The following is a 58,799-nucleotide window of genomic DNA, read 5'->3' as shown; positions in this document are numbered from 1 at the left end:
GTCATATAGTTTCCGAACCAATTGCTGAATACGGCGTAAAAGCATCCCTTGTAATATGAGAGTGAGGTGGAGTTAGTTTTGAGCTAAAACATCAGCCTGGTTGAATACTAGTATGTAGTATTGTATTCATGTCACTAAATCCCGAGAAGCAATGTACCATTCAATGGAAATGAGGAAACATGGGTGACTTGGTACTTTAGTATATTATCAGGGTATAGGTTCATAGAATATAGCCTTTGATCCAGACGAGAGCCGCTCATTTGTCTTGCAAAAATGAAATTGAAATCGTACAGAGCTGTTTGGTGAATGAATCGGTTGGCTATCTGTCAAGGTTTTTTTTTAAAGCACGAAAGCTATTTGTATCTCATTTTTGTCAATATTGGTCACATTCTACGAAAGTGTTACAGATAAAATGTGAAAAGCTGAGCAATGTGCTTTCAACATAGTGTTGCTACTGACCTATTCTTTAAAATGAGACATATTCCTGCAGCATAGTCACTCTTCAGGTGGCACGTTAGGGCTCTGGTCGTGAATAGATGGGCCTCCTGCGAGGACATTTTTGTTTTCGTTAACTTTCTCGTTCTTTTTGTCGTGCGATGTGTTTGTGTGTTTCTTACATAAGGCCCATTGCTTTTAAAGGTGACTGTAACATCTTGTTGTCAGTGGGGTGTGTTTAGCATAGTCAGCTGTTAGACAAGTTTTTCTTGAGCAGCCCTGTTTGACTTCATTGTTTTTGTTTCCTTCTTTCTCACCCAATAGATTGAGATAGATTAGACTGTAAAAACAACCTTAACTATAATATCATCTCTACATAGTTTCTGCTCATCAAGAACATTCTGTCGTTAGCTGTCACTGAACAGCCCCTGTACAGATACTCAATGTGAAAATGAGCCTTTTCCTATCACACTTAAAAAAGATAATAACAGATTGTACATACCTTATTCTCTGCTGCTAATTCCCAACGGCTTCAGAAAGGCTTTGCTAATCAGTAAATCCTAGCAGCTGTTAGAGTGGCCGCACTCTGTACGGTCTGTGTAAACTCTGCATACCTAATGTCGGCACCTGTATTGACATCATCACATAGCCCCGCCCATCATTTGCATAGGTTTCTGTGACCAAGGGACGTCCTCATGGGAGACATGAGGACATTCAGATGGAAAACAATACCTGACTTAAAGATCACGTTGTATATTTGGTATAAAAAGAAAAAAAATCTTCAGCACACGTCCATGTCAAGTTATTGAATGTAGAGTATGTTTTTCATGCTGTTAAAATATGATGCAGAGCAAACTGTGTGCAACTTTATTTTGCCTTTTATCTTGAAATGAGTCAGTCTTCAACAGAAAAGCCAAAATGAGAACTCAACCGTTGAGTTAATAATATATAAACTCTGTGTGCAGAAGGAGAGGCAGCAGTGCCGGCCCGTCTCAATGAACTTTGCACCCACTTTTGATAAATCTTTATTGTCGTCATTGTCTTGGTCAAATGATCATTCCTCAGGTAAAGTTAGTCACCAAAGAGCTACTGTAATTACAAAAAAATGATTCTATAAAATGAACGTTTTCTCGTTGTTTGTCATTACAGCTGAAATTAAAATAGCTAAGACATTTATCTTTTTATAGGATTTCACAGAATAATTTCTTCTCTCGAAACGGGTTCTCAGAGGAAAGTACTGGTGTCACCAGGGGGTCCTCTTTGGCATGAGCTTCGCAGTAGGCCATCAGATCAGCTGCTGCTTTGGATATCTGTAAAAAATAAAGAAAAGGGTGTGTGTGTGTGTGTGTGTGTGTGTGTGTGTGTGTGTGTGTGTGTGTGTGTCGAAAATTGGAGGGGAAGAGGATAAAAAAAACATTTAAATTCTATTATTCCATATTTTTAATTTTTTTTTACCATTGATTATACACTAAAAGAAAACATTTGTCCTGCATCAATCAAAACAGTAAAAACTGATGTCAGTTATGGAAATGGAGCAAATTTTATTTAATTGTTAAAAAAAAATAAAGGTTGTCTGTTAGAGGTGAACTGCTCTTCGGAAAGTTCAAGATTAGAAATCAATGTTCATTTAAATATACATGACATTAAATCTCTTTTGAGACAGGAAAGTGAGAAGAGCATTTTCACTGATTCATTATAAAACATGCCACAATCTAAGGCCGTTTCTTAACTTGTCCATCATCATTACTTACATAATGTGCTGACTCACCATCATCCTCTCTATGTTGACCTCCAGTTTCAGTTGTTCTACCGTCTTACGAGCATCTGCAATCTTGGCCATGTTGTTGGACATCCTGCCCCTTTCCAACTGAAGTCAGTCAGCCTGCAGCAAACCATCAATGTTGACTCATCAGACAAGAAATATTCATATGCATCACCGATAAAAAAGAAAAGAAAAGAAAAGTGGAATAAACAAAATACAAACATGAGACACTTCTAAAGTGCAAACACAGTTGATGAAGGTGTGCCATGGTTAGAGTCAGTTTCAATTTGCTTGTTAATTCTGCTCCCTGGGTCTCAGCTGCAAGTGGCACAGGGAGGGTCTCAGAGGAGGAGGGCTTGGGAGGGAGGGGAGGCAGAGCAGCCTCCCCAGGGGAGGGCATCCGCTAGCTGGGCGTGTAAATACACGTAAGAGTAAAAACATTAACGTTAAAGTTGCTCTTTCAGAATAGTTTTATCCTAAACTGCAGGTGTAGAGAGTTGCTGTCAAGGCTATTAGTCTGCTGCTATTATGATGCTCAGGTTCTGCCATACTTACACAAGAAATCAGCATTGAATTGCTTTAAGATAGCAGTAAATGAAAAAAAAGCATCATTACTCAGCAACAAAAGACTTTTTATTGTGTCAGTGTCTGTGGGCGTGAAATTAATTAGTCAATTCTATCAATACAAATAGTTTCTCCACACTAATACAATTCACACTTCTGGAATATGCTGACAATATCAGCACACACATGTAGAGATATGTGGTCTGATACAAGCTGTTTCCAAGAATCTGTAAAAAAAAAAATATAATTTTTTTTCAAGATGTATCCAAACTCATAACAATCACAACGCCACTCACCACAAGACCAACAGCGACCGTCGGGCTCCTGAAAAGAAAAGTCCGCTTGTTTCCAACTGGGTCCACCGCACCAACTTACAGTAACAAATGAAGTGAGATTAATGGCAAAGATGAGGCTTCAATAGGTTCCCTCCTTCAAATAGCTAGCTGTGGTTCTGCCCCCAGGATGAGCTCAGTGCAGCAGTTAAAGGCAACATGTGGTGTGACCTTCATCTCTAGAGTCTCTATCACTCGCTCACCTGAGGTGATAGAGGAGCGTGTGCTGCGAGATGGAACATTAAATATTGTTTTTAAAAAGGGATATACGATTTAAATAGCTAATAGTGTATTGAATATAAAGGGATGAAAAAACTGCTTTCTTCATAACACAGTAACATGAAAAAGCATTAGACTGATGAGGAAGCTCTCAGGAGAATACATTGTTTTCCATGACTTTAATTTATTTTCCTACGTGCAATGCACTCTTGGACAAATATCAAATCTGTAATATTTGGATACATGAGTGCATTCATTTTAGATGACCTGATTACTCAATAATGAGTAATCAGTATTCATAACAGGTTTATTATGTGACAGTGTTGAATGTTGGAATTCAAAAATGACAGACCTCCAGAACTCATCAACATACATGTGTGTTTCATGTGCTTTTACAGTGTAACACATTATCTTGCCTTCAGCAAACATGTTCTTTTTGTATTATATGACTTTAGCTGTAGAATATAACCAGATTTGATCTGTTAGGGAGCATTGTGCAGATTTACAGTGTAACAGCAGTAAGGAATGATTCAAGTAATAATGTGTCTGAAGAGGCTCAATTGAAGCCTAATGCTTTCTTCCAACAAATAGGCTACACAAGAGCACTGGATAACATGCAGTATATCCAACGCTAAGTTTGCAAGGTGAGTGATTGAGTCTTTGTCAAGGTGTGAGTTTTTCCCGACAGCAGGATTATTGGTCTCATGCCTATCCATGCTGCCAGTCCTTCCTGTAGAGCTGACAGTTATTCCACACAGCAGCAGGGGGGCGAAGAGGCAGTGCTATGGAGTTAAATGTCAAGTGCCTCATTAACATTTGTTTCCCTGTAATTGGTCTCTTTCTGTGGAAGATACTGGACCTCATGAGTAGAAGGTGCTCTGTCCTCTTTCACCAAGGGCCCAAAAACACAATTTGCCCAGTGTGTTGTGTCATAAACCAAGCGGGCATGTTCAGATTCTGCGGTCCTACTTAGTTAGAACTTAATATTGTTATATATATTGACAAGTACAAACTCTAAAGCCAGTCAGCCAGCCAGCATGTCTCCTCTCTCGTATGATTCATTTATGACAGACGCCACATCATAGGATCCATGAAACCTGAGAGGAGGGCGAAGTGTCTGCATATCCCATCAAGTACACATGTTTATTTAGTGTTAGCATTTAAAAACATCTGTCTTCAGCCATACTTTATTTCCTTATAAGCAAATCTACACAATACCAAAGAAATACTCGGGTATATCAGTTTAAAACTAGAAATGATCTATTCTGGTATAATTACAGGGAAAAGCAAATACTTCCCTGTTGTTCAGACCATTGACTATTGGACAATTTACCAGGTAAAGCTTCAATGTGGGACTGCAAATTAGAAAAGAACAGTCTGTTGCTCCTGCTGCTCAAAGTGTGACAGCCTCGTCTGTATTATATGAAAAAGCCCACAGAACAGCATTTACAGGTGGTTACTGGAAATATTAAGCTTCTGTTTTTTTTTGGATTCTTTTTTAAAAATCTTGCATTGAAAAGTCAAGATATGAGTCATAACTGGCAAAGTATGAACACTTACTGGTTCCAGGTTTTCACTACAGTGGCATCATATAACCCTCTACATGTTTAGGCTCAAAGATAAATGATTTTGTGCACGTATTATGATTACTCTTGTTATTCTACAGCAACACGAAAGGGGGCATCTTTGTATGAAACTCTGGAACAAGTGATTTAGCTGAGAGAAAAAGCCCCCGGGTGTTACCCTCATTACGCTCCTGTGGTGGGCGTGTACGAGCACGTCCAGAGCCACAATGATAAATAACGTTACAGTAAGCTACATTTCCTCGCATGGCCGCTTTCTTGGGTAGCACACACTCCGTAGAGACCAACGCGGACTCAAAACCGCTTTGTTTCGACTCCTTACAGAGAGTAGCATTTGAGCTAACGTCAGAAAGAAAAAAAGAAAAAATCGTGGAAGCCTCAACAGCCCCGTAAACGTAACATGCATTGATGTTGACGTCCATCATTTGATGCATGTCGTGTGCGGATCTCGCCACTGTCGTGTTTATTGCCGGGCTTCCATCCACCGAGATGCATGGGATGTCGGGATGACAGGAAGATGGCAAACGGGGTTGGAAGTGAGTAACGTCGGCTCATAGAAAATGTCAATGCATGCTATCCGTTAGCGGAGAGTGTGTGTCCGTGCTGTTGATGTTATCACCGCGAACTTCCTTGCACGGCACCCTCCGCTCCTGCAGCCTGCAAGGATTAACCGCTGGCATTAGACAGCTGACAGCTCTGTTGACACTGATGCTCCTGTTACAATCACAAGTATTATCGATGTGCTTTTTTTTTTTTTTTCTTTTTTTTTTTTTGCACGCTGATTCCAAAGCAGTCGCGTGCGGACTGCATGGTGGGGCAGGTTTTAGGTAGCATAGAAATGAAGCCACGCTTCAAGAGATTAATTGTAGTGCCCATACCAGGCCTGAGAACTACAGCAGGAACGCAGTTAATAAACATGAACTATATAAAGCACGTATCGTGTTTGTGTCCATTTTTCCTCCACATCTGCAGAACACAAGCTACTTGTCATCGGACCAACAGAGCCATGGTCGGTGAGGGAGAAGCTGTGTTTGGCCACATCTGTCATGAAGAGTGGAGACCAGAACTGGTATACTGTACTGCTGCTCTATTATGGCCCCTTTAGGCTAAAACCAGTGCCAATGCTTCTTTGTTGTGTGTCAGTGGTCTATGATATAGCCATGCATAGACACTTTTCATTTGACCTTTTAAGGTTATGCATTGTCAATATGGGGGGGCCCTCAGGTGTGCTTGAAGTTATGGTTGCTGTTGTTTTCTCTCACAGTCTAAAGTGATGCAAATGAGATGAACTAACCTTGTCTTTAGCTGCCATACTGTCCATGGTGTTGCCCAGTCCATGCTGGCCTTGATTTAGCATACATTTTGCATGAATTTACAACTAAAATACTTCCAAAAAAATAGTAATAATAAACAAATGGACAAAATAGATGTATAAGAATTAATACTTGGAAGAAGAAAGTAAAAATGTTTTAAGACTACAATGAAACAAGATAGAAATAGTAGCCTGTTTTGGACTTGAATGTGTATTTCATATCATCTTACAACATTTCTTCATCTCAACAGGGTGTCTGTCAGTCGAGCCATCAAACCATTTGCAGAACCCGGCCGACCACCTGACTGGTTCTCTCAAAAGGTTTGACAAAAATCCGAGCTCGCTCTCCCGCAATGACCAAATTCATGACCTCTGCAGTACTTTTGCCACATTTTATTTTGCCCTGTCACAAAGCTGTTCTTTCTTCTTCTTTGGCTCGTCACAGCACTGTGCCTCCAAGTACTCTGAGCTCCTGGAAACAACAGAGGCCCCAAAGTGAGTGCCTAAGTGACTTTTACCTCGAGCCTGCTTTTGTAGACTCGCAAGCTCAAATAGATTACGTAGCTTTGTACTGTTCGACACGTGCATTGACAGTCTATGCCAGAAAACAATGTCTTGAACTAACAGTGCATTTGTTGCCTTCAGGCGGAAACGCGGCGAGAGAGGTGAAGTGGTGGAGACAGTGGAGGATGTGATAGTCCGTAGGCTGACAGCCGACAGGATTGATGCACTCAAAAAGCTGATCAAAGAAACACAGGAGAAGCACAGGTATACAAGTTTAACTTTTAACAGCAAGAAGACATCACTGTCGTCGTGAAAACATCTCAGGAGTTAAGATCAATGAGATTGGTTGATGCTGTTTTCGTAGGAAGCTGAAGAGAGAAGCTGAACTGATTCAAGCAGGACGTCTAGATTCCAAACTAGAAGAGTTATGGGCCGACATTCTGCAGTAAGAAGCAACACGCTTTCTATCTGTCCTGTTTCAACAATCACACAGTACATCTCTTTTCATGTTTGTAAAAGCTTGGACATTAGACTCTTGCCTACTAACAAGCAAAATACATATGTGTGTATCTTATGTGTCAGGAAGAAGAAACTGGAGCAGAAGGAAGCAGAGTTGAAAAGAAAAAACACAAATGCTGCTTATCAGGGTATCTCCTTCACTTTTAGTGGGTATTTATTTTGGGGGGGGGGGGGGGGGGGGGGACACACGACATCAATGTAGAATTATATTTTGTAATGTTAATGATTCTCCATAGATATTAAGTAAAATTGTGCAGTTGAAACAGCCTCAGGTTTTTTTTAATTGACCATGGCCATTAGAGCCATGCTGCTAGCATGCAAAAGAAGGATAGCCATGGCACATTTTTCTTGTGGTGGGGGGGGGGCAACAAATGAAATTGAACATCTGCTTTTGTGTGACTGATGAAGTAATCCTCTCTATGCTGCCCCTCCCTCTTCCAGCCAGACAGGTGGCAAAGAACACATCTAAGCGAGAGCCCGGCGTCACCACACAATCGCCCGCAGGCTGCAGCTCCCCGAGCCAGGAGTTCTCACCGGGCGACCCGCTCGAGTGTTTGACGCTGGATCTTGCGTTGACAAAGAATGTAAGTCACCGTAGGTTCAAATGCATTCAAGCTTTGCCCTGCTTTTCAATTATCATATTTGTGCGTGAGACATTTAGAAACGTTTGCCGGTATTTTTTAAGGTGTAACGCTAATGTGTAATGCTAAACGTACAGTTAATTTAAAGCTCAATTAAAGAAATGGTTAGTTAGTACCCAGCTCTGCACCTCTGTCCGTGTTGAACTTTCCCTCGACCTGTCTGTTGTCTGTCTGTCTTGAATTTGCCGGTCGACCCTCATCGACCTGCATGCATCTCTTTTATTGTTGTTTAGCTGTGTCTGACTGATTTATGTATTTCACATACTCTGCATGCTTTTATGTTTTTGTGTTTTTTAGTGTCGAACAATTGCAGCATAATATTGTCTTTAGTCCACGTTTCTATTTTAACATAGTTATCCCTCATTTTATTTGCTTTGTGCGTGTTGACTTTGAGAGCCTCTGTGTTGCATGTCTTGTTAGTACTTGTCAATGTATAAGAGTCTCCTGAATGATGATACTACGTATATTAATATTCTCACTTTTTTCATTGTTTGTGCACGCATTGTAAAGCGTCAATATTGTCTAACCTTTCAAATGTAATCTTACATTCTGTTTTTAGGTTTATTTTGTAACATCTGCCTCTTTGGTCTACAGATGAAAAATAGCCTTTTGGCTAACTCTGGCGCATTTACAGAAATGTTGTTATTAATGTGCACTGTCCCTCATCAAATATACCAATAAATAAATAAAAAATATTCATTTCTTAATCTGTATTTCTCTCAAGAATGCTGAAAACGAATCAGTTTGTGCTGGTTAAAGACATAATAAATATTATACATATAATATGCTGCATATTTTTAACTGAAGTAACTTGCCATCACTGCTATAAGGTATAGAAACAGTTAAAATATGACTTTATAATAATAACAGAATAGAATTATATATCACAAAAGAGTGTAATATTTCTGACCATTCCCACACTCAATCCGAGTTGATCAATGAAAGCATGCTTCGATTGGTATGGAAATATGATGTCACGTTTGTATCTCTGTCTCCAGGCTTCAGGATCAGCCAGATTAATGACAATTGCTGAGTCTTCTGGACCAGGAAGTGATGACATCAGCCCCGGGTCACTTCTGGACGATCCCACCCAAAAGAAGCTCCTCCTGGGCCTGAAAGCCACACCCCCACCATCTCCACTCCTGTCAGAGTTACTGAAGAAAGGCAGTATCTTGGCCACAAATTCCAGACTGGTATGTGGAGGGGACTTACTGTGTTATGCCAACAGTGCCAAGCTCTCTAATTAACATGTTCAAGTCTGCAGGGCACCCCATCTTCATCTCATTCTTTGTAGAGTTACTCTGCGTTTGGGAACAATTTAATCATTTTGTTTTTCTTTTTTTCCCCCCGTGGTTTTGGAAGTTGTGGTTTGTTTTGCCAGTTGCATAAAGCCTTTAGTCATTTTTTTGCAAATGTATTGCATTGTAATGTGTTGTTTTTTTTAAACACAGAGTCTGTTTTCACCTCAGGACATCTCAGTGTCCGTAGATTGGTAAAGTTGGATGGGGTGCTTATGCGAACAACTGTCTTCAGTTAATTCCACTCCTTTTTGAACGATGTTCAGGTGTTGTCTTTGGCTACACGAGGTCATTTGTAGTCCTGTTTAAGACCATTGCTGTGTTCTGAATGTGTTTTTTGTCCTGTTATTACTTCTATCTGAAGCATTAACAAGTTTACTGTTTTTGGAAACAACTTTTACTGTTTTTGGAAAACAGTTCCTTCCATCCTTAAATGTCTCAGAGGCTGTGCAACTGAAACAGTTCATTTAGTCAGGAAATCATTTTGTTTTGCTTTCTTGAAATGATTTGACTTGAAAAAAAAATAAAATGTGTGTATCATTTGAGAGTTAACACATCACTAAATATATTTTGCATTTGTTTTTTAATGCTCTAACTGTGTTGGTTTGTGTCATGTCTCTCTGCACTGTAGCTGAAGAGTTCAACGGTTGGTTTTAATGCACCACTGAATGTTTTGCCTCTTAGTCTCTCAGGCGCCTTTTTGCAAACATGCAACCTGCTTTTGCTCCCAGTTTGCTGTCATTTACTCTTTTTTTTTTACCTCCAAGCTTTTTGTCAGATGTCATCAGTGAGTTCCGCGTGGCATGACTTCGCACTGCAGCCAAGGAGCTGTCGTTCAGCCAGTCCCTGCCGAGGTTCTTCTGGAATGGTTGCTGGACAGTTACCTCCTGGAATTGTCCAGCTGTTTTTTTTTTTCTCATTTCCATTTTTTATGAAGCCAACTGTGCTCATGTGAAATCCCATTGTGTCAGCATAAGTTGATCCTTTAGTAGCTCTTTGCCTCCTCACATTCCTCTGGTAACATTGCTGCTCTGACATGCAGTGCTGCCTTTAGGGCTCTTTGTATAAATATTTGCACAGGGATTCCAATCAAATTCTAGAAATATCACAAAGACATTCAGCTATAAATTTGTATTATTTATAAAAAAACATGTAGTATACTTGATGTGCACTTTATGTACGAGAGAACTGGCAAAATGTTTGACATGCATGTATGCGTTTACATCCCAGATTGGGGAGGGGGACGTGACCACTGCTAATATGACAGGAGCACATGACTTGCAGCTGGCTCCACCTAGCCAACCTCTCACTCAGGCAACAGGTACAGATGCAGTGTGTGATTTGTGTTCATGATGTTCTTTACACTGATTTTATGTCAAAGTTAAAGAAAAGAACATCTCACTAAATATTTGATTGAAATAAGATTTCATCTAAATCAAGATGATATTTAGTAGAATCCCCTTTGGCACAAAAAAGAAAACTATCTCGGAAGCTGTTTTACATTTGTTCGCTTTTCTCCTTGACTCCTAAATGGATGTGTGCTTTCTATATAAAAGTGCTACTGTCATCTAAGCTGTTTGCTCATACATTGGCTAACTGAAAGCCTCCGCTCCTTTGTCTGCACTTCTGCACTTTGTGTGTTCATGTTTATGAACGCTTGCATGGCAGGTGCCCCGATGTTGTCGCGTCTCCTGGAGGCAGGTCCCACCCAGTTTTCTGCCCCGTTAGGTTTCATGGTCAGTGCAGACTCAGCCTCCAGTGCTCCTCTCTCTGCTGCCACTCCTGTGTCTGTTGACTCTACTGCCTCAGCAAATACAGGTCTGTCCGCTTTGACCCAGACCACTCAGAGCTCAATCCACACGCTAAAACCTCCTTGCATCCTTGATGTCATATTCTTTGTAGCTTGAGAATAATTTAATGTTAGACCTAAGATTGTTAACTGTAGTCATTCAATTGCAAAAGTAGACTTAAGGGTTAATTTATTGTGCAATGTCAGAGCAAAACTGAGATATCACAAGTCTCATTTCATGATCATAATGTGTCATGTACACAATTGTATACATTGGAGGAAAAACATACTTATGATACAAAAAACGTCAACTATACTCAGACCTTTTGTATCTTATGTATACACTACTTAATGTATTTTTAATATCTAAAGGTATCTCAATTTCTTGGTCAAGGTTAACAAAGATAAAAGTAAACAAGAGATTCATTGTGGTTCATATTGAAATACAAGCAAATGATAAAGCTTGAGCTATAGGTATTCTGTGAAGTAGAAATAGAAAAATCTGTGTTTTTACAAACTGCTCCTGCTAATTTAAAATTGTAGTTGAAAACCGGTTGTTGTTTGTGTGCAGAGGTGGATGTGATGGTGCCGTCTTTGCCCCCCGGATGCCAGCCTATCTCTGCAGGGGATAAGGTGGCCGAGCTCAGTGAGGAGGATGTGACTGTGTCCTACATGGTGGGTGAGCTGGACCTGAAGACGGTGGGGGACATTATCGCCATCATTGAGGACAAGGTGAAAAGTCCTACACATTTTCACGGCATTGTTTGTGATAAATAATGCCTGCTTGAGGTTTTAAACGTTATTTTACAATGTGGTTTTTTTCTTTACATTTTGGTCGTCAATCTAGTGAGTTATGACAATAGTTAACTCACCAACATCACTTCTGAGATTTACCAGACAGGACGTGGCAAACTATGAAAAATTAGTTCAAAAGCTCAATTCTTCTTCTTCTTTAAGATCAAGAGTCATATCTCTTCTTCTGCAGACAGATGTGACTGCAGAGGCTTTGGATGCAGCTGCAGTTGAGGCTGCGCTGTCACTGTGTGAGGAGAACGGCCATGCTTTGTCTGGTGCCTGGGAGCCTGGGCCTCTCCAGCCCCATGAGTCTCATCCCGCAGTGCCCACAGGGGTCCAACAGTCCTTGTCTCTTCACAGTAGCCCGGAGAGGAAGACAGAAGTGTTAGAAGTTCAGGGTGGGACTTCAGCTTCACTCTCCTCTCTGTGCAACAGTCAAGATTGCGGTCTGGCAGCATTCCCCAAGGGACTACGGGGCCTTCCTCACACCTCCTCATCCTCACGCAGCTCAAAGAGTTTGGAGCACTGCCACACTGGAGCACCTCCACACCCTGAGGCAATGAGAGAGACTGGAGTGTTGGCGCACCAGAAAAGCCAAATTTCATTGGATGTTACTCTAAAATGTGAAAGTGAGAAGTGGGCACAGCAAAGACCTGAAAAACCCCATGGAGGTATGCACACCTATATGCATCAATACTAGTATTCACTTGGTTCAGAACATGCAGTTGGCATGCAACTATGCATTTTGCATAACCATTTCCTTCTTATTATTCATCTTTACTGTCTTTATTATCTTGGCAGACTCAGTATTAGAAGAGAGCCCACTGACAGAAAGGCCCCCCAAGGTATAGCACCCAACGAGGACAAAGGGAACATGTTGCTTGTAATGAAATGCAGAGTGCGTAGTTCCACAGTATTCCTGCACTGTAAGCTCTGTTTCAATCTCGGCATCTTTCTCCGTCTTTGCAGGGGATGAAAGCGGAGGATGGAATAAGTGTTGGGGGAGGAGAGAATGCCTCGGGGAATAAAGTGTACCGGCAGCTCAATGGGCCAGAAGTGTGTGGAGACGAAGAGGCCGATGGGGTGGAGGGATTCTTGTTGGAGCCAGACGGCGAGATGGAGCTAGAGCCTGCAGCCAGCGAGAGTGAGGACGGGTACAGCCTCCACACGGCCTCCTCGTCACTACAGCTCCACACGACCGCAGACTCCATCCCCAGCAGCCCCTCCTCGTCACTGTTGTGAGTGAAACGCAAACTTGCACACTCAGGCAATTTCTTGCTGCGTCATGCTGCAGATCAGGTTCTGCTTGATAATGATGACCTATCTGTTTGTGTACCTTCCACACACACCGTTGTTGTGCAGTTCTGTGTGCAGTGAGGACCATGAAGCTCTACAGGCTCACAAGATCTGGAAGAAAGCCATTATGCTGGTGTGGCGTGCAGCGGCCAATCACAGGTCAGATTATGACTCTCAACAGTAACGCTAGCCCCTGATGATCAGCCTCTCAAATATGGAATATGTTGTGTCATTTCTGAAACAGATGTGATTTATGTAAATCTGTTGTAGGTATGCAAATGTCTTCCTGCAGCCAGTAACTGATGAAATTGCACCTGGGTACCACAGTATTGTGCAGAGGTAAGCACAGGACACGTCTGCTCTGGTCATATTTTAAGCCTATTTTCAATTCACTTATAGATGTTATTGTGGTTACTTCTCATATTGCTCGTGCAGAGTGAAAAATCTTACATCACACAATAGTAAACTGTTCAGGCACTAAGAAAAACAACCTTTGCTAGATGGCATTGGATTGTTGACATTGAACGCCACTCTAACCCCCTCTTTGCTCTTCACTTCTATAGGCCCATGGACCTTGCCGCCATAAAAAAGAGCATTGAGACCGGTTTGATACGGAACACCGCTGAGTTCCAGAGGGACATCATGCTGATGTTTCAGAATGCGGTCATGTACAACAGCCTGGATCATGACGTGTACCACATGGCTCTGGAGATGCAGCGTGATGTCCTGGAGCAGATCCAGCAGTTTCTGGCTACCCAGCTCATCATGGAGACCTCAGAGTCTGGTATCAGCGCCAAAAGCCTGAGGGGCCGTGAGAGCACACGCAAACAGGACTCTACTGACAAGGTGCTTCACTAGAATTTTGACAAAAGCAGAGAGTACAGAAGAAGAGACAAGGGTGAGACAACAGGCTGAGTAGATGTGCCTGGCATTTTCCAAAGCATGATAATAGTTTTTAGAGTGATATCCTTCCAGGTAGCCATTGGTTTCAAATGCTATCGCAATCAACTTACAGAGACTTAGTAAACGTGTTTTTGGCAAAAAGTCCACTTGTTTTGTTTCATGCTAAAAATCCACCAATGTCACAAGTTGTTTATTGTTCATCTTATGGCTCTGACTTCTCAGACGTCAGTTAACGAATGCAACACCTTATCTTTGAATGCGTTACATCATTGCTATCACTATAAAAAGACAATACGTTGCTCACTGTGGGGATTACTGTATGTATCTCAAACAAGTTTCAAACCAATGGTTGACTGGAAAGCAATACATTTGTTTTAGAACATAACATCTATGCTTTGGAAAATGGTAGGCAATAATGTAATAATGCAATAATGTAAAGACTATTACTGACAACTATTTACCAAAGCATACAGTCGGTTTTATACATTGATATTCCACCTTCAAGAAAGCTATTGTTTACCATTAATTACACGACGGTATGAACATGAACTGGCGGATAATTGACCCGATGAATCACAATTAATATTCAGTCCTTTATTTGCATTATTGATGTTGATGATAATGTGACTGATGTTTACGTTGGAGATTTGTACATGAGCTGATTACAGAAACAAAGCATTTTCAAAACAACTACATTGCAGCTACGTTACCATGCCCAAATAACGTAGCTTTGGCAAAACAACATTTTTAGTGTTTTCAACCTGTGCCGGAAAAACGTGTTGGTGAAATAAAGAAGATGTTCCAGTTAGTCAGAGTTAGAGTTCTTTTTCACATCCCTTCCATTGTGACCTAAGCATCTAGTTGGCTGTTTAAGAAGCTGCAGGAGAATCATACTTTCATGACAAATGACCTGATCTGAAGTTGTAAGTGCTGAATGTTGATGTTTTATAGCATTCTGATGTGAACTAGAACCAGAAGTTGACTGGAAGGTAGGAGATGATTGTAAAACATCATGCTGTGCTTTGAAAAATGGTTGACAAGTATACACTGTATGTATGTGTTGTATTTAGCTAATGAGCTTGACATGCTGGCATGTTCCTTTTTAAATATATCTGATGTGGATAAGTAGTGCAATTGCAGTGCAGCGAGGAAATGAATAGTAAACATTTGAAATGGCCACATGATGATATACCTCTATATAGTTATATACTCTGTTAAAGCTTATTTCAACCTTTCCTTCTGCTGAATAGATCCTGTTCTGCATATTTGTTGCCATTATTTTGCTTCCTCTTGAGGCTTTCAATGCACTTTTGTGTCCCAGCGCTGATATGCATCATTTTCCTCTTACAGGACACTGTCTCCATGTCCTCTCCTGCCTTCCTTCTTTCTCTGTTTGTAAGTACCCATCCTACAGTCTATAAACTTTCCCATACTTTCTTGTCTTTTTTTTCCTGAAGCGGACAAGAAAAACTACAGTTGTATAATCAAAACAAAGGAATAACTCATTCATATAGAGCTCAGCAAACATGGTATTTGGCTGACATTTGTGACTCAAACATCTTGAAGATCAACTTGTTTGAACAGTGAAACTCTGGTGTGGCTTCCGTCACACATGAGTGAAGGCAGGCGGTCTAATAGTTGTTTTTTCTTCCTCTCTTTGACTGCAGGATGGAGGCACCAGGGGGCGCCGTTGTGCCATAGAAGCTGACATCAAGATGAAGAAATGAACATCCAGTATGACAATTTTATCCAATAGTGTTCCAGGGTTGAATTGAAAGACGTGAAACCACAAGGCTGAATTTATCCTGTCAGTTGCACAGATTCCCACTCTGCATAGAAATGCAGCGTAACCTTTATTTGCACTCCAGGTGAAATGGATAGACTGTAATATGGAGAAGCTTATTTCCTCTGAGACAGCCATACAGACATGGATTATAAACGGTATAATCCCAGATTACAATGGGGCAGGAAGAAAAGGTCAAACCTTTCATAGACGTAGCTGCAGATCACTTAGACTTAGCCTGCTCTGAATTACATCAGGTTGTATTGTAAATGAAGATAAAAGTTACTCCTAGCCTACAGACCTGGTTTTACTTCAGATTAGTGTGGTTGATTTTAAACATACCATGTTGGTGATACAATGTAAAACCAGAGGCCAAAGAGTCTCACTTAGCTAGGGGGTGAGGGGTACGTGCTAATTTCAAATCATTTGAATTTCTTTTTAGTTTACTTATTTAAAAAAACTCTGATAATTTTTAAATATGGCTGTATTTTTTTTGTGATGAATTTGATTTTATTAAGGGTGCACTTCCAGTGAAACAGTATCAACATGCATATTCTGTGTCATTTTCAGTATTTTTGAGAAAATGTCCCGTTATCAAAATGTTTTGTGGACTTTAAAATAAACAATAAAACTTCATAAAAAGCCCTCATTCCACTATGTTAAGCTTGAATTGGCATTAACGTTTTCCACGATTCCAACACAAAACACGCCACAGCAGCGACACAGCATTACAGTTTGCTGAAACCTTGCTGCTTCAGAGCCGTCCAATCGAAATCAGTGACTTCCAGTGGGAAAATATAAATCGTTAGCATTTGATATCCTTCTTTTTTTTTTGTATTTAAAAGTCTGCCTTGCCTAATTCATGACATTGATGTTTAGTGCGCTGTGTGTCAGTAGGGAACAGCATGCAGACTTTATCAGGATCAGCTCAAGCAGCAGTGGCCACATGGCAAAAAGCAGCAAAGAGTAGCATTCCATTATAAATAAGTTACACAGTGTTGTGTTTCCAAGAACCTGTTACGTAGCAATGTCATTAGTTCAGTGTTATGTAAATTGGCCGAAATCAATCTAATGTATTTAAAGCTTTTATCGAGTCAAAGCCAACTCATGTACAAGATGCCATACTGTTCCTGTTGTCTACTTGCTCATTTGTGTTGAGCATGCAAATACATCGTGTTCATGTTTTCACTATGACCATGTCCACTGACTTATGTAAACAAAGGCTTTTCCATGTCTGTTAAATCCAGAAATCTGTAACCGGCATCAACGGATATTAGTTTCACAGCTCATATTTAGAGTCAAACAGAAAGAAAGTGTGATACGATCTCAAGTTGTACATGCGGCAAGTCAAACCTCTCATGTTCCGAGGAAGTAATTGGACAGATGAAGGTGCAAATGTACAGAAACATTAAAGCCTTTTGGCCACTTGTTGTGATGTTTTTCCACAGACAGCAGTGAGAGGTTCAGACACAGTAGATGTGTTTGGTTCAGCTTCTTTGCGATTTATATTTTACATCATTTTTACCTTTTCAAATATAAATATTTGCCGTCATTCTCAGTGTCGCTGCCCGATCACCTTGAAATAAAGAGACTTTGATTGTTATACCATCAGTAGGATAATGTGTAGTCTTCTAATGATGTGACCAAACAAACAAACCAGAGAGTCAAACCACCACCAAATCATAAATGAACAAATCAGACGGGCCAACACATACTCTGATTACATCTTTTATTTTCAGGTATATTTGGCTGAAAACTGAATTCTGAAGTGTTGCTCAGATGTACTACGACCCCGACTGATACCAAAACCTGATTTTTGCGTATCACAGTCAAGGTTTTTACATGTTTTGAGTTACAGTGTGGACCTGAATATTCTAGTCAATTAACATTTACTGTGTCAGTAGTCATGAAGATGTGGTTGCTGAAAAATAAATACGTAACTAATAACACACACTCTCTCTCTCTCTCTCTCTCTCACTGGGATGCATGCAACAGCAACAATAGGGAACACAGGATTGAACTTTAACTTAAAAGTGCTCGAGAAGAACCTGAATATCGTATGAGAACAGCTGAGGCAGTCTTAGTGCACAGAAACAAGTACCAGTGTCTGAATCATCTGTGGTTAAAGAGTTAAAGTTAACACCTCCACAAGGTTAGCGTCCGATTAAAACTGATCATTCTGTTGGAGATGAGAACAAAATTATTATTCTTTATAAAACATCAGTATGAATGAAAACAGGTACAGAATTTATAAAACATTTATAACACATGGGCCAAATAGGACTGTGAATGGGCTCTTCGCCTTTGACAAATTGAAAGAGACTTCTTCAAAAACTTTTTGCGACACACAACAGTCATTTCTCACTGCTAAACCTCAAACACATGCCTGCAGCTGAAGTACTGAACGACTTCCTGAGTGGAAGCTTAATTAATGACCTGCGTAATAAACCCCTCTGCAGTAGGATCAGCAGGAAGCTCTGCAGTAGGAGGCCGCTTGTTTTTTTGGCAAGTGCAACCTTTTTACAAACACGCAATCAGAAAAATGTTGTCAAGATTTGTTGAATTGAACCGTCATGTGCCTCCTATTGCTGTAGTCCCAGAGGACAAATTGCCTGATCAACCACAGTAAATCTGATTAGTCAATGTTGTAATAATAAATAAAAAGGTCCTCTGTTAATTCACAGTACAGAAGCTCTCAGAAGATTTGTCCAAAGACTACAGGACTATATTAGTCACTGTATTTTATTACTTCCTACAGGGAAAAAAAAAGATGAGCCAAGATGCTCGGGCAACAATCACTCCATTGATTATTAAATAACACCTAAAATGTCAGCAAGGACACAAAAACATGAAAGAAAATAAATAGAGGTTAGCTACAAAACCTAAACGAATAGAACGTGTATGAGTGAACATACTACTGCCTTCATAACCCCAAAGGGAGACCCCTTATGTCATGCCATTTCTATAAGAAAGTTTAAAGGCTCCGAGACATCATACACACACACTGCCACAGAGAGTCTGCACTTGATGCTGCTGCCACCACAGCCAGGGTGGGCAGCTAACAATGCTAACTCTTATTTCCTACCATCGAAAAGGAGAGAAGGCACATTGTTTCCAGTGGCATAATCTCCCACCGACTGCGCTGTACCTAAAAGATTTCTTTACAAAGTGGCCGGATTGGATAAATTTACACACTTTTAATAAAATGCATTATTGTAAAGTCTGTAAAGAAACGTGTTCGCCTCTCAAGCGGTCCTCATTTGCCTCTCTGACGCCCAACCAATCGGTGCAGTTTGTCACAGTTGTCCAGCCTCATTGACTCGGCCTTCTGCTTCAGCCGCTCGTCTCGGTACAGCTGTCCGAGGTTCGCCAAGTCCGACTCTGCAGAGGAGAACAGAGCGCCAAAAGAAAGACGCATCACAGTGGTTTGTAACAGCTGTTTGCACATAAAAGAATAGTGTGACATTTTGGGAAATATACATATCAGCTTTCTGGCAGAGAGTTGGATGAAATGAACAATACCACTCTCGTGTCTGTATGGTAAATATGAAGCTACAGCCAGCAGCCAGGTAGCTTAGCTTAGCATAAAGACTGGAAGCGGATAGGAGAAAAAAAAAAAAAAAAAAAAAAAAAAAAAACTAGCCTGGACCCACAAAATCGGCCTGCGTGCCACCTCTACAAATCACAACACACTAAATCCTGTTTTTTAAAATCAGTAGAAAAACAATTTTGCTATTCTATGCGGGGATATGTGCCGGAGTATGTCTTAGGTAGGACTAGTTGCCAGGCAACCAGTGGAGACTCAAAGTTACTGCTCCCAGCTGCCGACCGTAGCCTCACATCTAAAGTACAGATATGAGAGTAGTAGCAATGTTATCACACAATATCCAGCCAGAAAGCAATTAAGGATATTTCCCAAATTACTGCACCTTTCCTAGGATGCAATGAGATTTTAAGGCTCTGGCTAGAAAATGATACAAAAGATTTAACATAAATGAAGATTTTAGCTTTATCGAAATCAGTGATACCTGCAAAAACAAAAACCTCCCCGTTTAAGCCCAATGAGCGGCACGCTTACTTTGCTGTTTCTCCTTCCAGCAGCTGTTCTGCAGGTGTTCGATATAGTCGCTCTCAATAGTTTTCTCTAGTTCATCCAGCGCAGCTCCGCGGTATTCCTTCTCAAAACTTTTATCCACATAGTACGGTACACCCATGTGCTGCGTTTCCCTGGACACCACCAGCCCCATGGCCCTGAAAACCCCCCAAAAAACATGATTACAATGTATTCAGGGAAATGCTGCCGTCTTGTTGTGAGGCGCCACAGACTCACGGCTTATAGAAGAGACTGTAGGGCGGGTTAGTGGCCATCATCTGAGTAAACACTGATATGAGGATAAGCACCAGCACAGGGAGAAGCTGCAGCAGCGCTGTGAAGGTGTTCTGTGAGAAGATAAAAAATAAATCAGCACAGATTACAACGCATATGATCCTGGCGTGTAGGCTGCACTGATTCACGCCACAACAGCACAGTGCGTCTTTGGAGCAAGCAAGGCAGTTATGAGGGAAGTAAATGAATGACATGAAAATGAATCAGTATGGAGAAACGGTCACTAGGAAGTCGCAGCCATGTTATAAATGCATCCCCAAAAAGCTGCATTTCTCCAGTGCCTGTTAATGATTAGACCATAGCCATAGAAGACAGCAACATAATACTGTAATTGCTAAACGGGGATTTGTCTTCATGTTTTTGTGAGTCACCGACCTGACTCTGGTTCTCCTCCACCACCTCCTCGCGCCTCTCAAAAGCGCGTCGACGACGAGGCTGATAGAACTGAGAGTAGGAGGCTCCCTGGTTGGTGTACACGTGGATGTTTCCTGCAGAGAGACACGCGCGCTTCTTTAGCCTCTACACGTCCACAATAAACACAGTGGATCATAATCCTGAACTGTAACACCTACCTGTTGGAAATCTTCCTCCGAAGAAGATATTGAAGAGCTCCTCGGGGGAAATGTCGGCCTCAAAGTCCCTGTTGAAGCTTCGGTAGTATCCTTGGCGGGTGTGGCTGGACTGTTGGGGCGCGTTCGCAGCTGCCGATTGATCTCCGTATTGATCGTACTGCTGCCTCTTCTCCGGATTGCTCAGCACTGCATATGCGTTGCCTATTGCTGTTGGGAGAGGAGGGAAACATTCGGTCGTGGCATTTAAATAAGTCGGCAGAACATACGCACCAATGACGCCTTAAAATAAAGTACAGGTAGATAATCATGGCCTAAGTTTTAGAGGAATTGAGCCCTGTTTATTTTTTGCCTATATTTGTTTATATTTTGGCAAACTTATGCACTTATGCTAAATTAGCTATTAGCGGTTCCTCTATATGTACCATGTATGTACTCACAACTACCACTGGATTACTTTGAAACTGAGGAAAACTTTAACAGCCTCTGCCCTGCTGAAGCTTGTTTAAACAGGACACTAGAAACATGAGGGCGCTGGCTGCTCCTGAACCGACCGTGACCTCCAACTCTGCTGAGAGGTGGTAACTGAGAAGAAGAAGAAGAATTCCCTTTGTGGGATCAGGAGAGTAGTGCTTCACAACAGTCCTAAAATCAGTCCCACAAAAATACAATAACAACGGACAATGAAAGGGTATCGTCCCCAGTCTCACAGAAACAAAGCAGGTTTGTTCTCGTACCTTTGAAAGCATCCGTGGCTCCTGGAGCAAAGTTCTTGTCGGGGTGAAACTTGAGGGCCAACTTCCTGTACGCCTTCTTCAAATCTTCCTCGCAGGCATTTTTGGTAACACCGAGGATTTCGTAAAAGTCCTTGCAATTCTTTATCCTGCAATAAAAAAAAAAAAATGCGAAACGGATGTCAAAACACAAACCAGAACTATTGCCGTGGTCGGTCTGTTGCTGTGTAACAAAGTGAAAAACACACGTCAAAGAGTCGAGAGTCACCTGAGAACACCCTGCCGCTGCTCCTCGGTGTAGCTCTTCTTCTCCTCACCACCTACGTTACTCGTTTCATTGCTCCGGATGTCCTCGTCTCCCCAGCCGGTCGGCGGTGAGACGTGGTTTGCTTGAGGAGCAGCGGTGTCTCCGTTCCTCACTATGGCATCTATCAGCACTGCAAACAAGAACACAGTGGCTGAGGTCAGCTGACAAGTCAGGTGGAAATGAGGAGAGACGATGGAGAAAGCTGAAACACGATAGGTATTGGTACCCGTGAATATCAGGAATTAAATTAAGGTTAGCGGCCAACAAAAAAGTATATGGTCGACCATTAACATACACGTTAATGACAAATTAAAAAGTATTATCGTAGGGCCTTCAGAACAGACGTAGGGCCTCCTTGATGGAGGGATGGACGCCATTTTTCTAAAACGTATTTAGTGATGGTGATCCAGTGAAGTTGAAGGCCAAAGTATTTGATACACATAAATTTCACACTCAACATTCAGTGATTCCTTATATGTATGTGGAGGCATTTAAAAAAAAAATTATTATTATTTTAATCTATACAATACATGAGTAGAGTGATATTAACTGTGCACTGCACATCAGAAGTTAGTCACTCCTCGCACTACATGTGCATACTGCTGTAAAATGGACCCTGTGACATTTAACTGGCTCATGCACGGTGTGTTTAGGGAGCTCCAGGTAATAATCTACCGCAACTCATTTATCCTGGTTATGATGTGCGAGATAAAGCAAAGTCAGATCCAAACACAGCACTGCCTCAGAGTGAACCGCAAAGGGGACAAGGAAGCCCTTAAGAGCCCTTAAACTCAGCATGCAGCCTACACACACATTAAGTATTAAAGCTAGCAGGCTCGCGTTTGTCTCCGCTTCTAAAAATAGCAATTCACTGCACCCAACGTGAAATCTGTCAAATACATGTCCGACTGTTCATACAAAAGGGGGTACGTTGGCTGGTTGGCCAACGTTAGCCTGTCAGGACTGCCATTGCAGAATGTGCGTCAGCTTATTTTACCTCTGGCCCGGGTGCTGGGGTAAATATTCTGGGCTTCATAGAGCAGCTGCAGCGCCCGATCCGTCCGTCCTGACCGTAAACACAGCTTCGCCTTCTCGATCAGCCGGTCGGCCTCTTCTTTGACCATTTTACCGTCACGGGAGTCGTATCGCTGGTCCGGTGGTCGCTGTCTCTAGATGCCTGTCCCCCGTGCAATGTGCGTCAATATATCATATGGCAAAAACAAAAACAAAAAGCGAGCTGTTAGAGCTAACGTTAGGTAGCCCCCGGTTAGCTTCGGTTTCAGACAGCTGCGTAACGTTAGCTCGGGCGCGAGCCTGCAGTCACTCAAAAGAAGTCCTTCGCGCTATTATCCGATCTGCAGACGATGGCGGTTGATGTCAGGCTGCAAACAGGTCTGCAGCTGGGCCATTTTTAAGAGCAAAGGGTCTGAAAGATGCTGTTTTTTTTGCTGTCGGGCTTTTCTTAGCGGTGTTTTAAAGGGCCACCCTGTGGAACTAAACTGGACCTCCTGAGCTGTGATGGACAGGAGGTGGAGGCAGAACGTCATATCCTGTGTAGAGGAGCTGTGAAATGTGTAGAAAATAAGGCCCTGGTATTGAGCCATGGGAGATTACTTGTTATTTGTCTGTTTGTTTGCAAGTTTGGCAATTTTGTCCTTCCTATTGCTTTTCCTGTCAATTAACTAATGGTACCAAGAAACCCCAGCAGGTTGAGCAACATCAGGCGTAGAGTGATGCTGCAGCATTTAAAGGCATACTTACTTGTGGTGCATTCAAGTGCCAATGAGGGAGGGCTAAATACAAAATAGTGTTTTTTTTATTTTTATTTGTATCCATCAAGTGGTAGATTTCTGCCTTTAACTGCAGTTGCAGAATGAGCAGATAACAGGTATGTTATGGATCTTTTTATCTAACCAACCAATAAAACTGCACATTCAGCAAATATGGATTATGGTAACATTACATAAAATGACAAATTGTAAACGTATCTGTAACGATCAGATTTAGATGTAACAGACTGTAGTGTAATGATTTTATAATAAACCTTAAGTGTAGTAAATATTCTTTGTTGGCTACACTGTACACAAGTAAGGCATGTAATTAGTTCTGAGGGGTTGTACCGTGATGTAAGTCACGGTAAAAGTTGCAATTAGCATTAATATATCCGTCAGTGAGTTAGAAACTATGCAACACATTTTTTGTTCATGCATATTTTATTCAAGAGTAAAAAAATGTGATTTGTCCCATAGGGCATGCTTACAATGTGTGTATCATTTAGGAAGTCAAATGCCAAAACATATTTCCATAGATAATAAAAAATGTTGCAAGATAAAATCCATTATATTTGTTTGTTGAAATATGCATGTAGATCATACAAGAACCAGAAACAGAGGAAGGAAAATAACCATAAACTAATTTGTAACATAATAATATCAGCAGTAAATATAACCAGAGTACAATGTTTCCTGTTAAACGTAAGTGCGACACGTGATTTTCTTAGTGTCCGATTCATTTACATCTGAAAACCATGCTATCATGCTTTGGCAGCCTGAAAGTTGCTTTTCACTGAGATTATAGTCATTCACACTATTGAACATTTTCTGTACATCAGTACAACAGAAAAAAAATAAACACAAGGCTTCGCACCTTAGAAGGGCATCTCTGCATACAAGAAATCAATATAAAATTAAATGCAGTGGTAATACATAACAGAATAAAAAAATGGACAAAAACAATCAAAGGAAGCCTATTTATAAAATGTACAAAACAAGACAAATAAAACTACAAATGTAATTCAAAAATAAAATAATTCAAGTTTACTATTTGAAACACAACTATCACAATTATAATCTCACGTAACAATTAGGAACTTAATTGCATGCATTGATGCGTTCCATACCATATATGCTGTGTTAAAAATCACATTCTGTCCATCCTTAATTCACATACCTTTACCATTAAGTAGAAAGATGAAATATAAAGTCGAAAAAATCTTAATGTATGAAGGGAAATTCCAGAAATTTATGTGATAGTAAGTGTTGCTTGAGGTTTGGGCTTCACTGGTATCAACTATCCCTAATAATTCATTTTTGAAAGAACTTTTCCTGTTTTAATTTAGTCATTTGGACTTTAGATTTGATGTTTTATGTGGATCACAGTGTGGGTGCACTTTGTCAGTCAAGTTTTTCTCAGGGTGAAATTAGATTAGATTAGAAAAGTGGTTGGAAAAACAAGAAACTATATGCAATGTACACAATTTGATGCAATATGGGTGGATTAATAAACCAAATGCCTGGTCTACACTGCGCTCAGATTTAATGAAGGAAGTACTTCTGACAACTTTAAACTAATCCAAAATCAATTTCAGTGAAAAATAAATCACATTTGTTCTCAAATTAAGCATTAATTAATTCAATTCGTTAGGATACAATCTTCAAATCTCTTTCTGGATGGATCTTAGCATGCTTATTCAAAATGACACAATGGTCTTTGGTTGTGAAATCAAAGATATTTCAAATATATGCATTCACAAATTTGTAGAATTTCCCTCTTCCTCTGACATAGTACTGTGTTTAGCTCTTAGGCATGAAATCTCATTGAATTTGCAGCACAGCAAATTGTGCAATAACTCAAAGGGTGCTAATGTATTCTTTTACTTGCTCTTTAGCAACAATACGGTGAGAAATAATCAGGTAGTGTGCGACAGCAGGACATGTCCCAAAGTTCAAAATTACTTCTTCCGTTTCCCTCTGTGGTCCAGAAACAGGTGTTAATGCCGCTTTGTTGCCAGTCATAGCGATGCAGAGGAGATGAGAAAAGACTCCTTCAAGTGTATACTTTCCAGAAAGTGTGTGAGGTATAGCTTGATAAAATGGCATGCTTCTTAAACGTTTAATGGAGGAAGAAAAAATAATTTAAGGATGGCCTGGATGAAAATATAAACCTTTGAGATTCCATACGGACGTTCATCAAGTTGCATCTTCATATGGGCTAGTGTGCTCCTATTGGAGGAATTTTCAGATGTTCTGAAGGAATCTTGGTGTTTAATATGTGATAAAATAGTACCTACAGTGAAAACAAAGTTTCAAAATGCTCTTTTCATCCCCTCCCTGTCTTCCCTCATCCCCTCCAAGTTACGTCTTGCTAGGAGATGACTGATAATGCGGGGAGGAGAGGAAAGGAGACTATTGAAACGTACCCAAGGACGAGTTTGATGTCAGACTGCAGCGGCTTTAGCACCCTGTCCTCTTTCCCCTCTACAGGATGATGGCATCTTACTACAAGGTAAATACATCTATTTAATTCCACTGGTAAAATTGCGCTGCACGTTTTAAGAGGTCCACATTTAGCTTTCTTTCTTTCTCACAAAGTGGTGTGACTTTTTAATACAAAACTTGTAGGCAAACAAGATTCTGTTCCTCGTAAAGTGAAATTGTGAGTGATATATAGCAAACACTTTATAAAACAGTAACATGATTCGTGTGGCATGGATACTGCAATTATGTCTTCTGTCAGGCCCTGTGATGAAGGAGCAGACACTTGTCTGCACTCAGAACAACACAACCCCCCCCCCCCCCCCCCCCCCCCATCAATTCAGCCTGTAATTGAACTGAGAAAGGGAACAACAGGCAGAAACAACCTTCATTCAACCACACTTTCAGTCAAGCTGCAGCCTTCTGGCCTCTCCTTATCCCTGCTCTCTGCTGTGAACCCCAGCCCCCCCCCCCCCCCCCCCCAACTGTGCAATGACATACTGTCATGAAAAAAAGGACCTTTTTTTCGCCCGTTTTAGTTTTGCTGCAGATTTTCATGTTCTGTCTGTGGGCCTGGTTTATTTCTATGTTCTGAGGCCTGAATTCACGATTTGGCAAAGTCTTGCTGCACGCACAGTGCAACAGCTGCACGGTTCTGAGGCTCAGACAGCACATCACTGGATGTTGCTGTTGTCATCCGTGCCGTTTGCCTCTGACATATTCATCTTTCCCATGGATTGACCCACATGGTTCACCCCGTCCTTGCGAGGTGGCATGCGCTCGTTGATGCGGTCTAGGCCCTTGGCCTCCGCAAAGCTGGCGATCTTGTGCTGGGGGGAGAACCCGCGGATGGCTGAAAGGAGAAAACACATATAACGGTATCAGGCTCACCTTGTTGTGGCACAGTCTCAGAATATTCCTGATATCATGTCATATAGAGTATTTCCCCCTAAAATAGCAATCAGGGTTACATACTACCGGTTAATGCCATTCAGTTATTGCTGCAATTTGAGACCTAACAGACTCATTGTGGCACTTCTTTGCCACACAAACAACATAAAAAAGCCAAAAACTGAGTTGTAAAAGTCCTTGCCTGCATGCGGCATAAGTGTTTAATTGAAAGGGGCTGCTTTTTTGTTTTTTGGAGGCATCATTGACATGTTATCTGCATGTATAAACTGCTGCTTACTGCTACAGGAGGTGCAGATTAACATTGTACAGTCCATCAACTCATATACTGTTTTTTTACACATTTAAAACTCCCTCAGTTTACTTACCCCACCCCAGCATTCAGTTCCAACAGAAAATACATTGAATAAGAGGAACGATGTCCACAAAGTCCTGTGACTTGAAGCATTTGTATCATTTGTTTTCTAAATGATCCAAAAATGCAGCCACCTAACTAACCCTCATTGTGATAAACAAAAGACACATTCCTAAACAATGAATGTCTACAACTATGTAAGATATACTGTACATGTCAATTAAAATATATATTTGTGTTAGTACTGTAAATTACTGTCTAATAACAGAAGCTTCCTGGTTAGTGAGCAATGATTACCTTCGACATATCATGAGGACCTGAGGCTTCATGATGCGTATTTCATGTAGATGCTCTGGTCTGTTTCTTGTTCTTGGGCATGCAACACTTTTTTAGGACCAGATGGAGGCCATTTACAAGCCAAACCAAAAACAATGCATTATTGTAGTCATGCATCTCTTAGCAGCACTTGACTTTGCAGTGTTTTAATTTATCATGAATGTGCCTTAAAAAGCTGTTTTATTTTGCCTTTCCTTCCCTTTTTCTTCCAGTTTCTGATGACCAAATCCAAACAATCATTGTTGGTACTAAGCCTCTCTGTGTTAGTTTAGGCAGTGGGTGAGGGGCCTGGGACAATAGTGTATTAAGTGTGCAACATCTAGTGTTATCTCCCCAGTTCGCCCTCCCTCCTCGGTACCTCGACCAAACAGTGACGAGAACACAATCCCTCACCAGCTCCCCACCCTGCAAGTACTGCTAATTGTGAGATGTTTTTCCTCTTTACAACTCAGGCACCCATTAGAAAACAATAGCCATCCAGCCAATCCCGGGATCAAACTGTCCTGTGAAATGTTTGAGATGCTTGATGGGAGTTATTGTTGTGTGAGCTGTTGTGTGCATGAAGTGTTAGTAGCAGGTGACCTCTGCAGCAGGACACCCTGACAATATGTGGAGGGGTGGAAGATGGGGCAAAGGTTTACCTTCTCCATCCTCATCAGTCGGCTCGATGGCTTCAATGGCTTCAATGGTGGCTGAGGGAGTGGAGGAGGGGAGCAGGTTACTCCCGATGAAGCCATGCAGATGTAAAATGCAGCCCCGGCGAACAGGCGGCTCATGTGAAGCCAGATGTGATATACATGTTCACTGGCAATGCAGCCAAACTCAGAGGAATATGCCATGCTTTAAATACTGAGAGAATTAGTGTCAATCATGGGTTAGGTATGAAAAATAAAAAAAAATAGATCCAAAGAGAGAGGACAGATATATTGAGACAGAAAGAGTAATAGATTGAGCTGAGGCTGCAATAGACTTTAGGTAAGAGGACAAAAACGACTTGTTCTTACTTTGCACTAGATATTTTAAGAGGATTTCACAAATTAATACATTTTGAAGTCAGTGTAAAATAATAGCTTGCTGTCAGCACACCAGTAGAGACACGTTGATATGAATCCCACCGCTTTTCTTGACAAGAATCACCCCGTGTAGCATTCAAGTGCTAGGATTGGCCCGGCGTCCGTGCTCGGCAAGGTCACAGTAACCTGATTTGTTCAGCTCCTATGCCCTGACCAGTGAGCTATCCTGACCCTAACTACTCGAGGTCAATCTCGAACCTCAACCAATCGTCTCTGCAGGGTGGGTCTTACCAAGAAATGTAGTTGGATTCATAATTACGCAGTCGGGACCAACCTTGATTTGGAAATACTTTTTAACGCTGAATCCAATGGCTCTTTGTGGTTGCTTGTACTGCCAATCCCACTGTAAATCAGCATTGAACAATTGAGAAAACTACAGAGAGATTTCTTACATTTGGTTGACCAAGCTGTGTCCAGAATGTGAGTGAATAGTAGACAAGTGAGAATTGGATTTACATGTTGTTCTGTGTCTGCTGGGTGTCTAAATATAGGCATTTGTCAGCTGTAGCAACTTAGTTAGCCTATAGGGCTATGTTGGTGTGAGTTCTGCAGACAGAAATATGGAAAGGCAGTTTTGTTTTTTCTTCCATAGCTTAAATGTGGTTAGAGCGTTGCTAAGAGGCTAAAAAACAAAGCTTGCATGGCTGCTCTACATTTAGAGTTCCAGGTACGGAAGTTAGAGCGTCTTTAGCGTCCGTACTGTGATCATATCCACGTTAAACGGAGTATTTGAGGGTTGTACAGTCACATGTGGGATTTACATCAAATCCTGTCAATTTGATCTGAACGCACAAAAGTGGGCGGGCAAAGAATGTTGCTCCGTACAGAGCTACAGAGGACTGCGGTCCCACACACACCTCCCTTGTCGCTAAAAGCTGCAGATTGACTGATGGATGGATGTGGTGGTAGACCAATTGGAAAATACAAAGACATTATTTTTTTTGTTATTTTTTGCATGTATTTTTAAATAGGTGCACAATATGACTAAAAGGGTTAAAGGGGCATTTTTCATTACATCTCAACTTTAAGTGACAGAAGGAAAGAGAGAAAGAGAGAGGTAAGGCCAATGGTATGACTGAGAATGGTTATAAAAATAAGATGGAGTAGAGGGTAGAGGAAAGGCTTATGCTGATCCTTGTACTCACCACTCTGCAGTGTCTGTTTGCCTCCAGAGAGAACCCCACTCGGCAGCATGCCAGTGGGCGTCAGGCCTTTAAGCGTCAACACATTTTCACTCTCCTCTCTGCAGGAAACACACAGGCAGGCAAACAGGTCACAAAACGTCACTGAACCCGGATCACACTGGAGAAAAGAAACTTTGTGCCCCCATTGTGACAACAGTGGATGCACACACTCACACACATGCACAGACAGAAACACCTGATACCGTTTCAAAACGTGAAAATATGCAATCATACTGACATTCACATACACACACAAACATAAAGTCTACCTGAGAACTGAGAACATTTTGGCCATTTTCCCAATAGCACGGATCTTGTTCCTGATCACCTCCTTGCGTGCTGCAGCTGCATTGGCTGCAAAGAAATACATATACATACTGTCATTATAGGCTGCTCCAATGCAACCGATGCACACGCCTATATAATGCATGAGAAACTTGTCAATACATGTTTGTTGATGCATAAGCTACTGGGATAATAGTCACGTTTATTGTAAAGCACACTGTTATTATCGGCCATTGTAATGCATTAGACACTGTAATTATATGCCCATGTGACTCTATACTGTAGACTCATAGCCTGCATGTAGTGAATCAGAGATTCTCTGATGCAATAAACATTGTCTTAGTTATTTAAAGCAATACAGCACAAATCTGTATCTTTTTTTCTGATGAACCACACGATACTGTTACAGTTTTAATTTACAAGATCACGTGACAATTTACTGCATGTATTGTAACAACAATGGATTTAAGCCAGTGTAAAAAAAAAAAAAAGGCGATGACATCATTAAAAGCACATGAAAGGAGAATGATTTCACGCCTGATTTTCTCTCATGCCTGTTAGTGATCAAACCTTTAAACAAGTTTGGCACAAGCAAAGGAAGCCCAAAATCCAGCCCAAGTATGCCGATCTCCTCCCATGAAAGACCTCCTACTGCCTGGAGTCTGAATGTAACCCACAATGCAAAGTATAAATGAGACATTATCAAGTAAGTATTTACAAAACGTCTTACCATCAAATATCTCATCTTCATCATTCATCATGAGTTCATCATCAGAGCAGATGCTCAGCACATTCACCAGCATTTCTGTGACTGGGGAAGAAATAGAGTAAGAGGGGAAGTCAATTGAGCAGTCAGCCACGAAGATGACGGATTAGGAGGTGGTATTAAAAACACCTTGATACCTTTCTCTCCGACAAATGGCAGAGACCAGGTGAAGACGTCCATGAAGTTGGGCAGCCAGTAGGGATGTGGTGAGCAGTTGAACTGTCGGATGTTCATGACATTATTTTCATATTTCAGTACAGCAGCTGTCGGGGAGGAAGAAGAAGAAGAAGAAGAAGAAGAAGAGGGGAGACAGTAGAGTAACATTTAGTCCATATAGTCCCGTTAATAGCCTGCTACGAAATAATAATGCTACTTAAATAAAAATATTTAATAGTATCAGATGTCTTTTGCTAAAAAGAAAGTTATAATGTGGTATACAAATCTATGCTTACATAACAAATTGTTTTTCAATAGTGTGCACTGTGCAGGATCTTTTCACTGCACAGAAAATTAAGAGACATTAAATTGAATGTAGCTGCATCAGGCCTAATGTTTCATGAATGCTCTCTTCAAATGTATTCATGCTCAGTGATGTTACCCATTTTAATATTTTTTATACATGCAGCATGTGTGAGAGCAGACACAGAGCAGAAAATGAGACATTTGACCACTAGATGGTCTAGCTGAGGCCAGGGGATTGCTGACACTGTTCCATCAAGAGGGATAAAGCCACATGGAGATAGTCAGCGATGCCGACAGTCCCTCCCACGCTCCCCATCTCCCATAGCCCATAGCAACCAAGACACAGATCTGAGAACACAAACAAACGGGGGCTCCCTGATGCATTCTTATGCCTGCTCACAAGCTAGATGCAGATACATTAACCCATACACTCCAGTTTGTGCTATTAAAACCATTATAATAGGTAAGTCAAAGGAGCCCATGGTAGTTATTTGTATCACTTGTGAAGTGTTTTTCATGAAAGCTACCCCAGATGCAGTAGAAAGGCCTCGAGATGCAGGTGTTGCAGAGATACTGCAATCGGAACATTTAATCTAACAGCAAATTCATGTCTCAAAGCCTGCCTGTCTACTTTACATAGCCAGAGAAATGATATGATGTATCTATGGAAATATCCAAGAATATTAATATTGGCTGGACCGCAGCAAAGCGGGGGCCAGCTCTATAAACGCGTTAGTCTGTCACTGAGTGAGTGATGAAGTTACACCATTGGTCGGTCGAGTTGGAGTTTCTCAATTGGCCATTGCTCTTTCAAAATGAGTCCAACTGTTTTTCCGTTGGTGACGTCTTTGCCTCAGCGATCAATCATCTGATCCACTTCCTCAATGAAATGTGATTTATTGTCTACCTTCTCTGTTAAATTATCATTTCTATAATATATTTTGTCATTTTTCTTTACTTTCTCTCATTTTGTTACATTGTTATTATTGAGAGTTTCTTATGAATACCATATGTCCTGATACAATGATTAATCAATAATAAGAATGGATTCATATTTGTTGTGTTGTATCCCAGTTTCATTGTTTTTGCGTAGTGTGGGCGTAGCGAGTGTGTGGTTGAGCGAGAGGGAGAGAGTATTGAGGAAATATTCAGTTTACTGCCGCTGACTATTCCACATTGAGCATACACGTTCCAGCCAAACACTAGGTCTCTGCCTAGTCTTGTTTGACATCGCTTAAAGGTGCAAAATATGAGATAAGGAGCATTTTCTATTTCCCCTCAACGGCTCTCAACATGTTGACATGTTGAGCCGGCGGCTCGCAGCTAACGGTGCCAACAGTACAAACATCAGCACAGTGCTGTCAGAGTTAACGGTGTTTACCTGAGAGGGAACCGGACACTTACGTTATGACATCGTCGGTCCAGATAGCATTATCAGCTGCAAGCAGAGCAGAGCAGGGTCCGTTGGCTAACCAGTGGGGCACGCTCACATGCACTAACATGCACTAAAAGCACGCGCAGCCAGTCTGGCTATGTCAACAAATCAAGGAGAAGCTTGGATAAGAACACACACAGAGGGAGAGTGACTTCGTACTCCATCGATATATTTACATTGCAAATTGGTTACTGCTATGTTAATGCTCTGAATGTCGAATATGGCACCTTTAATATCACTCAGACCCGTTTCTGTGACTCGAGAAAACACTGTGCAAAGATATGATACGGATGCAAGCAGACACAGAGGACAGACCTGCAAATGGAAACAACAAACTGAATCAAAGACGAGTATAAAATGAAGAAAGAGATTTTCTGACCTTTGTTGTTGTAAACATCCAGGTAGTTTGGTGCTGAGAAGATGGTAATGAGGGATGGGAATCCAGTGGTCTGACTTTTGCGGTACATCCGGTAGCTTTGGCGGTCAGGTGGAGGTGGAGACAGAAAAAAAAGCAGAGCTTGTTTTTATATATGTAAATGTGTGTCTATTTGTGTTTGTGTGGATATGTGTGTCTTGTGATGTGTGTTGTAGGGATAACGTACCCTGCATCTTGTGCTTCATGAGCTCGAATAATAGATAATAGGTTATTGCTCTGCAGGAACTCGCATACAGCTGGATAACTGGAAAAGATTTAATAAAAATGGGGTTTAGAGACGTCACTGAGAATGCTTTTAATGTACTGTAAGATAAAAAAAAAAAAAAAGAGTATGACAGAGAACAAATCAATTAAGCACACAGAATTTTTTTAATATTTTCATTTCCATCACACAACTGAACTTCATTCATACTGCAGGTTACTAATTTCACATTCAGTTTCACTCACCAGAAAATGAACAAAGATGTATCACTCGTGAATGCATTCATGAAAGCCTGGCTGAGGATGATGCAAGGGTGTGAAAACCAATCCAACAACTACCTGTTGCAGTTAAAAACAAACTAACCCCGTATGAGCTTCGGTTGGAGCTTCCTGCCCCCAGCTCTAAGCTGACAGGAAATGTGCCTGAAAGGAGGGGAAGCCTGCGAGGTAGCTCAGCCAAACTCAGCGCGATGCTACACTCACACATGACATAACATATAAGCAACCCATATATATCCAATGCATATATTATATCATATTTCAAGTTGTCAAGTCATAATGTTGCCTCAGGACAACCTTTGGAAAGTAATAATATTGTTTGCCACACCTTTCCTGCTGCTGCGGTCTAAATTTCCCAGGTCCATTTATCTTTTTTCTTGTTTTTTCGGAATATATATTTCACCTTATATTATTGCAATTGTTTTTGTTCTTCTGATGATTTTGATCCCATTGATCTTTTCTGTTCCATTAAGTATTTTATTGTGATATTTTTTATCAGGATTTGTTGATTGGGATTGTTATCTCTCCACTGGCTGCATGCCGAAGTCGTCCTCCATGTTTGTCTGGCCAGATGGACAATGAGCTGTCCCACGGAGAAAGATGATTAAAAAAAAAACCACATGACTTCCTATCTGACAGTTCAGACTATTGCATAGTGATGGATCAGATATGGAGCAGATGTAGGACCAGAACTTGTCTCCAAAGAAAAAATGAGAACGTAAGATCCCGCTGAAAAACATCGGACCTGTGTCACACAGGAGGGACATGTAATCAGAACTGGGACACTTCCAGCTGCAGTGTGAATGTAGCCTTCCATTTCGCAGCCCTCACCACAGTTATATAATACCTAGAAGGTTGTGTTATGTCATTCACTGTATCTTCCCTTCAAACTATGTCTCCTGGGTTAGAGGAAAAAAAAGATTATGAATTACAATTTGATTAGCTCTTTTAAAATTGGAATGCCCTCAATTCAGAAACAACTCAATCTGTCTTAGTTTAAGTCCTTTGTGATTCCTTTATTTCTTCCAGCTGCTGTAATCCAGATAAACATCAGACAAGATCAAATATCCTCAGATCCGTCAGTCGTTAGTGCCAACCCACTTACAAAATGATGCTGCTAACGTTTGCTTGATTATTTAATCTAACTATCTTTAACTATCTTTCTAAGAAATGTATTCTTTAGCGACTTTGATAATTGTTAATGAGGTTGAATGAACAATGCATAATATATGTTCACTAACAGCTGTGCAGCCTGTCAAAATAGTGCTGAACAAAGCGCTAATGAAGAAGACACTCACAGATGCTCTGGGTGAAAGCTTTAGCCAAAAGCACCAAATGTAAAATATAAATCATACACGTCCTCGACTGCACTGCAAACACCCCAGATTCTGTCGGTGCAAGGCTTTCGCACATCAATGTTCACTTAAAAGAGTTCAATAGGACAAATTGAAAGACTATTATTAAAACTATCATTTAGAGATGTGAAAACCTTTTAGTCTCAATCTGCTAATTACTGTTTGCAATGATCCATATTCACTTATTAGTACAGCACTGCAGATAACTAACAATTAGTTTTTATTCATCTATTATGCTGATAAAATACCTTGTGTCGTTTGACCAACAGTCAGATATTAAATTCACGGTAATAAACTTGAGAAAAGCAGCAAATACGAGAAGCTAAAATACATTTGTCCTTCATTAATGATCGTAAATGATAATTCAAAATTATTGATTACTTCTCTGACCATTGACTGATAATCAACAAATGGCTTCAACCCCCTTACTTTTATTTTTCCCAGACCTACAGTAGCATACAGTACAGTCCACTTTCTTACAGTCACTGTCATCCATGCACCCATCAAACTTTCACAAGTGTAAAATATTTAAGTGCTCAAAGGTTTGTACCGGAAGAAAAAAACAAGGAGGCTGCTGTGTGCCCTGAGCACCTGGCGAAACTGTGCCATCCTCATATATCTAGGTCACATGGCTAATATTCCCTTGGTGGCCAGTATATAAATTACAGGAATAGCTGCGTTACACACTAACATGGATATGCTGTAACCCTTTCCACTATGGCTGACAGTACACCCTGCTAGAACTGTAAAATGTAAAACACACCAACGGTGCTTTTCTGACTTAGAAATAAGGGCAATTTTTGCATTACACTTTTCTCACAATTATCTTTTGCCATAGCTATAAAGCAGTATTTTCTGTTCCTTGTGCACAGTGCTGGCACAAATGTCATGTAATAACATAAAAATACAGATCCCACCGTGCACTATGTACTAATTTATTTCTTGGTCCGCTCCAACGGTATTTATTGATTACTGTGAGGGAACACGGTACACACACATTGCTTGCCTGCGGCTCACATTCCTTCTCTCCCCTTTGTGAAAACACACAATTATGTGTCGTTGAGCCTGTGAGCGAGAGAGAGGGCGAGAAATCTGACAAGTGAGTACGAGCGAAGGAGACAGAGAGAGATGGAAGTGCTGTGTTGTGAGTGTGAAACTGAGAGGTTTTTTCTTTCCCTTAAGAAAATCCATCTGTCGGGGCTGGTGGTCATCACATTCATCGCCCCCGATATAAAAACTCTTAAACTTTAATTACTGAGCAGAATCATATTTTGTAATTACAATTACTGCACAATAAATCAGACTTGCTTCATTTTTTAAATAATACTATATGTTCTGACAAGGTTACATATTGTGTAACTTAACATGTAGTGTAGCCAGTATTATATGAAATAGACTTAATACAAAGCCTTATGTGTTAAAGCATTACAGCATCACTACATAACATCATCAGAAGTCTGCAACAGTGCTTCCAGATGAATACGATGTATGATATAAAAGCTTCTTTAAAACACTGTTTTAGTATTTTTTTTATCTCATCAAAAGAGGGGGCTGGAAAATCTCCTATTCCAACAAGTCTTCTACAATATATCCGTTCAGTTTTTGTCAATATAAAGATACAATTTAATAGAAAAAACCAAGAGCAGGCTGGCTTGGCATGTACTGTAGAAAAGGATTTTACAAGTTACGTCTATTTCTAACATTCCTCTCAGCTCTGAGGAACAAGCAATTGCATGGCTACTTGTGAACAATGCTCGGTATTGATTTAACACACGTAGAGGGAGTCAAACAACGCTGGCCAATGCATCCGTGTGTGTTTGCGTCTACAGTTCATGTATTGGAACAATCAGTCATTGTCAGTATAAAGCCTAAAGTCAAATAACCGAACTATATTTGATTGCATTTTATAGGACTTGTTTTTTTCTCAAACACATACATTTATCTCAGATGGAGATTTTCTTGCATTTCCCCAAAATCCCCACGATTCTCTGTGCTGCATACATGCCGTATAGTTGGCAAGAGTCATAATGATGGAGAGGTAAGTTTGAGAGTGAAGGCAGAACAAAGCCATGGGGAGATAGATGACTATTATAGCAGCATCCTCCACACATCTACAGAATAATCCTCACTAAGCTCCTCTCTCACAGTGAATAGATGGTTTCTCATCGGTGACCGTTTAACAGCAGTAAAAAGGGGAAGTTAAGACTCAACAACTGCTTCTTTTGCTTTTGTAAACTCACAGTAACAAGGCGATCTTGCCTCTGTGGAAATGTATACCATGAAACAGAAAAGTCTGCACTTAACACGTCAGTGGAACTTTTTCATCATGAGGCAAATGTCACCCTTGACCAGTGGTGTATAAAGTACCCAAAAGCCATACTTGAGTAAAAGTAAAGATACCTTACTGGAAAATGACTCCAGTAAAAGTCAAAGTCACCTATTAGAATACTACTTGAGTAAAAGTCTTAAAGTATCTGATATTTATTGTACTTAAGTATCAAAAGTAATTTTCTGATATTAAATGTACTTAAGTATTGAAAGTAAAAGTAAATGCTGTTAATAAAAAAGCAAAGGGTCAGAATTTTGAGAATTATGAAGTTTATTCTTTTAAGTGCTGTGGCACCATGACCAAGGACATGGAGCTGTGTTGAAAATAATTGGGTTGGCTGTGATCCATCCAGGAGCAACAATGTTCAACATAATATATTGTACATAAGTATACTTTTGCATCTGCTATGAACTTATCATCATAATTCTCCGAAAAGCAATATGACACTATGAAGGAGTTGTAACAGTGCGTTTATAAGTATGCTCATTCCGACTAGAGGATGTAGAGGGCAAATGCATAATATTGTGTTCAGCAAAAAATATCCACTTGATGCATCAGGTCAGTGTTGTGAGAAAGGACACCTGCCTTGTAAACTCCTATGGGCCTGATTTGAACACAATAGGCAAAGGTTTTGCTCAAGCTGAATCTGCAATTGGGCGACTGCTACCATCATAACTCCATCTGATCATCCACAAAATGACTCAAATATCAAAACATGATCAATACTAAAGCAGCACCGAAAGTAACAACCCAGTCATTACTTGAAACTGAAAAATGTCCTGTTCATCTTCAAAAGACAATTCTAATACAATGTAGCTTCTTTACATTCTAATAGAATGTAAAGAAGCTACATTGTATAGAATGATTCTATTGAAGTTATTCCTTTTTAAAATGTTTTAGACGAGTCACTAATCACTTTAAAAGAGTGATTATAGCTGATTTAACTTACAGACATGAGATTGATCTTCTCATGTCACTCTCTTTATACAATGATATAAATTCATCCCCGTTTTATTGATATCTTACGAAAAGTTACTCCTCATTTTTCGTGCGTTTTTCCTGCAAAAGTCCAGCAACATGAGTCAGTTTTCGCTTGTTACATGCATACTGTCTTTTCAAAATAAACTTCCATCTTCACAGGAAACAACTAAGGTTTAGGCGATGAAAGTACTTAGTTAGGTTTAGGAAAAGATCGTGGTTTGCGTTAAAATATCTACGAAGTATTTCTACTTCGTTACTGTACACCACTGCCCTTGACGCTTCCCTTTGCACCCGCAACTACACTGGAATGAGAGCTGCATGGGTTATAATGTGACTCTGAACTGTAATGTCATTGTTTACATTTCATTTCTTCAGAGGACTTTACTTCTTGTGATTTGAGCAGAACTGCAGCTCCCACGTAAAAGCAGGGGGGGGGGGGGGGGGGGGGGGGGGGGCTGTACTGTTCTAAACCTTCAATAAGAAAACTCTCACCACAACTGCCAACTAATCTCTTCTCCTCAGCACCAGCAGCTAGTTCCACAGCCTCTCCTCCATCTCACAACAATCTCAGGACAGTGCTCACTCCTCCTTCTTTTACATGCTCTGTCACGGAGGTTAAATAGTTGCATAACAAACCGGTTCCCAATTTGCCTCGCTTTTATATTTTACTCCTCTCTCACAGCCTCTATTTTTATTTGACTCCAGGTTCACCCAGCTAATCCTTTGTCTGTCACAATCTGTTCCGTAAGTCAAAAAGACAATCTCTTCTCAACAACAGTTGTTAACCACAAGGCAATATGACCCATTTACAAATAGACACAGACTCAGACTCTGGGCATTTATCGAATCATTCAGTCTCCTTCCCACTACGGGGGGTGTTAGCGTGTGTCTATTGTTTGTTTTGTTTTGTTTTGTTTTGCTCAGCTAGCAATAAATGTTTGATATCTATTAATACTTTTTTAACATCTATTTTTGGTATTAAGAGTTTCGGTTGCAAATCTCTTGAGAGATTAAATCAAATGTCATCATCAATCACTATTTAGGGTGTTGAGCTTTTAATGCATGCCATTCCCTCTCTACCATCTTCTTCTTTCTCTAAAATACACGGCCTGAAGAAGCAGAGAGGTGTGAGGAGGAATACACAGGGTTCTTGATCAACCAACAAAAAGTTATTTGTGTTTTTTTTTAACTTACCCTGTCTGTATGAGGCAGGATTTATTGTTGAAGGATCCACAGTGTGAGTTGCAAGCTTACATTCTTCTAAAACTAAAGTGTAATTAGAGACCTTCAATGAGCCACATGGGTCAAGCTAATGGAATCAGTGCAGTATATATGATAGGCACTTGATGTGGGCGATTGCTTGCAATGCAAGATGGCGTAAACACAAAGTTTCAGACTATTGGATGCGTGAAGCAACACTGCAATGCATCATTTAGTAAATTTGTATTTTAATGCCGTGCAGTCATATATTTAAGTCTCTAATTATGCACAATAGATTTACAGTTATAATAATCCTGAAGGACTGGAGATGCTGCCGGGAAAAAGAAGAAACAGCTCACCTGTAGAAGTAGGAGCAGCCTCGCACTGTGTTGTGGCTGAAATATTCCTGGGTTTTCTCATTGCCAAAATCCTCCAGAGGATCAGCCCACAGCAGGTCACACATGGGCCCAAAAGCCGGCGGCTCCTTGAACCGATCCAACTTAACACAAGGAGGCAGAAAGGCATGTTTTTAAAAAAACAACCAATGTCGACAAGACCTGGTTGAAGCAGTATGTTATTACCTTTTTAATGTCATCTAAGGTGTGTATTTCAGGTGAGAGCCCACCATGGACACACAGAAACTGTTGGTTCATGAGTGCAGCCAGGGGAAGGCAGTCAAATGCATCCATACATGAGTCGTACACTTGCTCTGAGTACTTGATTTTACCTGGCAGAAGAAAGACATGCAATCAGCTGCATCAATGTTGTCAGTTGTTACATTTACGTCAAAAGAATCCGAAACAGGTACGTTTGCACATGCAATTAATATTGCATGTTGGTTAGTTCTTGTGAGACATCTTTTATATTTATACAAAATTACAACACTAGTTCATTGAAATAATTGCAAGAAGAAAGTAGCCAATGATACATTTTTTTAGGACATATGTTGAGAAATATGCAAAACAAAAAAAATGAATATATTTTTTGCTATCAGGTCTAAATGTTCAATTGTTCAGAGACAATTCCTTTCCCTTTTTGTGTGCCGTCATACAGAATTAACTTGACAGTCCCAGGTGCATTACTTGTAATCTCTACAAAAAGTGCTGCAGGCTACACATGACATTAGCAAGACACAGAGAGACGAATATATAAACAATAACAAAAAATATATAATTCACACTGAGAGGTACTCACATTCTTGTTTGAAGGTGAAATATTCTGTCAAATGTCTACATTCATGATTTCCACGAAGTAAAAATAGTGTCTTTGGATAGAGGATTTTCAGCGACCAGAGGTATAAAACACACTGTCAAAACAAGCATAAACAAAAATAAATGAACTGTATTGAATATATTTCTGCAGTTTGATTCCCCTATGACATACTTAATGACATTCTGGTGGTTTTACCTCAATACTGAAGTAGCCACGGTCCACGTAGTCCCCGAGGAACAGGTACCGTGTTGTGGCTGGTGATCCTCCCACTTCAAACAGCTTCATAAGATCAAAGAATTGCCCATGGATGTCACCACACACTGGAAGACAACCAAAGGACAGCAAACGTTACGAAATCAAAGAATCAGATTGAATATCTTTGTATGTTCAGCACAGGTCCGTTGTATCATTTGATAATTATAGCGTATTCCACCGAGTGAAACAATCATAGTAGCCTCACCACGCGTTGATACAACTCTCAAACCTCTTGTAGCTTATTAAAAACACTTACACAGGATTGGATATAGTTGTGATGAAAATATCAAGGATGTTTTTTTCTTCTAGAAGAAACACTGTGTTAAGGCCTATTTGTAATGACAGCCAGAGAGTCACTTCTCTTATCTATTGCTTCTGAGGATTAGAAGACAAAGTAGACAGTCGAGAATATTCTGGCAGAAACTTCACTTCTGTACAGGGCAGCGGTGTGTGTCTTCTTTACATGCTCACAGGTTAGCTTTATAAATAGACACACAGGCGGGCAGGCAGCGCAATGCTGCAGTTTGTGTTAATATCTGTATCTCAACACTCTCAGTAATGGATAACGGTGATATATTGTGTTTGTTGTAATGATTGCTTGTTTTATGGGTGTTCTGTGCTATACTGCTGTGCTATACTGCTTCTCCCTCCTCTGCCCATCTACACAGCTCCTCTGAATCAGCCTCGTTAGTACTTCACAGCCAATCAGCCCCTTTCCTGTTCCCAGTGTTTTTTACTATCAGCTCCCTGCCTGTTCTCCTGCCTTTAACCACCTCATTACCCTCACCTGAGCCTCTCCGCCCATCTCTCCACCTGCACTTCATCCTCTCGTCAGAGTAGTTTGTTTTTAAATCCTGGCTTTGTCGTGTCTTTGTTGGATCCTTGGTTTGATCGGTGTTGTTCAGTTTTGCCTCGTCTGCACAAACTGTGAATGAAGATTCATTTCTTCAAGTTCCTGTTGCCTGCAGTCTCTTTGTGTTTGGGTCCGCTTGCTCCACTCTCCATGACTATTTCCATGTCAGCATTTCTTCATCATCAGTCTGGATTATTGTATGCAACAGGCTTCACAAGTATAACAATTATTAACGTTGTCACTAGAAGTGTTGTAACTGCTGAGTCTTCACATATCTATTAGCTTTGTCAAGTAGAAACAATATGGACTTCAGCTTTCACAGAGCAGCAAAGGAGGCCATGAAAAGAATATTCCTGCAAATGCATATTCTTGCAGCAAGAATATATATTTAATCTACAATTAAAGCCACACTGCCAGTATTGAAACACCAAAAGAGGAATATAATGGTATAAATGTCTCCTGTCCTTAGGTCGTCATCTTATTGAGATTTTGACGGTCTTTGGCTGAAAGGCCTCTGTCCTCCACAGAGACTTGAGAAGCTCTCGCCTCAAAGAGGTAGAAAAAGCTCAGGCTCCCAGGGGAGATACATACTTTTTCGCAGTGAACACTAAGGCTCTGGAGTGCAAACCTACATCTCATTTCCTCACTGCCTTCAATTTTTCATTATCATCTTCCTCTGTCTCCTTCTCTCCTACTCATCCTCCATCTCCTCTCTCTTTTCTGTCTCCCCTATCAGCTCCACAGTGGCCTTCGCCCACTCAAAGCTTAGAGCAATGTGAGTGGGAGACTGCTTGTGTGACTAAAGCAATCAAACACACACATGCGCACATACGTACACGCACACGCGCACACATCCATGCAAGTAAAGACTCACAACTGCATAAACACCATTACACTGTGGACTTAATGCACCAAAATCAAATGTCCGAAGTGAAAATTATTTATGGGGAGTTCAAGAATTATCAAGGAATACCCAGATGCCACTTTGATTTGAGCAAAATGGTCTCTAGTACCAAGAATTGGGTATGATTTGAATTATTTTTTTAGGTTAATTATTGGCAGATTTATTGGATAGCAACAGTTGAGACTGATGGACGAGAAACATGGGAGAGAGAAGGGTTCAACGTGCACCAAAGGTCCGTGGCTGGAATTGAATCATAGAACTTCGTGGCTACATTTCATGCAGGACAACCCATCACTGAAACACAAGCGTGCAAGTACAAGAACTAAAATAGTCTAAAATTGGTAAAGCTTTGAGTTAAATAAAATCTATTTCATTGAAGTAAACTACGAATCTGACCAAGCATTTGATGCCAACTTTCAGTGTGTGAGTTTTCGATACTCATATAGAGTATTGAAGTGTGATACCCACACCTTCACTCACCTTTTAGTTTCTGAATTTATATGTTATGAATTGACAAAACATATATTAAAAGCTCAAAAAATCAATGCAATATTGCAGTTTTTCGTGATGTGTTTTTATCGAGCAAGTTTGCGATGACAATAGAAAAAACACTATATTAGGCGGCTCTAGTTTAATACACAGGATAAAAAAATGTTTTGTGTCTGGTTTTAGAATATAACTAGGACACACTGTGGGTTGATCAAAAGCAGAGACTGAAAAACTGTTTTATCTGTGCAGATGCTTCGGGCTTTGAGCAATTGATATTTTTCTTTTTACTATTACCTTTTAACTTGATGTATGTTAACATTGCTGCTTTACCAAAGCCAACTTTTCACTAGACACGTTACACGAGAACTTTTTGATGTCGTCAAATGTCTACTAGTACACAAGTGCCAGAATGTGGTTTATTTATTTAACTTAAAAAGAATAATGCAATAATACTTTGTTCAGAGTCAAAGCACTGCAGTAGTCCACTCTACTTGAAACGCCTCACCCATGAAGGAACCAGTAATTTAGTCTGTGATGAGAGGACTTATATGAGAGATTCAGTGTTTCTAAAATACTGTTGGCCTATTTCCCTTAAAATAATGATGATTCTATCTGAAAGTGACAATTTCCAGCAGAAAGGATTTCATATAAATTTCTCTTTTTTTGCATTTCTTCTTCTCTCGCCCTCCAGTCAAGTGCATTGTTTATTTTGGTACTACTGTTACAAACAGTATCGTTCGTATCAGTCCACATCCTATTACGACCTCTTTTGCATCTTTTTCGACTGTCATCCTCTCTTCTTGACTCTCTCTACAGACACATAACCATAAGACATAATCATCATAATACTGCCAAACTCAGATGGTAAACAATACAAACATCATACCTGTTTAACGCAAGCATGTTAGCATTATCATTGTGAGCACAGAGACAGAGCGCAAACATTTTGTCCAAATGTCAGTTTTGGGATAACTTTGTTTCTGTAACTCATCTAAAGCATGTTGACATAATGCAGCTTGTGTTCTGGTGGAATGTGGATACATGAGAAAGCTATGCAGTATGAATGTTTGCAAGGGCCTTAGCTAACTACAGTTACTAGCTAACATTAGCTCGCTAACGTCAAACTTGTCCCATCCCATCATCCTTTTAGTTTACAGACATACAAATCAAGAGAAAATTTACTTTCTTTCTCCATCACAGCAACAAACAATCACGAGATCTGGCAAAAAACGGTAATTTACGGCCTAGCTAACTAATTTGCGTAATGCTAAATATGCTAAATCTGCTTTCATCCATCCACAAGAATTTCACAAAACGAGGTGGAGCAGCTCACAGAGCTGCGAACATGGCTGTATGACTCACTTTTTATCAATCTTAAAAAGGTTAATGATACATAGCAATTATACATAGGACTTGGTCAGGTTTTGTTTTCCCTCACAGCTGGGTTTACAACAATTTGCAATACATTTTGTAATAATAAGGGTACACTCACATATTTAAAGGTTACATTCGTCTAACATCATAAGGTCAGCTGAAAAGCAGACAACTAAACTATTATTTTAAAGCTACATTAGTGGTGTTTTTTTGCCACTTTGGGGCAACAGAACTCCACAACAAGGTAAAAAAAAAAGCCACAGTCTGGCTATTATGTTAGGTAACAATTATCTTCTTATGCATCCAGCAGACATAAAACAACGTTAGCATTAAGTTGGAGCCGTGTCTCTGAAAATGTGATAAACAATAGTAGCTTCTGAAAAACAAATCACTAAAAATATCCCCCTGACCGTGTCTTTTTTAGTATCAAGGCAGCTGCTAAATGTTCAACTTTCCTCAACCAATACTTTATATTTTTTTCTGTTAAATTCATTAGGTTCTGCTGATGCTTACACAGAAACATTTGGGCCAAGAAGCTATTGAAAGCTGGAAGACGTCATTGTTCAATACGCTGAGTAATGATGTTATACCTACTCTTTTAGGACTGGCTCCATATTTTATCATATATCATATATATATTCTGACAGTTGACCTTTGTGGCATGGGATACCCTTCTCCTTGTACTTGTTTCTCGACTATCAACTGTCCAAAAATGCCAAAAAGAAGAACAAACAAACAGTAAGACAATGTCACACGTCCACAGACCACACAGGGGTGGAGAAAATATCATAAACACTCTCGGTATAATGCAATACGATTCAACAGCATCACAAACCACAGTCTCCAAAATCATTCAACCAGAATGCAATCACAATTTCCAGGCGTGACATCCTGCAGCTCACTATGAGTGCAGCAGGACAAGGACCAGGTTAATATCTGAAACAGGTTTAATACCTGTAACTGGTGCCTCGATGTCCAGTATAGTTTTCTCCTGGCGCAGGATAGCTGCTCCCTCGTTGATGATTCGGAGTGCCACAGCTTCCTCTACACGGCCCTCCTTGGTGAGGTGGGCTTTCAGGAGATCCACACGTGGTTTCCCTTCGCAGTCGATCACTTCCTTCATTGTAAGGCGGTGGCTCAGGGGGAAGGGAACAGCTGAGGACAGAGCACATGGGGACATTTAAACAGAGGGGACATCACGGTAACTATTGGCTACTGTTGATGCCATAATGCCATAATAATAATGTTTGTGAGAGAATAGTGGCGAACACCACTCAGAAATGATACAAACAACATATCATCAAGAAATTCATGCACAAATCCTATCTGAGAAAACCCCATGCACGTTTTGCCTGCAGGCATTATTTTGCTTCTGCATCCATCTTAACTTACGGTAGGCCTGTATATGCATGTCTGGAATGAGAACCATAATCAGAAATTAATATGCATTAAGTATGAGAAGCCATTTGAACATTCAAATGATACAGAAATATCTTAGTTATTTGGAAATAGACGTCATACACCATTATTCTTCGCAGAACTAATCTACAGATTAGTTGTTTTTTCAAATGGTGGGTCAGAGGTGCAAATCACTCTGCAGTTATTTTTGCAGTGTTTGAAGTCAAATATGTTATTATGATATATTTTCTTATGTTACTTTATGCCAGTAATGTCTATTTAACAACTAAAATATAAATTTATATTGTACACAAACAGCAGCAAGATCAGTGACTGGAAAAGATCGACACACAACAAACTGCCAGTTACTAACAGTGATTCCAGTGCAGATGTGTGGGTACTTACAACGTATTTTCTGAGTGCTGGATAAAACTCAGAAAACATCTAAGCACTCTATTCATCCAGCACTCTCCCCGGACTGCTAAAGCCTGTGGCCATTAAAATGCACCAGTCACCTACTGTGCCCAACAGACTGCCTGTGAAAGTGTGAAATCCAACCACAGATCATTACTTCGGTGGCAGCAAAGGTTATTTATTAGGTGCTGATCTCCTTGTGCTGTGACTCGCTTTCAAGGGTCCATGTATTGGCATTAATCTACAGATCATCTGGTTTAACACAGAAAACTCTAAGCGGCTGAGTTGTAAATAATTCAGATCAAAACTAAAATACGTACTAAAATGCACAAAAATACGGCTGAAATTCTGGGTAATGGTTACGATAAGCATTATTGTACCTCATACTTAAAAAAAGGTTGAATCTACCTTACCAACCCCTGATTTACTGCACCCCCCAGCATGCAAGCAAAGAGCCCAAATAAAAAAACACCTACAATGTTGCATGAGTGACAGGTTCATGCTGGGACTACCTCAAATACTAGATGCTAAAAGGCTCATGGTTGATCCTCTAGCGGTGACTTCTACATTTGCTAAGGAACTTTTACCTCCAGTGAGGTGTGTGAGCCTTTCTGCTGTTAGTGACAATAATCCCGATCATAGCTGTGACTGCAGAGTGCTCCTACAGCTCAAAACTTTGTGAATTTGAGGAGCACAATGGGACCAGAGGGGATGAGTAGACCGGTTATATTATGCTTTGAGAAAGAATGAGCAGAGACGTTTGACCTGGAGCAAATTGAGGAATAGTTAGTGGTGCACAACACAGAATGACTTTCAGACAGGTGAGTACAACAACAAATTCTCTCTTTATAGAGGAGGACGTCAACAACCACTGCGTGGCCTTGAAAAGTATCCTTGTGTGGGGAGTAAAAACTGTGCAGCTCTCTTTTTGCTTAGTGTGTTTGTGGGCTGCAGCTGCTATTGAGTTTATATAGTATTTACATCTCTGTGCTGGCTGCCTTGGTGCTGCTTTATTATGCTGTTAAAGTGGCAGGTTATTTCATTTTTGTTGTCAAATAATGCTTGTTGCACCCACGACAGTGTCCACAGCTCTTTTTATTTATTGCTGGTCATTTTTGTGCAAATGTCTAATATTTAGTTCAGTCTTTTCTGGTTAACTTTTGTGAAGCTTTACTGAGGAAGTCATTCATCTATTTAGAATTGGTAACTGGTTTTATGCACAAGCTGCACATTTCTGTCTAAATAAAAGGAATATATTGTTGTTTCGGACATAAGGGCTTGGTGGCATGATGTTGTTTCACCAGTGTATATTTTGACATGTTAATAATGCACCTTATTTTGTTACCTAACTATGGTCTTTAATTTAATAGTTCTTTCATATAACATTATAATCACCCTTTTAAAATGTAACGTTTATTCTGACCTAATTTTTTTACTTTTATCTGAGTGCATTTTAAGCTAAATATTCTCGTACTCTACCCCCCCCCCCCCCCCCCCACACACACACACACACATATGTACACACGACACAAGCCACCAGCAGCTGTATATTCAGGAGTAAGGGTACGCTTGCCAGATTTGTGCGGTGCATAGAAAACAGCGCCACTCAGCAGCGCCAAATGAAGAGAAGACAAAGGAAGAGTCTCAAAGCTCAGGCTTTATCCGAACATGATCAACATGATCTTTAATAATGAATGCTTGACTAGAGGAATCTCAAAGTCGCTGCTCCTGGGATAATGAGGCGGGCCCCAGCGAGTGTATTTAATGGGACTAAAACATGTTCACAGTGTGTATCTGTGATTGCGATGTGTGCTTTGACACTTCACCAGCTAGTACACACTGAGCAGCACAGTCACCACTCAAATTGTCTCAAGTTTTAGTGAGGTTAATGTTGCGTGGCAGCCTGACAGCGTGACGATACAACTTTGCAAAATATGTCTCAAACGCAATGATGAATTACCTTCACAGAACAATTTGTATTGGAATTGAGAGGAGGGGAATGAGCCGACGAGCTACAACAACACTGACTGTAAAGTACCTCAGAAGAATTCTGACAGGAAGGCATTGTCCAAAATATATTGCTGTAGGTACTGTAATTGACATTAAATTAAAATGCACAAACCCAAATCACCCTGAAATGATTTTACTTTTGGACACACAATATTCCATTTTTGTTTTCAAACTGCTGGCACTTTTTTTTAACATTAACATGAACTAAAATAGAACCACATACAGATGCTTTGAAAAGGACATAACACTTAGCTTTTTTTTAGGCAGAATGGAGCAACAAAGGATTAAGCCCACTAATAACAAAATAATCCCCAAAAAGCAACCCAGATACTCAACGAATGGAAACAATGCATTTTACAGACACGTATGTCGACGCAAATGTACGAGCGTTAGGGTATGGTGAGATGAAACGCTGACTTCTGCTCAGCACCAAAGCAGAGTTGAACTATGAAATACGCTATGTTGCCGGGCAACAGCAGCAGCAGCTGACTGTTGGAGTACAGCCAGTGCCACCACGGAAAACTGCAATTTGCATTGGAGGTTCACATAGATGCTGTTGGAATCGCTCATGCGGTAGACACACCAATCGTATTGAGGAGTATGAGCCTGTACCGTACTCCTTTTTATGCCAAAACACATTTTCCTGAGAATGGTTTCTCCGTACTGCAAGCTTGACAAAAAAAATGAAGCAACTGTAGGTTTGTGTTGCTAATGAGCAACCCTGGGTTCAGTCAGGAAAGGCTGAATGGCTTCATGTAGTTGGACTAACTAGACAGTGCTGCATTTATAAGAGGCCCAATTAACATACAGTCCAGCCAAGTGTCAAGCTTTTAATGTTGTGTTGCTTTTCCTCACCTGCATCCTCCGGCTCCACCAGCTGAGATCAGCTTTACGTCATGTTTGAAGGGTTACGTACCTCCCGACTAATGTTAAATGTGTAGAAAAAAGCAGCTCTATTCTGCCAAACCCAACCATTGCTTCATCATTGATAAACTATTTATGTCAACAGAAGTGTTGTTGTAAATTTGCATGTTTGCTACTGAGAGCTAGAGTGAATGTTTTAGCCTTTCGCAAGCCCTGTTGAGTTTAAAGCTGACATATTATGTCTCAGTGCAGTGCTTCTCATATTGCTGCACACTTATTAATTCAAAGAAACTGCTTTTATTGCTTCACATTCACGTACTGTAATTCTTTTGGAATACAGCTACTGTCACGTATTAAGAAAATCATTTTCTAAGGTGATAATAAAGTAAGATAGTTCACAGGTGTACTAAAGGCCTCATCCCCAAAATAACTGACCTGAATATGCCTCTTGATGCCCACAGCACGGTGGTGACAGTGCCGTGGAAAACAAACCGCACAGAACAGCAGTTTTTTTGTAACTCTTTAGATATGATCTGTCAGGTTTAAACATGTAAGAGAGAAGAGAAGCACTGAGACACTTGCTGTGGTTTAAGTTTGAGATATGTGAGGGATAACAATAACTTTATGTAGCATGTAGTATCAGTTCTCGGTAGTTTTCTATGTGCGTCACACACAATAACTCTAAGAGATGTCTGTCTCGACTCATCAAAATTGTCATTTTCTTGCAAGCTCCCTTTGATCACCTGAAGGATTCATGATGCAGTTTGTTGCATCTAAGTTTTTTTTGTTTTTTTTAATCACTTTTCAGCCTTTAGGGATTTGGAAAAAAACAACAACTGTGTTTTACTACTTTTTAAAAGTGGAGTACGAGAATAAGAGAGCAGATAGAAGTGACAAGGAAGGTCAAACAGAGCAAATGAATGGGGATTTGAACACATAGTTGAAGCTATTGAGCAAGGCTTCTAAATCACATTGTGTGTGAATGGCAAAAAATGAAACAAATGCATATGATTTTACTCAGAAAAGTGTTTCAAACCTTGTACGGAAATCCTAAATGTTACATGAGCATGTTACAAAAGCAAAAGTCTGAGTCAGAATTCTTGGCTGTGCAGCGTTTGCTAATATAAACCTTTTGTTTGACATCTTTTTGAATGCCTTGATGTCAGAAAAGCTTCGCCAAAGATTTAACCACAATCGTTTTATCTTGATTGTGAACTCTTGCTCAAAACAACAACTAATAATGTCACTTTAAACAAACTTCTTTCTCTTACTGTGGACATTATGACAAATGGCAGTGCAACAGTTAGAGATAATTGACTTATATATTCCTTAACAATTAACTGTATTATTTGCTAATAGTGCAAATAAAATCGCAATGTGTCAGTGATAAAATGGATATGTTTCAGAATTGTGTTATTCCAACTAAAAATAAGCCTGAAAAAAAGATTGTTAGGGTCCTTCTGGAAGGACCTGGTTCATTTTCTGGCAATACAATAGTTCCTTTTTTGAGGGTCCAGACCTGTTAGTATAATTCTTAAATAAAGCTTTTTCAATTGTAACAGCTTATACATACAGGACATGCATTGTGCCTGCAGCCATTGTCACATAAGTGTATCTCACAGTGCAGATTACTCTGGTTTCTACAACTCCGTAGCCTAAAGGACAAAGTTGTTAATGCTGACTGAGCTGCTCGGCCATTAAGATAATATACTGAATGTGAATATATTCAGGCACAGTGCTGACTGTGAACTGATCCATAGTCAAAATGAGCAGTGCTAAATGGGTTATGGCACAATTGTGATCACTTCATCATCCTCCATTGATTCAAGTTGTTGCCTCAGTAATTCTCTGACAGAGCAGCCTTCTCCTCATCCACTGATGTGGATTTTGGAAAATCTTATAGACCTTTTCTAATCAAATTAAAACACGACTCACTCCCGGTAAAATATACCCCCATTACATGTCAATTTCATGCACTCTTCCTCTTCCACTGGCCCTGTCAAAGCCTGTGAAATCCTGCTGCATCACTGCCCCAGCTTCTACAACAAGCTCGGCTATTCAGCTGTTTTTCCGTCCCTCATCTCATGCCTACCCGAGCCAAAGCCGAGATGCAGTCAACTCGTGACGGCAAAGATGAGAATATAAATAAATGTGTGCAATAAAAAACACCAAAAAAATCCATATTTTCCGCTGCACTGCTGCTTCTAAGCAGTATGCCCGGTCTTGGCGGGGGCAGTGCAGCAAAGAAAACCGGATTGTTTATCAACATCAAAGCACCAGCAGCCCACTACCATCGCCCTGAACGCAACTTGATGGCCGCATATGCACGACAGGAAAATAAAGGCCATATCCTGCCAAGGCACGAGGAGCTAAACACTGGAGATATTATGTAATATCTTCCAGACGTAACCAAATGCAAAATGCAGGCTAACTTACATTTCACCATCCGATCGGTGGCGTTTAAGACGATGTCAGCGTTAGACATCTTCATGGACAGTTACTGTCTTCGAGGCTGAAGCTGGTTTTCTCTCTCCCTCCTTTCAGGGCCTACTCTCGGTATTTGTTGTCGAAATGCGACTGGTGCTGTGGCATCACTTGGATGATGCGCCCCCTCCGTGCGTCGGTGCTGCGCCGGGTAGGACTGCTGCTCCCCAGGCAGGGATGGATGCTGGATGCTGTAGGAGCTGCTGCTGCTGCTGCTGTGCTAAGCTGTTAATGTGGGGGAGGATGCACGGAGAGAGAAGGAGAGAGAGAGGGGGAGAGAGAGAGAGAGAGAGATTTGCACTATCCCGACATGGCGGTGAAGGGAACTCCCACGCAAATGTTCCACGGGACTGCCTGATGCTGCCATCAGATGGAGGCTGAGACGGGGTTGCCCCCACGCACGCACGCACGGCGCGCCATGTTTCGGTATTCTCGAAATTTCCGTACGCCGGAAGATGAGATAGCGTGGGCCTCGGTTCAAGCGTGTGTAAAAAAAAAAATCACGATCACACTGCACGCAAGGTTCGTTTCGATTACACGCGCGCGAACGCGCACGCGAACATCACAGGCAGTTGGATTTAATAGCAGGGGAATTTTCACCTGGTGGCGACAAACCATCAAGGTTTGTGTAAACTGAGCTACGACGGTGTAGCAATATGAGGGGTGTAATGATGTCACGTCTGGTTGTTGTTTGTGCCACAGTGCATTGGTGATGGTTAGCCAACGCCTGTTCAAACCTGTCTGCTGTAAATCGCAAACTTGAATATACTGTATATGATTCTTACAATAATGTCTTAATTTAATCTGGACTGAATTGTGGTTCATTGTTCAGAAATACTATATATTGGATCCATAGGAATGCAATTAGAAATAATTAACAAATAATTACAAACCCCAATTACTGTGGCACCTAAATAAAATAGATATTCTTCAGTGTTGAGTGTTGACTGAAAATCTAATGCCTGACTGGTCCCCCCCCCACACACACACACCATCTGGGGAACCTTTACACAAACTGTAGCCATAACCTTCATTTATTTTATTCTTACCAATGAATACTGTTTGGGCACATCATATTAATGTGACTAAACAAGTTCAAATTGGTACACAATTAATATAGTTTAAACTGCTTTAGTCACAAGTTTAAAATGCGCAGGAAATTATGTTTTTTGAACACAAGTCAAAACCTGGAAAGATATTTAGAGTCATTAAATACTCTTATACATTTTTTTGAGAAACAATGTTTTCATTTAGCGAACCCACAGTTTGGAGTAGTCCCAATGCATTTAAATATATCCAGAAAGCAGCCTCTGTTGCAGTTCCTTCAGACCACCAACAGAGGCTGGTGACATCTCTCTGCTCTTTACATTTAACAGAAATGCAGCTTATTTTAAAGTTCATGCAATACACTGATTGTATTTACAAATAGCTTATTTTATGTCACAGACATCTTCTCATCAGAATTAAGAGTATGTAGCAAAGATCTCCCATTTTCAGCCTTGAACAATAAGACTGAATCAGAACAAATATAGTCTAATATTACTTTCTTTTGCAGAGCAGAACTGTGCACTCAAAAATATATTAATTACAGTAAATGTAAAATGTTGTATGATTGTTTCATATTGAAGGAAATGTTTCATCAGCTAATATAAACAAGAACTGAAAGATGTAACTGCATTACGACCTGACTGAATCAGCGGATTACTGCTTGAGTTGCATTTATTGATCACTGAGTTGCATCTTTATCTTCAGCCTACAGCAGCAACAGCAATGACAACTGGTCTGAACCATGAGGATGACTCGTTTCAGTGCTTGTGATGCTCGGTGGCTTTTCATCTTCATCACTGCTCCCGGCAATAGAAGCTTTGAGCACACTGCTGCGATTGTTAGCAGCTCTGAAATAGTTGTAGCTGTGGACAGTATTTTTTGTCGTGACACACTGCCTGATCTTTGCTTGCTTTCTTCTTGCTTTTTCCTCTTCCTATTTTTTTATTCGGGGCAGCTCACATGCAGAAAATTAACTATATCATTTGGTATCCTCGTTTTAGCATGAATGAAAGCAGTTCTGTGTTCTTTTTGAGTGATTTTGAGATGTGTTGAATGGCTTAGAATGATGCATTTTTGGAACAATGTGATGTTCATACACTGAAGGCCTCCTTCTAGATTTCATCAAAGGATCCCAACGGATCGATGTTGCACTCTGTTGGGAGGAAAGATGCTGTGAAACCAGAACGAAGACGCACACAGGCATCAAGTATTTTTTTTACAAATCCTCAATCAAACCTGAGTGGGTGGTACACAGGTCTATGAGGTATGCACACTTCTCTTTCTGGCAGTTCATAGTATACCCACCTATCAACCCAAAAGCCATTGGAATATATGGGAGAGTATACCCACCTCCTCCTGGGTAATCTATTGGTAGTACACCCACCTCATCATCAACTGCTACACCACAGAGTATATGCTGCTTATATCTCCGGTGAGAAATGTATTTCAGAAATTTGTTTTGTTACATTTGTTAAAATTGTCATTCCATCCCGGCAGCAATCAATAAATCAAATGCTCTGACTAAAATAGCAAAACAAATCCGGTATCTGTGGCTGTTGTAGGGCTATACACCTGTCTATCTGCCTGTCTTCCTACCTGCATATCTGTCTGTCTGTCTGTCTGTCTGTCTATCTGCACATCAACTAGCTCATCTATCTGCCTCTCTATCAGACTGTCTACCTGCATGTCTACCTGCCTGCCATTTGCCCGACTGCCTACCTGCCTGTCTACCTGCCTGTTTATCTGCCTGTCTTTCTGCCCAACCGCCTACCTGCCTGTCTATCAGGCAGTCGACCTACCTACCTGCCTGTCAATCTGCACCTCCACCGGCCCGTCTACCTGCCTGTCTACCTGCCTACGCGTATACTCTGCCCACGTGCATCCTGCCCGTACACTTCATTGCAAGTCCCCCACAAGCTGCAAGCTTGACAGATATGAGTACTAACAATAGCCATGTTTATTGTTTATGTTCACTGTACACTGTAACTGTTCATAATAATAATATGGGGGAGTGGCTTTAAAAGGAGGCCTGAAGGGACGGGCTGTCTGGTTGAATAATTGATAAAAGCTGATTTACTCTTGCTGGTTTCTCTAAGGATTAAATACTGTACCTAGAATTGAAAAGTTGACTTTTAGATTCCTTATAGTGGCCTAAATATTTTCCATTTTGGCGTACAGACTCATGTTGTGTTACTAAATAACCTAACTGTGACATACCAATAAATAATCTTGAAGATGTTCATTTGTCTTTGATGCATGGACATTTTGATGAAAGCCAAACATTAGCACCCTTGTTGAACATGTTTTCACATTTGTAAGTCTGCAGATTTTGAACCATGAGTTTGAAATTTTGCTGAACAAAACTTTGGTGCCCAGTTTAATTTTCGGCTTTTATGAAGCAGTATGGGGTAAATACCGCTTGAGAGTGTTGCTGGTATGATTTGTTTATCACCCAAAAGTACACACTTTTGATAGCCATCTATTTTCCCAGTCATTATTGACTTTCCTAACCTCTCAGGCAGCTTCTCTGAGGACCTGCCACTAGATGGGGTCCCAACCTTGATTTTAACTGCAACAACAGCAACAGCTGGTCGGCTGGTACTGCTACAGGAGGGGCAGTGTTTGCTGCTTCACATTCTGAGACATGATCATTTGAGAAAGCAACCACACTACTTATTTAGTGGCACTAGCTAAACAGTTGTTGATGTCATTTTGTCATGCTTCTTTTTGTCCTCATACTGTCAGTCAAGACAATAGAGCCACTTGCTTTCTGACAGATAAGGCTGAGCATGTGATTAGTGGCAGGGTGAGTAATAAATCTCTAGAAATGGAGCCAGTGTTGCTCATCAGGCAGAGCTGTGAGCTGTGAGGCTCACACAAGGCGGGACTGACTTGCTCAGTAAACACGCCACAAAATCCCCAACACTTTGGAGACTCAATTGATCGCTCAATGAATGGACGTGGTGTGTCCTTGAGGTCGCCGATATCGCTGGAACAGATAAACCAGAGCGTGGTGATGAAAGAAGAGGGAAGCTACGCTGAATTTCCTGCTGATGCTCTCGCTCTCACGTCAGTGTTGTGGTCAAAATGAACAACATTCTCACATAATAATATTTTATTATGTGGCCTATAATACACAAAAAATGCCTAAATGCCTAAATGCCAGATTTACTGCCTTAAAAAGCATTGCGTTGCTTTGAAATGACATGTTCTTGGAAGTGCAATAAGTGACTGTCACGTGTACAGAGGCAATGTGTGCAAACCTCATTTTAAATGGAATTTACTTTTTTTTAAATAATTGGTTTCCAGATGTTTGTACTGTTTCTACTGGCATGCCGTCCTGGCACGATAAGAGAGAATGGCACGAGGAAATGGACGATTCTATACTGAAGCTTTTACAGCTGGTTGCCACATAATTAACTCACAGTTCTTTGCAGTCACGTTAACGGCCCAAGCTATTCATTAAATCACAGGCCATGTTGTATGTGATTCAATTATGTCACACGGAAAATATCCCGGCTCGTAATAATAACAGTTCCCAAGTAAAATGGGCATGAATATACATTTATGTTTTCTTTTCTTGCTACTCTGACATTTCATTCATTTGGATTTACTCATTTTGTTAAAAGAATAGTTGGACTTTAAGGAAAGCCATTTGAAAAGCTTGATACCACTCTGTGTATTAGCTATGGAGTCAGAGCCTGGAGGCATTTAGCTCAGCTTAGCATGAAGTTTACAAGCAGGAAGAAAAGAGAAGGGGAAACAGCTGACTACAAGACTACAAAATACACCTGTCTGCACCTCTAAAGCTCACTAATTAGCACATTGTATCTCTTTTATTTAAACCGTATAGAATCTGAAAATATAAAACAACACGTTAAAGTTTTACACGCAGTGGCGTGCTGGAACTATTTCTCTCTGACCTCAGTGACTTCCTGGAGGTTGTGAGAAGAAACAGCAACTGGAACCCTCTGCTCCAACAGCTGGTAAAATTTGGTGACAGATGATCTGTGGTATTCCACAGGAAGTGACATCACCTGGCACCAAAGACCAGCCCATCGAGCGAGAGCAAGGACCTTGTGTGTTGCCAGTAGATGTCATGCTTCACACGTCATGTTTGGGATGGGATCATTTTGTAAATGTCAAATTTTAGAAATCACTGTGGATATGGATAAATGGATGGATGGATAGATAGATAGATGGATGGATAAATGTCTGTGTTTGTGCTGCTGAACAATGAGAGAAAAAAAGAAAATGTCGAAGTGTAAGCTAGAGAAGCACTGTAGAAACAAGTGGAGGAACAAGAAGGCAGCCTCTCTGAAATAATGGGGATGTTGAATGTGTGTTGCAGTGATCATTTGGAGGGCTTACAGGGCTTGCAACATTCCTCAGTATTGCAGAGAGCTGATGTTCTTGCCTCGCCCTGCTCCCTTCATCCCTCGCGTACCTCTTTTTGGGCCGTCTTTGGGGGCTTTCCTACGGTGCTGGTCATGTGTGCAGCTGGGGATGGAGGCCATGCAACGCTAATCCTCCTCCCCAGCTCAGGAAAGTACCCTTCCTCCCTGTGCAGAACGAAAACAACAAAGAGCTGAGTGTGGCTGCAGCCTGCGGGGTTCAGTGCACCCACCAGAACATGTCCAAGAGTCACAGCTTGCTGCTCCCTCCTACCCATCTATCCACGCATGACTCTCCCTCTCTCTCAGGCTTTCTCTCTTTTGACCCTCTTTTCAACCTATGAAAGACACGTGCGGTTGGAGACTACAATATAGCGTACCTCCGTTTCATAGCAGAAATAGAGGACTTTAGAAGGTCAAAAGGGAGGAAAAATAGAACGCTAGAAAAGACAACGTGGTCAGAGTGGGTTTTATGGAGGCAAAATGATCCCTGTTCATGCTACAGCATTCCATATGACCATATGAAGACAGTGAAATAGTCTTAAACCCTGAAAGCTAAAAGAAGAACAAAAATGTCAGACAGCATCTCAGGACTCACATAAGCATGGAGATGGCAAAACTCGATATCAATGTTCCAAAACTTGTACTGAGTATAAAGTATTTAAATTCCTGTGTTAGTAATTATATTTCTTCTAGCACAATCATCTGGACAAAATCTCAATTTGTTCAATACTTTGGTTTATGACAAAATACCTGCAAAACTAATAGCTTTCCCATCAGCCTCAGCTGCACTTTGTCTTTAGTGCTGATTAGCAAGTGTTAGCATGCTAACACGCTAAAGTAAGATGGTGGACTTGGTAAACTTTATACATGTATCTCTGTACATTTCTATATCTATATCAGCATGTTAGCATTGTCATTGTGAGAACGTGCTGATGTTAGCATTTAGCTCAAAGCAACCCTGGTGACAAAGTACAGCCCCACAGAGGCGCTCCTAGCGCTGTAGACCCTCAGTTTTGTTTCATGGTAGTACAAATAATAAGCGATGATATGATATATCACTTGAAGGCAACCTTAAAAAAGCTTTATTTCAAACACATGCAGATTTCAAAATAAACTCACGGCTGCATTACCTTTCAAGCGGAACATTGTAACAATTTTCACATGGAAGAGTGTTGTTAGATCACTTTTACAGCCAAAATGTGACATATTTTTGTGAGTCTGCTTTGAAACGTCGTCTATCCTGAGACTGAAGGGATTAGTCTGCAGAAAAGACAACAAGGCAGAGGGGGAACAAACACAGAGCACATGTGATACTGACAGCGGCTTTCTGAAAAACAAATGGATTCTTTCTGCAACACATTTTATTGTGATAGTTTTGTAATGCTATTTAGTGACCACAACATCATATGCACGTGAAACGTATATTAAGACTGAAATAGACATTAAACATCTTTCCAGCTGCTGCTTGGCCTGAAAAACTGATATTACTTTCTTATGAAATTGTGAGGACATTCATTGGACTGGTGT

The 58,799-nt window shown here is 40.6% G+C and overlaps 4 protein-coding genes across 5 annotated transcripts; 1 reads left to right on the top strand and 3 right to left on the bottom strand.

Annotated features, from left to right (window-relative positions):
- Nucleotides 1-1,616: 1,616 nt before the first annotated feature.
- On the bottom strand, nt 1,617-2,398 carry gng8 (guanine nucleotide binding protein (G protein), gamma 8). The gene is made up of 2 exons (XM_076102628.1): nt 2,204-2,398; nt 1,617-1,745 (listed from the first exon to the last, which is right to left on the bottom strand). Exons 1-2 carry the CDS (start codon nt 2,285-2,287, stop codon nt 1,617-1,619), a joined length of 213 nt encoding a protein of 70 aa, XP_075958743.1. The 5' UTR covers nt 2,288-2,398.
- Nucleotides 2,399-5,222: 2,824 nt separating this feature from the next.
- Nucleotides 5,223-15,679, top strand: brd8a (bromodomain containing 8a). The gene is made up of 20 exons (XM_076102627.1): nt 5,223-5,431; nt 5,868-5,964; nt 6,459-6,528; nt 6,653-6,702; nt 6,853-6,975; nt 7,076-7,156; nt 7,294-7,358; nt 7,672-7,814; nt 8,870-9,064; nt 10,400-10,490; nt 10,838-10,987; nt 11,530-11,690; nt 11,944-12,424; nt 12,555-12,598; nt 12,723-12,991; nt 13,116-13,208; nt 13,320-13,388; nt 13,613-13,895; nt 15,303-15,347; nt 15,620-15,679. The coding sequence occupies exons 1-20, from the start codon at nt 5,389-5,391 to the stop codon at nt 15,677-15,679; spliced, it is 2,613 nt and encodes an 870-aa protein (XP_075958742.1). The 5' UTR covers nt 5,223-5,388.
- A 1,771-nt stretch (nt 15,680-17,450) lies between these two features.
- Nucleotides 17,451-23,257, bottom strand: dnajc18 (DnaJ (Hsp40) homolog, subfamily C, member 18). The gene is made up of 8 exons (XM_076101693.1): nt 22,730-23,257; nt 21,694-21,862; nt 21,429-21,574; nt 20,695-20,901; nt 20,498-20,610; nt 20,066-20,175; nt 19,814-19,986; nt 17,451-19,116 (listed from the first exon to the last, which is right to left on the bottom strand). Exons 1-8 carry the CDS (start codon nt 22,854-22,856, stop codon nt 18,992-18,994), a joined length of 1,170 nt encoding a protein of 389 aa, XP_075957808.1. The 5' UTR covers nt 22,857-23,257; the 3' UTR covers nt 17,451-18,991.
- Nucleotides 23,258-26,659: 3,402 nt separating this feature from the next.
- Nucleotides 26,660-51,835, bottom strand: ppp3ca (protein phosphatase 3, catalytic subunit, alpha isozyme). Of its 2 annotated transcripts, XM_076101815.1 has the most exons (14): nt 51,781-51,835; nt 45,613-45,813; nt 40,979-41,103; nt 40,766-40,877; nt 40,153-40,298; nt 39,931-40,070; nt 33,393-33,470; nt 33,170-33,264; nt 31,031-31,156; nt 30,858-30,938; nt 30,112-30,196; nt 29,804-29,901; nt 28,227-28,277; nt 26,660-26,838 (listed from the first exon to the last, which is right to left on the bottom strand). In XM_076101815.1, the coding sequence occupies exons 1-14, from the start codon at nt 51,833-51,835 to the stop codon at nt 26,660-26,662; spliced, it is 1,572 nt and encodes a 523-aa protein (XP_075957930.1). The 2 variants fall into 2 exon arrangements, with proteins under 2 accessions (XP_075957930.1, XP_075957931.1); XM_076101816.1 differs by lacking the exon at nt 28,227-28,277.
- Between the last annotated feature and the right edge of the window lie 6,964 nt (nt 51,836-58,799).

Source organism: Anarhichas minor, unplaced genomic scaffold (assembly GCF_050575085.1).
Source record: "Anarhichas minor isolate MPS153535 unplaced genomic scaffold, ASM5057508v1 ptg000027l, whole genome shotgun sequence".
Taxonomy (NCBI): Eukaryota; Metazoa; Chordata; class Actinopteri; order Perciformes; family Anarhichadidae; genus Anarhichas; species Anarhichas minor.
The sequence above is the reverse complement of the archived record's forward strand: the minus strand, read 5'-3'. Positions and strand labels throughout refer to the sequence as shown.

Bases quoted from the DNA above. Each gene is read 5' to 3' on its own strand.
- dnajc18 (XM_076101693.1), bottom strand. From the start codon at position 22,856: ATGGTCAAAGAAGAGGCCGACCGGCTGATCGAGAAGGCGAAGCTGTGT. The intron at 19,987-20,065 runs GTGAGTCTGTGG...GGGGGTTTTCAG, and splicing joins TACAGTCTCTTCTATAAGCC to GGCCATGGGGCTGGTGGTGT. The intron at 19,117-19,813 runs GTAAGCGTGCCG...TCTCCTCTGCAG, and splicing joins CTGGAAGGAGAAACAGCAAA to AGTCGGACTTGGCGAACCTC.
- gng8 (XM_076102628.1), bottom strand. From the start codon at position 2,287: ATGTCCAACAACATGGCCAAGATTGCAGATGCTCGTAAGACGGTAGAA. The intron at 1,746-2,203 runs GTGAGTCAGCAC...TATTTTTTACAG, and splicing joins TCAACATAGAGAGGATGATG to ATATCCAAAGCAGCAGCTGA.
- ppp3ca (XM_076101815.1), bottom strand. From the start codon at position 51,835: ATGAAGATGTCTAACGCTGACATCGTCTTAAACGCCACCGATCGGATG. The intron at 45,814-51,780 runs GTAAGTTAGCCT...CTCTGTCCTCAG, and splicing joins CACCGATCGGATGGTGAAAT to CTGTTCCCTTCCCCCTGAGC. The intron at 26,839-28,226 runs GTAAACCTTTGC...TTCTCCTTTCAG, and splicing joins GACTGATGAGGATGGAGAAG to CCATCCGCGGGTTCTCCCCC.
- brd8a (XM_076102627.1), top strand. From the start codon at position 5,389: ATGGGATGTCGGGATGACAGGAAGATGGCAAACGGGGTTGGAA. The intron at 6,976-7,075 runs GTATACAAGTTT...CTGTTTTCGTAG, and splicing joins GAAACACAGGAGAAGCACAG to GAAGCTGAAGAGAGAAGCTG. The intron at 12,992-13,115 runs GTGAGTGAAACG...GTTGTTGTGCAG, and splicing joins AGCCCCTCCTCGTCACTGTT to TTCTGTGTGCAGTGAGGACC.